At 36.2% G+C, this 62,890-nt stretch overlaps 5 protein-coding genes, 1 non-coding gene and 1 pseudogene across 12 annotated transcripts; 4 read left to right on the top strand and 3 right to left on the bottom strand.

Moving 5' to 3' along the window:
- Positions 1-2,215: 2,215 nt before the first annotated feature.
- Positions 2,216-3,713, bottom strand: LOC103953405 (annotated as a pseudogene).
- Positions 3,714-8,275: 4,562 nt separating this feature from the next.
- Positions 8,276-11,092, top strand: LOC125479759 (BTB/POZ domain-containing protein At1g63850-like). Its single transcript, XM_048589596.1, has 2 exons — positions 8,276-9,593; positions 9,871-11,092. Exons 1-2 carry the CDS (start codon positions 8,583-8,585, stop codon positions 10,810-10,812), a joined length of 1,953 nt encoding a protein of 650 aa, XP_048445553.1. The 5' UTR covers positions 8,276-8,582; the 3' UTR covers positions 10,813-11,092.
- A 1,507-nt stretch (positions 11,093-12,599) lies between these two features.
- TRNAA-AGC lies at positions 12,600-12,672 on the top strand. Its single transcript has one exon. It is a non-coding gene; the product is annotated as a tRNA-Ala (tRNA).
- A 67-nt stretch (positions 12,673-12,739) lies between these two features.
- Positions 12,740-14,814, bottom strand: LOC103953403 (phosphoglycerate mutase-like protein AT74H). 5 transcript variants are annotated; one of them, XM_048589139.1, is made up of 6 exons: positions 14,143-14,813; positions 13,939-14,058; positions 13,636-13,849; positions 13,328-13,408; positions 13,076-13,206; positions 12,740-12,937 (listed from the first exon to the last, which is right to left on the bottom strand). In XM_048589139.1, exons 1-5 carry the CDS (start codon positions 14,702-14,704, stop codon positions 13,080-13,082), a joined length of 1,104 nt encoding a protein of 367 aa, XP_048445096.1. In that variant the 5' UTR covers positions 14,705-14,813; the 3' UTR covers positions 12,740-12,937; positions 13,076-13,079. The 5 variants fall into 5 exon arrangements, 4 of the variants coding, with proteins under 4 accessions (XP_048445096.1, XP_048445097.1, XP_009363412.2 ...); XM_048589140.1 differs by lacking the exon at positions 12,740-12,937 and having other exon boundaries at positions 12,987-13,237; positions 13,348-13,408; positions 14,143-14,814; XM_009365137.3 differs by lacking the exon at positions 12,740-12,937 and having other exon boundaries at positions 12,987-13,206; positions 14,143-14,812.
- An 18,640-nt stretch (positions 14,815-33,454) lies between these two features.
- LOC103953399 (homeobox protein BEL1 homolog) lies at positions 33,455-37,717 on the top strand. 3 transcript variants are annotated; one of them, XM_009365135.3, is made up of 6 exons: positions 33,455-33,626; positions 33,696-33,822; positions 34,024-35,095; positions 35,341-35,723; positions 36,418-36,478; positions 36,724-37,717. In XM_009365135.3, exons 3-6 carry the CDS (start codon positions 34,142-34,144, stop codon positions 37,366-37,368), a joined length of 2,043 nt encoding a protein of 680 aa, XP_009363410.2. In that variant the 5' UTR covers positions 33,455-33,626; positions 33,696-33,822; positions 34,024-34,141; the 3' UTR covers positions 37,369-37,717. The 3 variants fall into 3 exon arrangements, with proteins under 3 accessions (XP_009363410.2, XP_048445415.1, XP_009363411.2); XM_048589458.1 differs by having other exon boundaries at positions 33,718-33,822; XM_009365136.3 differs by lacking the exon at positions 33,696-33,822.
- Positions 37,718-52,840: 15,123 nt separating this feature from the next.
- Positions 52,841-53,617, top strand: LOC125479647 (uncharacterized mitochondrial protein AtMg00810-like). Its single transcript, XM_048589271.1, has 2 exons — positions 52,841-53,216; positions 53,511-53,617. Exons 1-2 carry the CDS (start codon positions 52,841-52,843, stop codon positions 53,615-53,617), a joined length of 483 nt encoding a protein of 160 aa, XP_048445228.1.
- Positions 53,618-56,469: 2,852 nt separating this feature from the next.
- Positions 56,470-60,581, bottom strand: LOC103953398. Its single transcript, XM_009365133.3, has 3 exons — positions 59,300-60,581; positions 56,936-57,478; positions 56,470-56,833 (listed from the first exon to the last, which is right to left on the bottom strand). The coding sequence occupies exons 1-3, from the start codon at positions 60,224-60,226 to the stop codon at positions 56,732-56,734; spliced, it is 1,572 nt and encodes a 523-aa protein (XP_009363408.2). The 5' UTR covers positions 60,227-60,581; the 3' UTR covers positions 56,470-56,731.
- Positions 60,582-62,890: the final 2,309 nt, after the last annotated feature.

Raw genomic sequence — 62,890 nt, forward strand, 5'->3', positions numbered from 1 at the left:
AAACCAAACAAAACTTGTTCGGTAGTGAAGCGAAGAATAAGTGGTCATCTGCCTTTTTATTCCATCGCCATTAGGTTCTTTAACTTGGTCCTTATTTTTATGTAGTCTTAGTATCTATGTTACTACGTAATTCATTTGGATGAAGAAAACAAATCTCTTAAGCCAACCGGTACGAGCTTTACTGCAGATGAGTTATGCAAAAAAACATGCAATTGATTTTTTTCGTTCCTATCTGATGCTTGTATTTTCATGATCAAGTTGTTTTGATTCTGATTCGTTAGATTTTGTAAACAATAATGATAAGAATTCACTTCGTTCTTATTTTTGTTGTAGATGGTTTTTTTTTTTTTTAAAATGATCAACTAGTGGTTTCTACACGGCAGTCCACTTTTCAAAGAGCCAGGAAGGCTCACAGAGGCATTTTAGTCTCTCTCTGGCCACCATCGTGTAATTCACCAATGTCAGAAATCGAACCCAAAATGTTCCGTATGGATGGTTAGTAAACATAACATAGTTTAATCTGAATGACTTCTTCCCGTACCAATTCCTTCATTTTGTTCATTCTCAAGTTAGCCCATACTTTACTTCATCATTTTCATTTCTTAGTAAGTAAACTGTACAAGTTTTGCCAACCCAAAACAATGAGGTCCAAAATAGGGGGTGCTTCTCTAGTGCACATGCGTAAATGCACGCACATTTTTTGTTAGCCGTTAGATCAACCTCAACAGTTGATGTTAACGAGCCCAATGAAAGAGTTTTAATGGGTCTCAATGATTCTTGTCCAAAAAACTTGTCCTTCAGTCTCATTTCTTCCCTTTGCTAGGCTTCTGGGCCTTGCTCATTCTTGGGTTAGAAGACTAATGAGCCCAACCTGGATGTGCGGCCCAATTCATTGACCGTCCCCGATATCCACGGTGTGCGGAGAAATTCTTTGGTTTTCTGAATGTTAGTTGAAACATTAGTTTCTGCATGCAGGAAATGTAACTGCTTATTAGAGCCCATGCGGTTTGGAATTGTCTGTCAGTTTTGAGTTTCAGAGTCCTACCTGCGTAGTTCTAAAGCATGCAAATCCTTGTTGACATATTAACTTTATTAAAGGTTTTTTATCACAAATGATCCATAAAACTGACACAACTCGTCAAAATAATTCTTTATATTGAAAATAAATGTAACCCTTGAATTTAGATGCTGCAAATCAATATGATATTTCATCACAATTCTGTCAAAAATTCTGTTATGTACTAATACGTCATATATTTAAGTCCCACAAGTCTATTTAAATATCGCCACATGAATTAATCATAAAAAACTTTTAAGAAAAAAATAATCAGTTTGTCATTCACCTCCCACTCAAATGCGAAATGAAAAGAACAAGTTTGTTTATAATTTTATCTCCATTGAGTTAGCTTCCCGCAGCTTCTCTTTTTCCTAGCTTGCTTATTGTTATTTTCCTTCCTATTACGTGAACTGCATAAGGGAAGATTTTTATTTCATGATTCTATTTACCCTTGAATTAATCTAACTTTCTTCATTAAAATGTTCCTCACCGGACCCCATTTTTAGGTCCTTAAGAGCGCATTGCTGCTTTTATCATATCTAGATCAGAAATTTATACGATAGTATAAATGTGCGAAGATAAGTGTCTTACCAATAAAGCTATAACCTTCAGCTCAAATGTCGCATAGACTCACACTTCATAAACAGTACAAGTATACAAATAATGATGGATAAATCTCTATTTACTACCCTCATGTTTCGTGGTTTTCAATATTTAGTACATCAAGTTTTTTTTCGTCCCAGAGTCATACTTAAAAGTGTAAATTTTGGGACAATCTCATACATCCGTTAGTTAAACTGTTAACTTTGTCGTTAACTGATAACATGGTGACTATGTGGACAATAACTAGATACCACGTATCATTAAGGAGTCCACGTGGAAATTAAAAATTAAAAAAAAAAATATTTAAAGAAAAGTTTAAAAAATTAAAAAAAAATAAACAAAGCAAAACCCAGATCGTCTCCCCCAAATCCACCCGGAACCACTTCCCTCCCCATTGCGCCTCCATCCCCTCCACCCCTCACCCACCGACGCCCTTCCCTGATACCCACACAGCATAACCCATTTCATCCTCCAATTTTATCAAGACACCCACCACCCCAGCCACACCCACCACAGTTTCCAACCATGGCAGCTCAAATTCGACAGAACCCAATATACAAAACAATCAAAAACAAAATTTGGTTTTAAGTTTTAGAGTTCACATTCCAAAATTCACAGATTACACTAACAATATTTCAACAAGAACAAGAAAAAGATTCAATTCTACACAACTCAAGAGAAATTACAAAATACAAATAAAAAAATTAAATCTTGGGTTTTAGATTATAAGCTCAAAAAAAACTCAAAAGTGATAAACCATACCGTTTCCTGCTCTCAATGATCTTTTGGCGTCCAGGAAACTTGAACTTGGCACGGCGGAGGGCCTCGGCAGCATGGCTCTTTTTGCTTTCCTTGCAGTGAACAGAGAGCAGCATCTGCCCAATAGCAACCCTAGCGCAAGTCCCGAGCGGCTTCCCGAAAGCTCCGCACATACCAGTCTGAAATCTATCGGCTCCGGCGCACGAAAAACATCTTGTTGATTCGGAGGACGTGGAGGGGGTGAACCCTAACCATCAGGTGGAACGTATCCTTTCCGGCGAACTTGGTCATGTACTTGTTGCAGGGATTCGCGCCGCCTTGAGAGCCTCGCTGGAAAATTTTCCTTCTCCCAGGAGACGAGCTAGAGTCAGATCGAGCGAGAAATCACAAAGAGAGAGGGGCAAAGCAATGGAGAAGAAGCAGAGCAAACCAATAGAGCTGTTAAACACGATGGTATCTGGAGATTAATGGACCACAGGTGGTGGTGGAGTTGGAGGAGGAGGGCGACGGCGACGGCGGGATTTTTGGGAGGGATGATATGGGGGATGAGAGAAGGTGGGATGGAGGCGCAATGGGGAGGGAAGTGGTTGCGGGTGATGGGGGTGGGAGGCTGGGCACGGGGGGATTTGGGGAAGACGATATGGGATTTGCCTTTGTTTTCTTTTTTTTTTTTTTCTTTTTTAACTTTTCTTTTAATTTTTTTTTTTAATTTTTAATTTTCACGTGCACCCTTAATGACACGTAGCGTCTAGTCATTATCCACATAGGTGTTACGTCATCAGTTAATGGCAGAGTTAATAGTTTGACTAACGGATGTATAAGACTGTTCCAAAATTTACACTTTAGGTATGACTCTAAGATGAAAAAAAACTTGATGTACTAAATATTGAATACCACGAAACATGAGGGTTGTAAATAAAAATTTACCCAATAATGATTACAAACAAAAGCATATAAATAATTAGAAAAATGGAAACATAAAACAAGAGAGACTATTGTTATTTATAGTTAGAAACATAAATCTAATTACGCTATTAACATTTCAAAAAAAGTGAGTCTCCTATATAACGATAGAGTTTGCCACTATGAATCTATGAGATATGTGGTAAGTAATGTACGTAGTTGAGTCTTTGCGTTTAATTAGCATTATCTTGACAAATAAAACACAGCATTATTGAGAAGAAAAATCACATAATTTAGTTAATATCTACATGCGATGAAGGAGAACGAAAATTCGTTGTTAACCATGTGTTCAATGTTTGAACAAAATTACATGCAAGATAGCCCAATCCATTATTCCCATTCCATGCATCCACAATTAACCAACTATAGTATAGTGTCACATAGGGCAACTCTTTATGCGAATGTTCAAATTTATTAAAATTTAACTCACTATAAATTGTTGAATCTAGATTCTCCTCATGCTCACTCTTCTCAACTTATAATCATGCATAGATCATTAGAAATTCGAAGATTGTAATGAGTTACATATATAGAAACAAAAATTAGATTTACAAAATGAATAGAGGCCAGAGTTTGTGACACCGGCAGCATAGTGTGAGTCAAAGGAAAAAAAATGGATTCATGGTGAAAAAAAAAATGCATCTTCAACACAGAATTGTGCAAATAAAAGCTTAGGAAGACGATCTAGACAAAATGGATGTGGGAGCTTAGGTTCAGTTTCATGTACCGTGGATTGTGAATGTGTAGCTAGTATACTGTTTCTAGTTGTTCCTGTGAGAAATGGAAGCAAATTTACCGTTGAGTACACGTGGCACCTTGCTAATGGTACGCCACAATCGGTCTTTCATCAATTATATGCGTCCAATGGCTTCATGTGCGCCAGTTAGGCGCATGGGAATAAATCATTTATGCATAAATAGATTACTCACATTCATTGATGAAGCTACAGAGGAGCGAGAAGAAGCGACCGCCTCTTCCCTCGTTGGAAATGTCCATTGAAAGTGAGAATTTTGCCCTTCTGATTGGATTGTAGCCTTTTAAGGACCACCTGATGAAATTCCACGCGGAAAACCTATATTGATTGTAATGTGCATGATATAATCAATTTTTTCTTCTAGTCTCATCTAAAAAGAAAACTATAAGAAAATAAATATAAAAAAATTATTGTAAAGTTAAATGGAATTTTATAAGATATTTTTATTTAAACTAGGTAAAGGTTTTCAATGAATATAAGCCTTTGGAATATATTTTTTGTGCTAAGTGGTAAAATCATTTTTTATTTTTCTGTGCTAAGTGGTAAAATTTTATAAATATAAGTCTTTGTGCTAGTAATAAAATCTTTCAGAATATATTTTCTACATTAGGTTAGAGTGTCAAGTTAAAGAGAAATTCTAAGTGGAATTGTTTTGTTGAAGAAATTCAGTAGAAGTCAACAATGCATTACAAGATGGTTGCGGTGTCATGCCTTAAAATATATTATCAAGGACTAATCATTGTGATTGTTTACATGGGTACTATACCATGTTTTCAGGACGTGAAACCACGTTGGTAACAATTGTAACTTATTTATATTGATAAATTATGAACGACATTAATATTGTTTACTATCTAAAAAGATTTCATTGCCTACAATTTTTTTCTAACCTTTTACACTTTTTTTCTCCCTCCCCCTGAAAATTCTTGGCTTCGCCACTGCCCACATTTATTGGTTTATTTGATAGTGAGTTTGAAGAATGCTAGCATAAATTTAGAATCGAATCCTCCCAACCCTAGATTGGGCGAAACATGAAAGCACACTTTTGGCTATCAGATGATGCTTCTCCGAAAGATTTCTTGAGTAACAATGCATGCTTATAGTTGATGCTTATTCAGAAGCGTGTAGTGTTTCCTAAGCATTTGGGGGATATTTGTATCCTTCAAGAGTCTTTGTCGTATATGTTTCATTACATAATTCGCCGTAAAAATTGTGTTCCTACACTATACGTTACAATCAAAGTCGAGTAAAAGATTTGTATTGGTTACGCTAGAATATGCAAACGACAATATATCGATGCTCTCCAAGTCTCAATAGGTTCACCATACTTGCATAAAAAAAAAAAAAAAAAACAGCCGAAAGCGAAATCTCCTCTCTTGTATGGGGCCTTTGGGCCCCAACCAAAATCCAACATATCCAACAACCAAATGTTCAAAGGTTTCATAGTTGCCGTCCTTATTTCTCAATGTTTTTCTCTCTCTTGCAATTTACTCTTTTTTTTTTTTATATCTTAAACAAACGATATTATTTACATTAAAGGAAGATGATGGATTTAGCCTCACAATAGGCTAACAATAATGTGGTTCAAATTCATCTTTGACGAGAATCGAATCTAAGACATCTCGCATACAAGTGAAGAGGAATACTACTAAAATGTAGTACTAAGTAGGTGCAATTTACTTTATTTAAACACACAAGTTTACCCAAACAATTCTCACCATAATTTTTTTTTAAATGTTTATGTAATTGACCAAAATGAAGGGCACCATGTTTTCTATCAAGTTAACTTTCTTTTCCTTTGTAGTCAAACTTGAGGACGGTTAGATCAATGGGTAACCAAAATTATTAGCTGTGGACCAATATTTGTCTCCGTGTGGACAATATTGGTTCCCCCAATGCCATAAAGTGGGAAGAGTTTTCTATCCTCTTGCTTTCTTTCTTTCCTACTTGCTTGCCTGTGTTTTTGGTGTGAAAAGTATAGGGAAGATATGTAGAATGGTGATTCTATACAGCTAGCAATGAGCATGACATAGCATTTCATTGTGGCACCCATGAGATAAGATCTTAGGAAGGAACTTTTGCGGAAATTCAATTCTACGATGCTTTAAAGTATCTTATAGTTTGAAATTTTAACTGTTAGATCTTGATTATTATATTTTTTACTAAAGATTTAACGATTAAAAATTTCATAATACAAACCTACGGTGCGTCAGAACGCTATAGAAAATTCGAAAATTTTGTGTGCATTTTAAGAGAGAGAGAGAGAGGAACATCACATGAAACCCAAAATGACAAGGTATCAAGCAAAGTGAAAGGAGAGAAAGAACAAAATAAGTTGGGATGATATAAAGTATGGTATATATCTGTTATAGTAATCGAATCACCTTTTTGTCTTCCATTACTGTAAAACTTTGAAGACAAATCAAAATGTACAGCAAAAGTTTCATGTCACGTAGCTTGGAAACAGATCACAGGCATCTTCATCCCCTGCTAATGGATATATACTTTACTTTCTTCTACACTAATTATCTTTATCGTCTTACAAAATTGTAGGTTCTTTTAACACAATACAGTAATGGCATATGTGTTTTCTTGTTCTTTTGTTTTCAAATGAGAAATGATCTCCGTATTCTCCTTTTTTTTTTTTTTCTTTTGTACTCATTTCTTTATATTATTTAATTTATTCAATCTAACAACTTTAAAAAAGAAAAATAGGGAATTGCGGCAGAAAAAGAAAAAAAATGGAAGAAATAAGAGATAATACTTATGATATAGACTCCTTTTGCATTTTTAGTGCGAATTTTAGATGCCTGCTTGGTCTTTCTCAATCATTTTCGGTTCCAAGTGTAGCATGCATTTTGTGGAAAGAGACATAATTTATCCTACCAATAAAAAAATCTAAACAATAAGTGGTTGAATAATGCAATCTAAAACATGACTTCTACATAATTCAGTTTTTCTTTCTGCATTTTCATGTTTATTTTTGTCTTTAGGCTCGATTTGTTTAATTTACAAATAAAAACTAAATGGGATTGTGCAAGAAGATAAAATTGGTATAGAAATGACTTCTCATCAATTTAAGAAGAATATTCACATAGAATGGGGTTCATCGTCACTATGTTTTCCCAATTCGATAATACAATACTACGTGTAAGTTTTCTTCCACACGACATTGTCTTATTAAACTAGAACGTCACATAATGGTAAACTGGTATCATACAAATTGTTCTCCATATATGAGACTCATGTTTGAATATGTAATTTTTCTTCAACAGTATGATATTACTTAGTAGTATAAAAAATAAACAGTAAAGATTGACTGTAGCATTTTTTATGGTAAAAAGATTGTCTGTAACATTTCTTTTCGTAAAAAGATTGACTGTAACATTGATTTTAAGAAACCCAACGGTAAAAATTGTCTAAAAAGCGGAGGTAGTTAGTTAGCTAAACTACCGAACAAAAATTCTATGACATGGTGAACCCATTGCTAATCATCACAAATCTATCCCCTTTTACAAATGGAAGCACCCAATTTGACCTAAAAAACTGAGGGCAGTCAAGCAGATGCCAAAACCAAGCAAATAAGAAATAAACAGTGACTAAAACACACACAACTGCCACACCAATTCAAGCAACGAATCACATGATTCACAAGATTTCTGATAAATTCTGCATCCCAATTAGGCCTGGCAAAAAGAATCATATTTGTCGTGTTCATGTTATTTTCGTGTAAGATCTATTATTTTAATTTTTCGTGTCACGTCATATCTATTATCTTAACGAATTCTTAGAAAGTCTGGTTATTTTTACCCAATATTTTCGTGTCACACCATCTCTCTCCCCCCTTTTTTTATTCTGACAATTCCAAAGCTTCCTCAGCGGAGTCATCAACAAAAGGATGAATTTTTTATTATGACGCGAACACGGATGATACATTATATGTTTTTATATAACTATGAGAAATTTTATTTTTTAAGTTATTAACATTTTAACACACAAATCTCATCATTGTATAATAACAAATGTTGTAATATTTCGTGTGCCGATCACATTAAAAAATCTCTCGAAGAGAGGGAGAGTCTGAAAAACCCAAAAACCCCATCCATCTCAAAAACCTCATAAACCCCCAGCGTTTGGTTTCATCACCCCAAAAAAAGCCAAGATCTTTAGGTCTCTCTCTCATGTCTCATCTGCTGTTGAACGATCTTTTTCTCAGTCTCCTCTAATTGCTCCTCTTTTTTCCATCTTTTTTTAACTTCTGATGCATTTCGTTTACACCGCCATTTTTAACTTTCTCTGTCATTACCCAAAAGAAAAATGAAAAACCCAAAAACTTCCATAATTTTGATTAATTTTCGTACCAATCTCTGAAACAAAAGGACAACAATGCAAACATAAGCCTTGACAATTTATATATTTTATTTCTTTCCAATTTTTCAATATTTGATGGCAGCTGCGGCAACCCCAACAACAACTACTAGTAGCGCTAACATTACTGACCTCCATTCCCACACGAACCCAAGCAAAACCAGAGCTAAACACCGCAGGTGCCGCGACTCCACCACCCTATCTTCCCCACCTGCCTCCGCCGCCGCCGCACCACCCAACCCTGCTCGAAAGCTCGGCCCGCCCACCATTGTCTCATCCGAGAACACCTGGTGCTGTTTCGCCTCAAAAGACTCGACACCCATCTCCGCCAAGCCACGCCTGGCGCAACCCATTAACCCTGATCATATACCCGACCCGGTTCAGACATACCCATCTGGGAAATCGCCTTCTTCTTCGCCGTCCTCGTTCCGGATCCGATTCGCGCCGGGTAGTCGCTCTCCGGTCATGGATTTTACTCCGGCGTTGACAAATGGCCATTCTGGTCAAAGAGATTCGTTTAATTCCAGCTTCAGCAGGTTCAATTCAATGCTCACGGCCGGGTTATTGAACCCCATGTCGCCGCCGCCGCAATCCGAAAAGACGACCCTGTCCGACATAATGGCTAACGAGCCGGAAATGGCCCAACCGAGATTCCCGATCCACCAGAACGGCGTCGGTTCGTCAAGCGGACGCAAAACCCATGTGGGTTTGGTTCAGGACAAGCAGGCGTTGATGATGCAGCGGGTTTCCGATCTGCTGACGGAGAATCGGAGCCCCGGGAACCAGTTCAACGACCCGTCGAGCAGTGACATTAAGCTCACTCTTAGCTCCAAAGATGGGTTCAGCGTGTCGATGAATGTGCACCGGCAGATACTGGTCGCGCACAGTCGATTCTTCGCGGTGAAGCTCTCGGAGAGGTGGGTCAAGCAACAGAGGATGACGCTGTCGTCGTCGCCGCCGTACAATGTGGAGATTGCAGACTGTGATGACGTGGAGGTTTATATCGAGGCCTTGAGGTTGATGTACTGTAAGGATCTGAGGAGGTGGCTGATGAAGGAGGATGTTCCTAAAGTGCTTGGAATTTTGAAGGTAAAGTTTGAATTTTTATGGTTTTTGTTTTTGAAGTTTCTATTTTTCTGTGGTGTAATTACAGCTAACGATTGATTGCTTCAAAAGTGTAGCTAGGTAGATAATTAGAATGGAAATAGATTAAAATCCATTTTTTCGATTCGAAAAAAAACCCAGTTGTTCGAATTCAATGTTTGTTCGTTCTTTCTTAATTTTGACTTTGGATTAGTTATAGCAAGCAAAAAAGGAAATGCAGGTTATGGGAATGATGGCATTGTGGGTGTTCTGTGTGCTTTAGGTTTCGGCAGCAATTGGATTCGATGCCGGTGTTTTATCTTGTTTAGAATACTTAGAAGCTGCCCCATGGGCTGAGGATGAAGAGGAGAAGGTGGCATCACTCATGTTTGAGCTCCGCCTCGAAGGCACTGGAGCAGGGGAAGTACTCAAGAGGATCTCTGTCGAAGTTGCCAATGGGGCTGAAGAGGGTAACAACAATGAAGAAGTTCTTGTAAAGCTTCTGCATGTGGTTCTTGAAGGCAAAGATGAGAAGGCCAGACGTGAGATGAAAGGATTGGTGTCAAAGATGCTTCTTGAGAATTCATCTCATAATGATCTCCGGAAAGAGTCCTTGTACTTGGCTTGTGACGGGTGTTTGCAATTGCTTCGCCACCATTTTTCTCGGGCAGCAGAGTCAGACTTGCAAGACGTGGGTCAGATTGCAAGGCAAGCGGATAATTTGCATTGGATTTTGGATATTTTGATTGACAGACAAATGGCTGAAGAGTTCTTGGCAACATGGGCATCGCAAACTGAATTGTCTGAGGCGCATTCTAAAGTGGCTGCAGTTCATAGATACGAGATTAGCAGGGTTACTGCTCGTCTCTTTGTCGGGCTGGGAAAGGGGCAGCTATTGGTTTCCAAGGATGTGAGGTTCTTGCTTTTACGTACGTGGTTGGTCCCTTTTTACGATGATTTTGCTTGGATGAGGAGGGCGTCGAAGGGCCTGGACAGGCACTCAATTGAGGATGGTCTAAGTAACACAATCCTCACCCTGCCTTTAGCATGGCAGAAGGAAATTTTGCTGGCTTGGTTTAATCGGTTCTTGAACTCCGGTGAAGATTGCCCTAATATACAAAGAGGATTTGAAGTTTGGTGGAGGAGGGCCTTTTGGAGGCGGAATGACGAGCAGGAAAGACCACGGCCATTACGGACTACAACTGCAACCATGGAAGACTCATAGAACTAAACAATTACACAATGCCGGAAAAATGGTGCTCTTACGTCTGTCTCGTGCTCTCCCTTTACCTTGTACCGATGGCTATACTCTCATTTGTTCTTAATTTTGGTTATCTTTTGATCTTCTTAATTTCGAAACCAAGGCGGGAAGCCCCTTATGGCGTATTTGGCTTTCAGGTTGGTGCATGATGTATTAGTTTGACTGGATGTGTACCTAAGGTTTAGTTTGGGAAGATGATCGTGTTCATATTTTTTGGGATAAAATTCGGAAATTGCTTTGTTTTGTTCGGTTTATTCATTGCTTATCTTCTTAGCTCAGCTACGTTGAGTATTTATAAAACTAAGAATACAAATTTGTCTTGGTATGAAATTTGAAGGTATTTTATTTTTTGTTTGATAAACTCGTCTTAGTAAGGTTCAGGTCTCGAGTTCGGGGCAAAAGTGTTAACGGGATACAAAATATAATCATATTAAAATTTGGATAGTGTTATTCACACATAAACCGCAGAGTCTGAAGTCTCGATAAAAGTTTGAGAAAAGGGCCGCCAGCTATGCATGTAAATTGTGGGGAAAGTTGATTGACCTCTTTTTAATTAAGCAAAGTTTGATTGACATAATCCTAGCATCATAAGATTATAAAATGAGCATGTAAAAGAGTCAATAGCCACACACGAGAACGTGTAACAATTCATGCATGCGGCAAGAAGCTAGTTATATATTGAAAGAGAAGATAAAAGGATGAAATTTTTGTAATTTCAGCAATGCCCGTCCCTTCGTCTAACTATTGAAGAAGATAATTAAGAAACATAATGGCTTATGCTATGTTAATTTTATTTTTATGTTTGGGTAAAAAATGTTAATTTTGTTTTCATTATCCGATGACATGCTCTTTTTCGACATTTCAAGTTTGCTACATGAAAACAGGGTACAGCTGCTTCCTGCTTCCATATGTGTGTGTTTGATGTAATTGCTAATAATTCACCACCCTATAAATTTTCTTAGGAGTGAAAAAAATGGTCTTAAGATAAGTGAGAGATCTTTAGATTCGATTCTCGCCATTTTGTACTACGGTCTAGTGGTATTTCTCTTCACTTGTAAGTGAGAGATCTTAGGTTCGATTATCGCTAAAAGTGAATTTGAACCATATTATTGCTAGCCCATTGTGAGGCTTAGCCAACTCCCCCACCCCTTATGCCATCTCCAAACCATGGGATAAAGCTTAAAGTATAAGCTTTAAACCCACCCCCGCCCCCCAAAATCATCTCCAACCATTGGGCTAAAATAAGCCCTAAGGACCCACCAAACTGTCATGTTTCAAACATTTTTTTATTTGTTACTTATAATCTAACGGTTATGATCAAATGAGATCAAATCTAATAGTAAAAAAAAGATTTGACGGTTCAAAATTAAATCTAATGTCTAAAATAATTTAAATCAAATTTAACTTAAAACTTCATAAATAACTATGTATTTGTATGATTTTTAATTACTTATCGGAATTTAAATAGTTTTAGATTAAAATGTTCATAAAAATAAATTAGGATAATCTACATACATTTTATTTTCAAAAAAGTTCCCGAAAAGAAAAAATTAGGTTAAAATCATTATTTTATAATTTTGGGTTAAAATTTTAAGCCTTAAAGGTTGGAATAAAAAAAACAGTTTATGGGTTATAACTTAAAATTTTAAACTTTATCTCCAAGAGTTGAAGATGGTCTTAGCGTAGATGGTAGGTATCTTTTGTTCAAAAGATAGTATGTAATATATAAGAATGATCATTATGCTTAACAAGGGGATGTAGCTCAGATGGTAGAGCGCTCGCTTAGCATGCGAGAGGTATGGGGATCGATACCCCACTTCTCCATTTTTTCCTATCATATTTTTTTCCATTTTTCCCAATCAAATCAGCAAAACTCCGGCCCACTGACAGATAATATTAAAAACAAATTCCATTCAACTCCACTTCTGTAACCGGTTTGCTTCCTTTGTCATGTTTGATTCCCACAATTCATAATATCAATGCTAATCGTGTTTCATATTTACAAATTTTTTACATTTCGGGTCACAATATTATACTTATTTGAGTGTCCTTGCTTGAACTTCTTTGTAAAGATTGAAGCTCTACAGAATTTGTTCTTTACTACCATGTCAAAGTGAAAGGAGAAAAAATAATGTTGGTACGGAAAAACAATGTGAAAGTTTACTTGCAATTCCATATACCAAAGAATATCTACAGCAGTTAGCATATCATCTAGGGTGTTGTTGATTTTTTCATGTATCAGCTCCAAGGCTAACGGCTGCGCGATTACCATCATCGTCACCATTAGCGAAGTGGGTGAAGAAGGAATTTAGCATCGGGCAATCGTAGTTCAGCTCCCCAGGTTTTGCATATTTTTGCCTTAAATCAGAAACCAACAAGGTAACCAGAATTCAGGGTTACAGTGCTAAATAGAAGTAATGAGAACTCACTGTAAAGAACTTCCGAAAAAAATGAAAAGATTTGGTTTTCTAGATTTTACCATTCTTGATCAACGAGCATTTCATCTGTCATTCCAAACTGTCTTAGCTCCTCTTCAGTGTGGTGCATTAACAAGCTGTACCTGCAGATATTAGAGAGTGCGAGATGGAAAATGCAACGGATTCAGTTTACTTTCCTCTGCCACGGAAAATAGATTTCTCCGTGTATGTTAGGATAGTTGGCCAGGGCAGTGTCCCCGCCTCGTTGCAGTTAATTTGAATTCGCCTCTTTGTAGGTAATATTGGTTAGAATGTCGTCTTGTCACAAACATAGATTTCTATTTTCTACAATGCAGTAGAGGAGTAATACCTTCCACCATAGCCTCTTTCCATGACAACCATGCCTCCATTACCAAAGTTATTCAGCCTCTCAAATTGCTCCACTGTCCATTTGTACCATCTCATGAGGAACACTCTAAGCGTTAGACCATGTGAAACTAGCACCAAGTTGATGTTTGGATTTCTCTCGCCCGGTGGCTGAAATCGTCCTATATCAATATCTGATCTTAGTGTTTCTCTAAATCCTGCTCAAGTCAAGTACACTTCATTGTCTCAAAACTTCTTGGTCGAATTCAAAGTGATCAGCAAGTGAAAAACTACATGGAAACTATACCTGTAATCCTATCATAAACATCAGCTGCAGATTCCCCATTAGGAAACCGATAAAAGAAACGCCCATAAAGCATGCGAATCGCTTTCTCTACTCTCATCTTCTCCCTATCCTGAAAATTCCCTTTTCATGGGAGAATGTCACAAAATCCAAATCACTTCAAATTTCATGGAAAAAGAGATAAACATAGATACTAGGGGCACATACCGAAATCCTGCTCTCTAAGCCGAGGCTCTACCCTCATGCCGGCGATTCTTGAGCGCTCAAATGCTCTACCCAAACCCTTCAATGTTTCGACTGTCCTTCTATAAGGAGATACATAAAAGTAGACCTTCCAATTATGCGCTTTGTCCCCCTCAATCATCTCCCTTATCCTCCTCCCACAATCCTCAGCATCAGCCAACCCTTTCTCTGTCAGTCCAATCTTTGGATCAGAAATTCTTGTATAAGCACTCTCATCTACATTTCCTTCACTCTGCCCATGTCGAACCAAGATTATCCGGCGAGGCCTAGGAGGTGGAGATTTCGAACCACTAGCTGACCTTCCATGCAAATGCTTTTCGGGAAAGCTAGACAACCCATTATCAGAATGCTCAACTGTCCCATTATGGTTCACACGGCATTGGATTGTGTTGAAACTAAGCACCCCATTTTCTAGTGGCTTACGTTTAGGTGAATCCGACAGAAGTGTGAGAGAAAGATTTGAATTTCTTGGAAAGCAAGAATTGTAACACAAGCAAGCAGAGAAGCAAAATTGAGCCATTGCCATGACAACTAATTTCTTGCTTGCAAATTCCAGGCAAGTAGACCTCTGAGCCTCAAAATGTCAAATAAAACAGTTTTAGATTTTTATTCTGAGAAATGACAACTGCACACCAATTTTTTATTATTTAAAAAAAAAAAAACCATCTGTTATCATTTTGTTTTTTTTTTTTTTTTACGGAGGAGGTTTCATGCTTTCCCATCTAGCAATGTCAATCAAATGCCAATTTTCAAAGTGCTTCATGTACTTGTGTTTTATGTGGTGCAGATGGGGAGGGGACCCTTTGCATGTTTTGTTATGTTGTGAGAGGTTGATTGGTAGACACAAAAGGGCATGATGAACCGACTAAATTCCGGAAATAATGTTAGGTGCTTCCTTCCTAGCAAGGATTTTTTGTCTTTGTACTGGAGGGGACCAATGTGCATGGTGCCTTTGGGTCCCAGTTTATATGTCTTCTGGGATGAGTTTTTGATGACTAGTGTTAGTCATGCTTAAGGTTACATCCAAAACAGTATATCCTTTTTTATTCTTGAAAATTTGGAGGTGAAGGAAAGATTTATTTATTTATTTATTTTTTATTTTTTTTGTGAAATGTCATATGAATTTTATGTATTTTTCAATTTAATATATGAATTAATATTTTAAGTGATTTATCATATTAATTTTTTGAAATCATTAATATATCATTTTACTCTAACTTCATTACTCATTCTATCCAAAATAAGTTTGTGCTCACCGTTATTTCGAACTTTTAGACCCTTTTCACATTTTTTTTTTATTTCTTTACTTTTATACAAAAATATATGTACATTAGGAGTTGGGAAATAAACTGGTTTGAACTTTTAATCTCCTTTTTACAAGTTATCTACTTCTCTTAGCACGAACCTAAAAAATTTAGCTAGTAAAAAAACATATCAAATTTGTTTCAAAAACTTTTGGTGAACTACTAAAAAAATACATTAGGCTCACTAACATGGAGTTTAACAAACTTTGAGAATTCAATGTGATCAATCGTGTCCATTTAAGAAAAGGGAATTGAAATGTTCAAAATACCCTTTGAAAATAAATGTGCCAGGTATGTGACATCCCACATCGTCAAGGGGAGTGATCCTTATATGTATATTCTCATCTCTACCTAGCACGAGGCCTTTTGGGAGCTCACTGGCTTCGGGTTCCATCGGAACTCCGAAGTTAAGCGAGTAGCGTGCGAGAGCACTCCCATGATGGGTGATCCACTAGGAAGTTCTCATGTGAGTTCCCAGAAACAAAACTGTGAGGGTGTGCTGGGGGCCCAAAGCGGACAATATCATGCTATGGTGAAATTGAGCCCGGGAAGTGGTCCCGCCCGGGTCGGGATGTGACAATTTGGTATCAGAGCCTAACCCTGATCGTAGTGTGCCGACGAGGACGTGGGGCCCCTAAAGGGGTGGATTGTGACATCCCACATCGCCCAGGGAAGTGATCCTTATATGTATATTCTCATCTCTACCTAGCACGAGGCTTTTTGGGAGCTCACTGGCTTCGGGTTCCATCAAAACTCCGAAGTTAAGCGAGTAGCGCGCGAGAGCACTCCCAAGATGGGTGACCCATTGGGAAGTTCTCGTGGGTGACCTATTGGGAAGTTCTCGTGGATGACCCACTGGGAAGTTCTCGTGTGAGTTCTTAGAAACAAAACTATGAGGGTATGCTAGGGGCCCAAAGCGGACAATATCGTGCTACGGTAGAGTCGAGCCCGGGAAGTGGTCCTGCTCGGGTCAGGATGTGACAATTTGGTATCAGAGCCTAACCCTGGTTGTAGTGTGCCGACGAGGACGTCTGGCCCCTAAGGGGGTGGATTGTGACATCCCACATCGCCTAGTGGAGTGATCCTTATATGTCTATTCTCATCTCTACCTAGCGCGAGGCTTTTTGGGAGCTCACTGGCTTCGGGTTCCATCGAAACTCCGAAGTTAAGCGAGTAGCGCGTGAGAGCACTCCCAGGATGGGTAACCCATTTGGAAATTCTCGTATGAGTTCCTAGAAACAAAACAGTGTGTGCGTGGTCGAGGCCCAAAGTGGACAATATTGTGCTATGGTGGAGTTGGACTTGAGAAGTGGTCTCGCCCGGGCCGGGATGTGACAAGGTATATGACTTATTTTGGATGAAAAATTTAACGAAATTAGAGTGATATGAAAAATTAATTATTTCATAAAATTGATATGACAATTGCTTAAATTTTGGTTTATTTAAAAAGAAAAGTGTATAAGATCATACAACATTTCCAAAATTTTACCATTATGAAAAAATGAAATCAGTGTAATGTACTCTTTTGCTAGTAAGAGGCGATTGGGCCGATGGCACGCAAGAACATTAGTCCAGCTTAGGAACAATTAAACGAGCCACAAACTGGCATGTCTATACAAGGTTTTGGACTCGAGTTTTGAGTACTTTTTTCATGTCAAGCCCATGCTCAATTAAAAAAAAAAAATGTAAACATGGTAGACTAGCCCAATTTTTAACTTATTTTTAGGCTGCATTATCATATCAATAACATTATGGTTTTGTTTGGTAGACTGGATAAGATAGGTTGTGATCAATTAAAATGAACTTGAGTCCAGTCCATTATTTGTGTATTAAAATGTGAGGTGGACAGCACCAAACATGATGGGTTTTAAATCCACAAAAGAGTGGATTATCTAACATATCCTTATATATGAGTTACATATCCTGTTTTACAAGTATCTTTCAATCCAATCAGCTCAATCTCATCTAACCCACGAAACGAGCCCTACATGTATCAAGGATAAATTTTAAGTTATGGATAGCAACTAAGTGGTAGATTCAATATCTTATTTGTTACAGTAAGATTCACAATGAAAATGAGACTCAACATGAATAATTAATCAAAAAATTTGTGACATAAATTAGTATGATCTCTTTCGATGCTCTTTGTGTTTCCTGACGTTAGAGATTTTGCAATGGAAAGGTCAACAGTAGTTAGAGAGATGCGGTGCACAGTTCTGTGTATGACAACAATTCCTAAGAGGTAATTAGTTTAAATTCATCTTGTCATAAGAGAAAGTTGGTGATGTTTAAGTCGGTGCTGCCTGTTGTGTGTGTGTAAGTATATTATATATTATTGCCAGTCAAATGTAGAAATTGTTGGGCAAGAAGTTTGATTAGCACCAACCATTTACACGCATGTTTCTAGTGATTCTGGAAACCTAAGTCGATGTTTGTTGGCGATTTTTAAAACCCTAAATCCAATTCTTTAGTCAACACAAAGACATATTATAACTTTATGAGATTAGGTAGGAGGTCCTAATCTATAGCTAGTTGTTAAGCAAGCATAATCTCCTATTAACCATATATTAATTACTATTTATTTATTTTTGTGTGGATATTGATCATTAATTCAATATATGGTAGACTACGAATTTCTTGTTATATATCACCAGCTGACAGGGACTATATATATAATTATAAACTATTCTAAACTTGGTCAGTCCATGGAAATAATTAAAGTATGAATCGACTACAATAATTCATCGACATTGGACATAATCCTATAAAACCCTTGAAAGTTTGGCCTAGGTTGTCCTCCACACTATATCCCTTGACCTTTTTCAGAGCTATGGGGATAACGTACTATTACAACTACGAGACTAATCCACAATTGGCTTCTTGTCCTTGCCAAGACAAAAAAATAGTTCCCTGTATATTTTTCTTGGTAATAAATATCAAAAGGTTGGGACTCGGGAGGTTAATTAGAAGAAACAACAACAGGAAAGTCTTATCCCATTAAGTAGGGTCGATTGCATGAATTTTAGAACGTTACCACGCTTGATTTTACGCTAAATCTTCTGTTAGCTCTATGTACTTCATGTTTTTTTTTTAAAGTCTTTTTCCAAGTCTTCCGAAGACTTCTTTTACCCTTTTTCCCCTGAGCATCTATCTCATAAGCGTATTTTCTAACCATAATATATGTAGATCTTCAATTCATATGTCCTAACCACCTTAGCCGATTTTTCTCTCATCTTATCTTCAATTGAGACCACTCCTACTTTCTCTACAATGACAAAAAAATAAAATAAACCACCTATCTTCTTATTGTTTTCTATACATTCTTGCACTTTATCAATTTTGATTTTTGGGTTAATTTTGTTTTCTAATACGCAAGCTGTGTTTTATAGGTCTTCCATGCGTAAAAGTTTGCATTGGAAACCTCTAATATATTATGGTAAAATACCAAAGCAATCAACCTTTCCAAATTTTAATAATCTCATAGGATCATTCATGACCGTGTACGTATATGATAAACCCCTTCTGGAAAAAGCTATGGCTTTTCTTATTTGCTAAGAGTCTAAGACCGATGCTCGTTGACAAAGATGTTTTCGATTATTTAGAGGAACTTAGCATGTACAAGTAGGAACAAACAAGAACTTTCCATTTGAATCCCATCTTAGTAAGCAATGAATAGATAATATATATATATATATATATATATATATATATATATAAGATCGACCCCTTGGGTAATGCATATTTTACATTTACGTACGAAAGAGGGTATATGAATCAACAGAACGGGAAAAAAGTCACTAGAACAAGAGGCAGCTAATTAGTAAACGTATAATATATATCAAATAGAAAGAAAAATACTTCAAAATGCTATAGCTGTTATTAAAAATGGGATGAATTAAAATTTTATTACCAAAATATAGTGATTAAGGGAATTGATAGACTTTATTTTTTTACTTAGTAACCAACAAGCATGAATGCCCGCGCTTTGCTGCGGGTTTTAAGAACACTGTTCAAGACAATACTATTAATATATAAATAAGTTTTATAAATCAATATTTACATGTCTGGTGTTTGAGAAGGTAAATGAGCAACACATTACAATGATCAAAAGATTAAATGCTTATTATTCAAAATATTTAAATAGACTATGAACATGTTACAGAATCTAGATTTTCCATCTTCATCTTCATTATGTTGAGGTTTACGGTTTCAGCTAGTTCCTACAAACTTTGAAAAAAAAGGAGTCGTTAGTGCGGACATATAAGAAAACAAAAAGGGAACATATAAGTAAAACTGAGATAGAGTTCATTTGTGATCCTGAAGGTGCAAATGAAATTTTTGTTTCTCTCTATTTTCATCTGTTCTATCAGATGCAATAAGACTAAAATGAGTGCATTCAAACCAACCCATTTTTCGAACTTCAATCATATATCAAATGTATCTCAACGATACTAATTAGACAGAGTCGAGAAGTTCAAATACATCACTTATAGCAACAAAGACAGTAAAAAGCAAAGGGTTGTTTTATTAACACCCCACATCTTTATGAATACACCACATCTATAATGTGCCTCTAAAATTCCAACTTTGTCCTCCATTTTTCTGAAGCCACCCCATCCCCATGTTTAGGCTTATTTTGCTAGCAAACAACCTAACTGTTGACTGACTGAATCCTAATTTCGAAAATATATGATGACCTCGAATCAAAATCTCGATATCGTCTTATTTAGCAGCCATAGCAGAAGCGCCATTTGGATTGCAAAAATGGACCGAAGCCACATTCAATCCCTTGTGAACTCGAAAACTGTCATCCCTTGCAAAGAAAGAGGAAGATAAGAAGAAACAAAGAAAAGGCCTGAAAAATTTGGCAAAGACATTTTTAGCAAGTGAAAGAAAAACATAGGCATTTCCAAACAGAAAGTTAATATCAATATGCAGGGAAAAGAAAATAATGCTTGAGCAAGGGGCAAAAAAATCATAGACCTGAGCAGCGATGTAGAATTCATATGAATGCAATATTTTCTATTCAAATGAAAACCTGTAAGAAAATAAAAAACCAAATGAAAGGGCATGGCAGAAAAATTGAGGGGGAAAATAGATTAAAAAAAAAAATAGGGCGAATGATGTTGTCCAATGTATTTAATTTCTCTTAAGTATAAAGATAGCTGTATATACTTCTTGACCAAACGAAAGAACATCAAATTCGAATAAACTAATAGAGGCATTAATCATAACTTGGGCATTCATAGTTATCATTCTAAACTTGATGACATACTGTAAAGTAACAGTTTATTTCCATTGGATAATTTGATTTCCCAAATTCAAAAAAAATTAAAGAATACTAAACATTATTACACATCGTCACAACATCCCGTTAGTCTAGAATCAAATCCAAAAGTAGAATTGCATAAACAAATGAGAGATTAGAAAAATACCTCAAAAATGGTGGCCTCAATAGCTGAAGCGGCGACAATATTCCACAAATAGAACCCAAAAGAAAATAGTCAGCCTAACTAAGAGGAAAATTATCGAACAAAACAAACAAAAAAAAAGAGAATCCAAAAGAAATTGCAGAAAAAAAAAATTCTTAGGATAAAGAAACCCACTCAACCATTCAGTAGAAAAATATGAAGTATTGATTCAAAGATGCATCCGTTAGGGTCATACGATGTCCTAGAAGATGGTGAACTGAAGAACCAAATTGTCTTACAACATGCTTCTCAATTGTTTTAAAAATGGATTGAATTCCTATATTTGAGCAATTGGCACTTTAAGATAAGACATTTGTATTTAAAAATAAATGATCAGATCCACACATTAATGTGTGAAGAGGGCTGGGACTTTTGCTAAACATGCATATTGGTAAAAAATAAAACAAAATACTTGTACATGTTATTTCTTCGTTGGTTCATTGTAGGTGAGAATATTATGAGATCAGTTGATGACATAATTAAAGGAACTCAATTCAACGCTATCTTGAATTACCGGAGTCGGAGAATCATACTCTACAACAAAAACAAATTAAAGAATCTGGAGATGGATGAAAAACCTCATACCTGACCCACTACCACTGCTTTTTCCATAAGAAAGATTTCGACCAAGGGAACAACCTAGAAAAGATTGCAGATTACCCAGGAAAAGAAAAACAGAAAGAAGCTCCAAACAGGCCGGAGAACTCACCAGGAAACCCAACCTTCTGGGTATAAATTTTTACTTGAATCAAGACCAAATTCATGTAATGGTTCATGGTTTTTGAGAAAGATCGTGTTGTGGTTCATGCATTTTGAAGGGGGATGTTCTAGTTCTAGGGTTGTGAGACAAAAAAAAATGAAGAGATTCTAGAAGCAAATGGAACACGCTCGTAAAAATTGCCATGATCATCTCTTATGACGTGGCAGCACCAAAACCCAACAGGCAGCTAAGGGCATATTTGTAAATTCGCCAATTCAATACCAAAGCAAGGTAGAAAAACGGAAGGGATATTTTGTCAATGGCAAAAACGAAATAAACAAAACCAAGAAGGGACAAAATTGGAAGAACACTGTAGAATGAACAGTGATCTCAAAGGACACGATGAGAATTCAATCAAATGTTACTCTTTTAGTATATGTATAATTTGTGATCGAACTCCAGCCAAAATAAAAAATGCCAAGACCTTAAGTCAAGCAGCCCACTTGCGTTAAATACCAACATATATTTGATTATGTTAATAAAAAATGGAATATTAAAGACCCATAAAAGAGTGCCTTTCACTATATTTGTACAAAAAAAAGCTAATTAATTAAGATTAATTTCAATATAATCATGCATCCAATGACAATGATACCTAGCATTGCAAGGTCTTTTAAGAAACTTCTTGTGATTGCCAACCTATTAATTAATGGATTTGAATATCCGAGATGCATACATGCATGCAAGCTAAATTAACTTATTAGTGAGATTCAGCTCGACGATCAACAAAATAAGGATGGAAAGATAAAACGAAACTAGTCTCTCTACACGTTCAGAGACAGATGCACAATAGACGACAAGCTAAATGCTATTTACTTCTTTAGGGTTTTGTCATTTATATTGACTTTAGTCTTGTTGCTGACTCATCTTTCTTTGCAATAATTAAAGGAATGTGATATCTACACACCCTATTTTACTTCTCACATATTTTTTTAATTTTCGACCGTCAGATCGGATGAATTGAAGAAGATCAACAGACATAAATTATCAAGGAGTGTGTGAGAAGTAAAATGGGGTGCATGGATAGCACATCCCTAATTAAATTAGAAAAGTATATATATAATGGGGTTAATTAATTAATATATCCTCTTCTTCCTCTTTAATTTTTGTAAAGGTTATGATATCTTAGAGGTGTGTGGATTTTACAGATAATTCTCCGTTTGTGTTGGCTTGTTAATGGCGTGTCTTGATGTGTACTTAAAATTGTTCATATGCTAAAGTTCATGTAACACTGTATTTGAAAGCAACTACATTTTTTTTAAAGAAGGCGTAGAGATTTTCATTGATCATAACAGATGCGGACATCAAATGGATATTTTCTCTATGATTATTTTTTTAGTCTTGAGATAACTTTGTAGTAATCTCTTACATAGCTACCACATGAGTAATCTGCTATATAGACGATAAATGCAACATACTTAGTATTAGTGAACACACATAAACCAATGCAAGAATAGTAGAGTGACAAACAAGTCGCCTAAGCGATACAACACCAACCCACTAAGCGGAACAACCCTAAGCAAATGAAAAATTGGATGACATAACATTGGGTAGATTTTTATCTGAGAGCAACTACAGTTCATATGACAGTAGTGTAGGACAAAAAAGTGATATAATTCAAGTTCAAATATGCCTTCTCACTGCAGGCTAGCAAGCATTTGAGGGCATGGTTGCTTATTCTTCCACAGATTTGAAAAAGTCAATGAAAACTTAGCAAGTTCACAGGGTTTGGTACCTTTCGTAAGACTTGTACTTGAAAATTTTCCTTTGATGTTCGATCTGCATGCAGTCAAACCTTGCAGATTGAAAAGCTGATTGATCATTAATTGCTCTTTGACGATTTTTTGTTGTTTTTCTACAGAAAAATGTTATAGAAATTATATTTTTAAATTGTATATAATAGATCATGTGATATAACAGTGAATGCTTGAATGATTTAAACAAAAAATTTAATAATCAACTATCACATTATATAGCCTGCAAAACATAACTCGAATAAATAATCTCCCTATCATCACTGTTTTTCTTGTGCAAGATTTAGGAATGTGAACAAATTCTAGCTTGGGAAAGCAAGAAGTTTTTTTGGCCTTGTACGGCTGGATGCTTAATGTTTTGTTCAAACCATATTTTCTTGGTGTCCGAAAGGTTTTAAAATACAGAAGAATATGTATGACGATTTTTTTACAACTGCAATACAACATGACATGCGGACGTGGCGTGATGAGCTCTATATTTACAGTGCCATATCGACATAATACCAAATGATGACATGCCAAGGTGTGCGTCGAGTTTATTGCAACACACGAATGATCTAATTTTTCTTTGGTGAACTGGAAATCACATTATTAGGACAAAGATGCCATAAACTTACAAATGAAGCCTACAAAGAGGCAAGCCAAATCTAGCTAAAATACTAAAGTCGGGCAGTTCAAGGGGCCGGGTACAATTTGAAAGAACGCTGCAACCAATGCAAAGCGTCACTCCTTATACTAACTTAACATGAATGATCTATTGGACTTGCCCTACAATGTAAAAAACACAACAATTTTGAAGCCAAAGAAAATAAAAATACAGAATAATTCATGATTATTAAGGTGGTGGTAGTACAAACTGTGCAATGTAAATTGGAGTCAGCAGCACATTGGAAAAGAAAATCGTTTCAGAAATATTTGGATGCCAACTGTACTACAAAATTAAGATGGACTACAGATCTCAATCCTTGAGAATTACAAGTGCCTTTCTCACTTGAAAGCTTGCAAAAATCATACCAGGTAGAGAGAGAGAGAGAGAGAGAGAGAGAGAGAGAGAGAGAGAGAGAAACCCTTGAAACTCTCTGTCAAGGAAAACAAAAATTAATGAAGAAAAACTTGGATTTGGGTTGACATTCCCAAGTTCTATTTGCAATGGAATGAATAATTCGATATTGTCATATATGTACATGTACTACTATATTATTGTTGTAAATGTCAAACATATTAATATTGTATATACAGAACAATTTTATTGTGTATTGATAATATTGTGTTTGTCTTGTTTATTATGTCACAGTTAAATAACTAAACAATTCTCTATTTCACTGAACTTTTGCGTGGTTGATCTTCCAATTGAAGGAAGGATAACTAAAAAACTATTGGTTTCTCTTATCAGACAGTCTATTAGGTTATGTTGAAAATTAAGATCATCAGTTATGTACGTGTATATCAATGTCTAAATATGCATGTTCTAATTTATAGTACGAGAACACGTTAGATATCATCATATCATGCAAAAGATCGATCTCCTCTACATATTTGATCTAATAGATGAGAAGAAATTCTAAAACTAAATCATCTGCTAGGGTTCTTATTAGAATTGCTATGTTGTGTACATACACACATTCACATATATATCCTTCATCTTCTTTGACCAATATTATTGCATAGCTGTCTAGATCAATCTGCCTTTGCCTTTATGTTACTCTTATTTGGCTGTCCTTGTCCTAATAGTTGTTGAATATTGGTCCTAGCTAGGTCCACCTTTCCCCCAATTCTTTTTTTTATCTACTTCATATTGTTCGATCTTAAAGCAAATTTATTTTAGGCAAATAAAACATATTAAATCATGGAAAAACACACTCGTTTTCTTTTTGGATCTTTTCGTTAGTTTAGAGATAATAACGCTTAATCACAAAAGTAGTACTGGCACTTAAATTTATTGAGGAGATAAAGAATTACAATCTTTTGACAAAGCATCACGAATTTAATCTGTAGGTTCCTCAAACTAAAAGAAATCAAAATGAAAGTCAATGCCCAATTTGGTTAATCTATGCAACACAACATTAGCATTTCGTCGAGCGTGAGTGATATGAGAATTAGAGATACTACTACACTAATGCAAAATTAAAAAATCATTAATGCACGAGACTACAAAAAATAACAATAAATTAATCAAAGATTTATATTTTTTATTTCAAACAATATTACTACACTAGATTACAAACTATTAGGAGGGAAGGGATTGAACCCGAGACTCAATTGGTTGAAAATAAAAGCTCTAATCATTAAATCAATTCACCACTTATAGATTAATAAGATATCTCAAGTCATATATCTTAGTGTTTGTTCATTACCGCAACATGCATATCATTAATATTAGGGACATGTTTACTAAATAGAAATGAGAGAATGAATGAAAAAAGCTAAAAATATGACAGTAAGGAGAGGGAATAATAAGATCAACTATCCCATAGTTGATCTGATTTCAATGAAAAATACTTTTTTTTTTTTTGTTTAATTTCATGTATGTAAGTAAACACAAGAGAAAATTAAAAGTGCAATTATTTACATACTTATACTTTTGTAAATGTAGAAACTCAAGAATGAAATTATTTTTACTTATATTCAATGTAAGTAAACATGTTCGTAGAATGCTGAAAAAGTAATATCATAGACCATTAGGTTATCAAACTCCCATTCTCTTACTTTCATTTATATGTTAGAAGAAGGGATTATAGAATTAGCTTCTTTCTGTCTGTAAACTACTACCTCTGATCAAGTTACGTGGACTTGACACACACTCAACAAAATTGATCGGTCCAGGACCCTTAACTGTTTGAATGGGCGACTTATCTGATTGGTTTTTCTGCCTATTTGCCCCAGAGATCATGCAACCAGAACATGACACTCCATTCAAGAACAAAAATGGGTGAAGATTTTGATGTCTAATTTTAACGGTTATGAAAACAAAAAGGGTCCTTTTTTAACTTATATTTCGGACTTTATAATCGATATTATGGCACCTTGTCCCACCCGAACAAAATTTTCCATGTGCGTCGACTTTAGGCACTACACACTAGTGCCAAATTTTTATTTTTTTCTCCCCCTTTCCACTAAAGTAGGAATAAGTGGAAAATTTGTGAGGAAATATGTGGTTACCAATAGAAGGATGGATACTATGTGTTTTCATCCAAGTGATTAAGTTCTAGTGTATAAGTGGGGATGGCTTGATTCAAATTGATTGACTTCTAATACGACTAATCGATCATCATGCATCTTCAGAATTTTTTATTTATTTTTATTTTTTATAATTATAATTGTCTTTTTTTGTTGATACATGCGACATCGAAATGCATGAGTGAATGCTTTTAACTACATGAACACAAACCTCTTACATTAGCTTTTATGCTTATAGTAACTAGCTATGTTTTTTTATTATATAAAAAGTGATATTTGTTAGATAAAATTTAACAGTATGTCAAAGATGTCTACAACCATCACGGGGTGGCTCAATGGTTGGGGACAAATTCTAGGCCCGCTTTCCACACGGCACTTCTTAATTTCGATTCTTTGTGTTGATGAATCACACGATAGTGGCTAGGGAGAGGCTAAAATGCCTCTATGAATCTTCCTGACCTCTGAAGGGTAGTCTACAAGATATCAAAAAAGGTACCAGCAGGTAAAGAATAATCCCAAAAGGGAAAGCATAATCAAAACCCTAAATTAACTCGTAAGTGTAAATATTGACATCCACAACGAATGGAGCTCCATATAACTCATTGCATCCAGCCATGAAGAACCTGCGGAATAATTGACATACCCGTGGACATGAACTAATTAGTATCCAGCGATGCAACTACACGCATATAAAAACTTAAAAGAATCCTGGATTTGATTTAGAAGACCAAAAGCATAGATTATCGCAGCGAATCCTTCAAATTAGTGATGGATCAAAGTTTAAAAAAAAAAAAAAAAAAAAAAAAAAAGAAAAAAAGGAAATCTTGGAAAAAAGATTGGGAGTGGAATTGACAAAGAGAGAAGCAAAAAAGTAGTAATGAGAAACTCAGGTATGAGCATGAGTGGATCAAATCACCACAAGGGAATACTATTCACCCCGAAGAAAGACACTCAACGAAAAGAAAGCATAAAAAGAAATGAAGAGAAGGGAAGGGGAGGAAATATAGGCACTTCATCTACCACAAACACCAGACTAAATAACGTCGATTGAAACAAAACCGTATCAAAATATAAAAAGAATTATTTTCCTATTGATTAGAATAATCTAGCCAATTTAGAGTATAATTATCCTTGTAATGATAGTTGTAATGATGATTGTGATCATTGGCGGCCTTCTCTATCACATTTTGGCTTTGCTAACGAAGGGGAAGGCATGCAACCGTCATTGTTTTGCAAAAGATGAATAGTTGATTAGGAAAATTAGTCATTACTATGAGATGACAGGGACAATGGGGAAAGGCAATAACCATGGTCATAATTCCAAGGTAATGACTAATGAAGGTCAAATAATCATGAACATCTTCACTATTATAATATTAATCGAACCTTTTTATTCCATGAAAATAACACATGATAATTTTATTTAGTTTCTTGCACAAGAAATCCTTTTCAAAAAAAAAAAAAAAAAAAGGTGAAAAAAAATCAACAATGACACAATCACATTGTTAATTCTGGTAACTGTAGCAGTTCTGAATAAAGTCTTCTGCTTTATAACGGCCTAGCTAGTCTGGCTATTATTTACTAATTTATTACTTTTAATTTTTAATGGTACTAAGGTCTAAAAGGCATTAGACTCGAGTCAAATGGTGAACAGAGACCTAGCATCTAGATAGATGCATAGACGGACACATAGGTGGGCTAAGCCTGTCTAGCCTCCTTTTTTAATTTTCAAACGATTAGGGTCTCCAGCAGCCTAACGTCTAAGCGGCTCTAGACAGAAATTTTTAGAACAGTGGTTTTTATATATAAATATGAATTTCTAGAATTTGGTGATATCAAATGGGAATCAATTTTTCTAAAACCCTAGTCAAAACCAATTTTTAACATTTTAATTATTGTGGAATTGTGGTACCTTGAACAATTAATTAACAATCATTAACCTAAGATTCATTCGGATTGTCGATAAAACTAAAAATTAAATTTGAGTTAACGTTGGTTGAGTCGAACTTGCTGCTTCGATCTCATTTTCCACCCTATTTTTCTTTAATTTGCAGGTAGCTGCAGTTTTGTAACGCACACACAATATTGTCCCTACAACAATAATTCCACGCACCACACTCACCAATCTATTGCCCCTTAAGGTCCCAAACAATAACTAAACGGTTCTTCTCTTTTTATATTTTATGAAAATTCTACTATGTTCGGTGTACATAATACAACAAAATTCTTAACCATTAAATCTTTATTATTAAATTTTTTACCAAAAATCGAACCATGAAAATTGTGAATATGTAAAATACTCCTTAACATAATAGAAAAACTCGTTATTTCAATTATTTTTGTTGAGTGCTTGGATCCCGCATGGTTTGATCACATCGCATCGCAAACTCTAAACTCTGTTTAAAAAGCTGCATAACAGTGGCATCTCGTATCCTTTAACTGTAGGGGAGCTAGGAGGGTTCATGGTAGAAAAACATTGTATTATATTTACCAAGTACCTTCCCTTGCAGTGCATTGCATTGCACGGACCACATTATGCCTAACTCACACCCCAGAACCCCATGTAGTCACAAGTTTCAAAAATCCAGCTCAAACAGACTGTTCACGAAAAACTTTGCATGTGTTTATTATAAGTAGTTGAGTTATTTTTTATGTAACTAATTAGTTTTAGAAAAATATTATTGACACTTTAAAATTTCATTCTACACTCCGCACAAGTGTATTTTTCTTTCTTAATATAGAAAATTTAGAGTGTAAAATGAGATTTTTGGAGTGTTAATAACAATTCCCTTAGTTTTATGGTGGAATTTTAATTTTTTTATGGTATCAGAGTAAGTTGTCTCATGTGTGAAGTCAAACAGTCACAAGTGCTTTACGTCATCACGTTGTATTGTCCATGTACTACGTTTAAAAATTTATTACACGTGAGAGCATGTTAAGAATCTATCCCATATTAATGAAAAAAAAAGATATTATATATGCTTATAAGTAATTAAATTATTTTCATTGTTATCAATTAATTTTATAATAAAACCCTAACTTTGTTCATAAAACTAGCCATCCCGACACCAGAGAGTTATTTACAAACAGCAGCAACCGTCTTTTGTAGGTGTCCACACCAAAAATAGGACATGAATTTTCTGACCTCCCAATTTCATACCCTTCCCATTCCTTTCTATTTTTGTGATCACGATTAAATTACGTCAATATTTTATATTTTCATTGCTTTTTGTATTATTATTTTTATAAAAAAATAAAATATTAACATGATATAATCGTAATCATAAAATATATCAAAGAAAGAAAAGAATATGGAATGGGGAGAGCTAAAAATAATTGACCCAGAAAAATAATTATACGACCCTCAAAAAGTAGGGCTTGTACACGTTGGTTTTTTGGGAAGGGAGACCAGGAGAGGAAGATTGACAAGATGTTATGCAAGCAGAACCTTTAGGATCCCATTTTTCAAAACGGAAAAGATCATTATAGATTAAGCTTCAAAAAATTTGAATTGTTTATTTTTCAAGTTTTCATAGATTATATTTGTATGTTTGTAAAAAAAAATATCAATGCAATTCAAAATTATTTACTTATTTGATTACTATGATAAAATTTTAAGTTTTTTTAAAATATATTGTTTGTTAAATTTTTTGAACTTAATTAGATGCTTTAAACGTTTTTTATTTGGTTAATATTTATAAAGATGATTTATAAAATGCAATTTAAAAAATAAACTATTCAAATTGTTTAAGTTCGATGTAAAACGATCCCACAACTAATCTCCGTTTTTACAAAAAAAAATTGGAACTTATTGAATAAATGGCCTGGGTAGGCAAGCATTTGAAACCATTAACATATAATATCTGGGTGAAAGTTACGTAAGCCTGACTGTTAAGCACTTAAAACTGACACTACTTCCAGTGTAGCAGAGGAGATACCAGAAAAGGCCAGAGACTAATCAGGGAAAGCTACAATTTTTTGGGGACCGCAGGTTGCTAGGGCCCGCTGGGTGCGCAATATGCACCTGTGGGGGAATGAATAAAAGCCGAGAAGACGGGTGAGGTCAGCGTGTTGTAGGCGGTGGCGTGAGTGTGGAAGGAGGAGGGAGAAGGAGGAGGAGAGAGATGGATAATATGGCGAGCGGCGGAGGCTCCCTTTAGAGGACCACCTGCTTTAAACAGACCACCCTACAAAAGTTGTTTCTCACTCTCATTTCTCTCTGCGTGTGCCTCACGTTATATGTAATACTAAATTGCATAACAAAACATATATAATCCAACCATTAATTAATTTTCTTTTCTAAACCTCAGTTGAAAGGAATTAAATGTGGTTTTGAATGACTAATTGGCAAGCTCGTTATTCTGTTCGATTTCATAATTTTGTTTATCAAGCTAGCTCTACAGGTGGAAAAGGTAATGCTAAGGAAATTAAATTTTTTGATAAAATTTACAAATTAAATGATATGTCACCAATAAGAATGAACATGTTTATCAACGTTTAAATAATAATCAAATCATGAATTTCCATGTCATTGAGTTTACAAAATTTAGTTTTGCTAGCATTATTCTTACTGGTGAATTGATTAAGTCTTATCTTTGTCAGCTTGATTCTTTTAAGTTGTGGCACTATGAAAAACTCGGCTGCAAATCTTTGTATCTTGCGTGCTATTGGTGTTCATGGGCGTCCTCCTCGAGCTCCTCACATTGCTGAGATTTTGTGGCATCATCCTCTAATCAGTTGGGTGAAAGTTAATATTGATGGTGCTGCTCGTGGTTGTCTTGGTTTAGCGATTTTTTGGGGTATTTTTTGAAAATGTGCTGGCTTTAATTACTTTGGGTTGTTTTGCTGGGTCTTTACATTAGCTTCTACTTTAGAAGCTGAACTCTCTAGTGTGGTTACAGCGGTAACTCATGCTTGGTCTTATTTATGGATTGAATGTGACTCGTCATTGGCTGTTCATTTCCTTTCTTCTTCAAGTTCTTTGGTGCCATGACGTCTTAGGGTTCATTAGTTAGATTGTTTAACTCTCTTAGCTAAAATGCATTCTCGTTTTTCTCTTATTTTTCGGGAGATCAATCAGGTTGTTGATTCCTTAGCTAATTATGGGGTTGATGATGTTGGCTCTCATTGGTGGGATCATGTCCATATTTTTGTGCCTGTAGCTTATTCTAGGGATTTTTTAGGATATCCTAGCTATCCTTTTTTATGACTTTGTTGGAATAGTTTCTCTTGCGGGATTGGTTTTTTGTCTGCCGTCTTTGTGCTACCTTTTTTTTTCTTTAATAGTTTAATAAACTTAGGGGGCTGATCCCCTTTTTATTAAAAAAAAAAAAAAAAGTTGGAAGTCTACTTCTCGTTCAAGAAACTTGATTTTCCTTTTTGTGGGATAGGTAGGGTTAAGGCTTAAGAAGCAAGGAATGACATATATAACATACTTTCATTTTTTGAGTTAAAAAAAAAAAAAATCATACAATGTTGAAGCCCACTTAAATTGTTCCCAAGGTTCACAAATACATATACAAATACATATAGAAATTCTCTTATCCGAACGTTTGTGTCCAGATTTAATTCAAATGTGCCTTCCGTCACCCAACTTTCTTTTGGCTGGTTGACAACCGATAAACATAAAATCTCCCTAATAAGGTTCCCCATGCACGATATAACCTTGCAATTGCAATTTCAAGTCATTAACTTGGTTGAAAACACTTGTGGCTGAGAAAATGGGGTGATAGGGTTGTGGAAGAGCAATGACATCCCATTGGTTGCGCGTGGAGAAAAAGAAAAGATGCACTGCGGTCCCATGCAATGTGTCATTTATATGCGTCTTTCCTTGTAGAAAAGATGGATGGGTGGACTTATTCAGAACACCCGTCAATGACAATTAGGAGAGATTTTTAGTATAATCGTTACACGTGGTGGTATATCACGTGTTATTACATAAATAGTGAGATAAGTATATCAAAAAGATAATAACTTTAAAAATATAATTTATCGTCACTTACATAAAAATACGGGATGTATCATTCGTGTTCTCATTACAATTAAAAATTTCTCGACAATTAGATGGTGAAAACATTGGGATTGGACCACCTCATCATCTCATCCCACGCAGTCCCTAATTTTGGGAACATTTTGCACAACTCTAGGCGCATCTATTCTTCCCCCTTCCCTCTCTCTCTCTCTCTCTCTCTCCAAACCGTGAAAAAAACTCCCCGAATTTTTAGGTTCATGGAAAGGCCAAAAAGGGGTCCCGCCATTTTCACCGTTGTCCAAATTACAATAGCTCTTTTTTTGGTCTTGTGAGTTTTGATGTAAAAGAAGATTATACTATGCATCGGTGTATAGTATATATTAAAATTTTTTGTCATTGAATTCTTGATTTTTTACCGTATATGTAACAAGTCAGACGTTTTGTTTTATATTATACAATGAACGGTGTGAAATTTTCGTATTATGATTATGTGGAAGGAAAGAAAGTTTGGTTTTGGAAAAGAAATATAATTAAAGAAGAAAAAGAACAGATCATCTGCGGCTTCTAGTTTGCGTAATCGTAGGCAAATTAAGGACGATCATTACCCTGTTGTTCTCGGGAGGAGTTGAGTAAATCCATAGAAACAGAAGAACTAGTACTTTGCAAGGTAGGTTTGTTTAATTTTAATTAATGTTTTGATTACTTTAATAGGCTTAACAATAATTTAATATTTGCTGGGTATGAAATAATTGAGAGGGAGAGAGAGAGAGAGAGAGGGAGGGGGGCGGGTAGGGTTATTAGATAATTCTCATTCTAGGAAGTCTATTTTGGAGGTACTTATATCATGCTGCATTGACCCCCACTTGATGAGAGAGAGAGAGAGAGAGAGAGAGAGAGAGAGAGATAAATGATGATGGAGATGAAATGAAATGGTGAACATGGTTAGGAGGTTATCATCAAGCCCTATGTGATCATATCATCTTCTTCTTCTGTTTCTGATCGATCGAGGAGGTATATATTTGATCTCTCTTTCTTTCTTCTTAGGTTGTTCTTTCATGGCTTACTTTGTTGGCTTATTAGGAGAAGTCTTCTCATAAAACAGCAAAAGGACCTCCACACTTCTCCCTCCCCCTCCTCCTCCCTCCTCCTCCCACCTCCTCCACCATCCACCAAAAACGTCCACTGCTTTTCTTCAACCACTTCACCTGTAAGCCCCTCTCTCTCTCTCACTATTCTCTCCAATGCTATAGCTTCCATATATTTCTTTTTTTCATCTGATCAAAATATTTTGGGTTGTTTTTTCTTCGATGAATTTGGATGATTGATCTTGAAAGGAGACTAATATTCTTCATCAGCTTCTGTTCTAATGGGAATCTAATATTAATTTTTTCTTTTCTTTTTGTGGCAGGGGATCTTGATGGAATAGTAGTTGCAGAAAAAAAGAGAGTATCTTTCAACAAACAAAAAAACAGTCTAAGGAGACAAAGAGCAAGAAAGAAGAAGAAAAGTTTGAAGCTTTTGTTTTCATGGCAGGAGAACTGCTGAGTAGTGAAGCTAACAAGTCAAGGAACAGCATGGCTTCTTCCTCAGTTGGTGGGTTCTGCTACTCTGATGATGTCTCATCCAGCAATCCTACAACCACCCACTTCACCACCAATCGGATCCAAGACTTCGGGTCAAACCCTGCTGAGATCTTCAACCTCACCACTGGCATGGAGATGATAGGTTTTCCCAAGCAGCAAAGTGACACTTCTAGCCCTGCAGCTTCATCCATCTGGAATAAAGCTGGCTTCTTTGGCAAACAACAACAGCAACCTGATTTCACAACTGGGATTTCAGAAACCAGCACTGGTCATCATCATCAGAACAATCTAATGGTTGGAGGATCTCCACATCATCATCACCACCATCAACAATCCAATGGTTGGCCAGAGAATAATAATAATAACAGGTTTATGGTGGATGATTCTTCTCTGAGGTGTGTGTTTCCATGCGAAGGAAATGAGAGGCCAAGTCAAGGCCTTTCACTCTCTCTCAGCTCAAACAATCCTTCCTCTATTGGGTTGCAGTCCTTTGAGCTCAGACAGACCAACCATCATCAGCCACATCAGCAAAACCATCAGGATGATGGTGAGGATGATCACATGAGGTTTATGCAAGATGGGTTCTTGGGAAAAGCTGCTTCTCATGCTTCTGCTTCTGGGGCAAGCAGTCTTCATCATGAAGGGCTTTTCCAGCTGAGGAACTCGAAGTACCTGGGCCCTGCCCAGCAGCTACTCAATGAGTTCTGCAGCCTTGGAACAAAGCTAACAACTGCTGATACAGAAAAGCAAAAGCCCCACAAAAACAAACAGTGGGGAGAACAAGAGGACAATGGCAGTACTAGCTCTTCAAGAAACAAACAACAATCCAACATCTACTCCCTTGAATTTGTGGAGTTGCAGAAGCGAAAAAACAGACTGCTATCAATGCTTGAAGAAGTAAACAAAAAACCCATCTTTTCTTTTTCTTTTTTTCTTTTTTTTCTTTTATAATTCCTTGATAGTAGTAGAATGCAAAGTTAAAAACTTTTTTCTTGGGTGGTGCTCGATTAATCCTTTAATATCCACAATTCAAAATTTTACTTTTTTATTGTTTGTCACGATTAAAACTTTGAGGTTTGAAAATTCTCTATCAAACCCCCTTCTGATGTTTTGTTGTCGTGATCATATGTGTGTTTGTTTAGGTGGAAAGGAGGTATACGAACTACTGCGATCAAATGAAGGCGGTGGTGTCATCGTTCGAAGCCGTCGCCGGAGCCGGGGCTGCCACTGTGTACTCCGCCTTGGCGGCAAAGGCCATGTCAAGACATTTCAGGAGCTTGAAAGATGGGATTGTGAGTCAGATTCAGGTCACAAGGAAGGCCATGGGAGAGAAGGACCCCGTGGCTCCCGGAGCAACGAGAGGGGAGACTCCGGGGCTTCGGATTCTCGATCAAACACTTCGACAGCAGAGAGCGTTTCAGCAAATGAACATGATGGAAAGCCATCCCTGGAGACCCCAACGTGGCCTCCCTGAGAGATCAGTATCCGTTCTCCGAGCTTGGCTCTTTGAACACTTTCTTCATCCGTACGTCTCTCTCTCTCTCTCTCTCTCTCTCTCCCCCTCTCTCTTCGAAGTAAACAACAAATTAGATTTTTGGGGAGAATCAATGTAATAATAGAAGAAAGGAAAAGAGGGAAAAAACAAACAGTTTGCTGACGTTGTTACTGATGATTTTCTAGTAGCTAACTAATCATAAAAAAGGGAAGAGTTTTACGATCATCGAAGGATATCCTGTGTGGCCTCAATCATTTTTGCTAGACATTGCAAATACAATACAAACTCCTTGGTTGTTTCTATCCACCTCCATTCAGATTCCAAAACAAAAAATGAATGTTTTTTTTTTTTTCTCAGTCATTTAATCAGTTTTCTTTTGCTAGCTTGATATTTTTCCTTTTCCCACGGCCCCAAGCTCTGTATGTTATATATTTCTCTGTGGGTCACTTGGTCTCTCATTCGGAATTTTCTAATATGCTCCAAAGTATCTTATACTTCAAGGTTTTTTACCATTCGATCTTTAGTCAAAGAAACATTGACGAAAATTTAACGGCCAATAACTCGGAGCATCCACGATAGAATTTTCACTCCTAATTTGTAGGGAAAAAAAAAAAAAACCATCTCTCTCTGAAGAAATAACAGTAACAAATTTATTTGTTTATTTAATTAGGAAACACTGGAAATAAAGAAAGTAACAGAAAGTTTGTGTGAAACTTGTTTGCAGGTACCCGAGCGATGTCGATAAGCATATCTTAGCCCGCCAAACGGGTCTCTCAAGAAGCCAGGCACGTCCACATCCTTCTCTTTCTCTATCCCTTCCATAATATCAATCAAATTTTCCCACCCATTAATTAATATTATTATTGGTCATATCTTCTTTGGATTCATAGTTTAGTTGGATAATATATTTGTACATAATAATATATCACATATTCTAATGTAATAATGTAGATTGTAATCCAAAATATGTGTCACCATTAATCATATTATATATGTGACGCCTTTTGTTGCTACATGGACTTTTCAACAGGTCTCCAATTGGTTCATTAACGCTAGAGTTAGGCTTTGGAAGCCAATGGTTGAAGAAATGTACATGGAAGAAACAAAGGAGCGTGAAAACAACAACAGCATTACCTCCTCAGATGGTATCGCGACCGACCCCAGCCAGCATCAGTCCCGGCCCGAAGATGAAAAACCGACACAACTTGTTCGAATAGATTCCGAGTGCCTCTCCTCCATCATCACCAACCCGGAGAAGAATCATTACTCTAGAAGCAGCAAAAGTACCATCTTAAGTCAACACATGCACCCGCAACAAAGTTTTGGGAGGGTAAATGAGTCATTCGGGACCATGGAGCTGGACTTTTCGTCGTATAATCATCACCAGCAACACTCTGGAGGGACGGTTTCTTATGGTAATGATCAGCATCACAACCCAAATCAGGGTTTCAATGGTGGTGGCGGTGTGTCGTTGACATTAGGGTTACAGCAGCACGATGGAAATGGGGTGAGCTTAGCATTCTCTCCTGCCTCACAGAGCTCTCTATTTTACCCTAGAGATAATGCTGAAGAATGTCAACCGGTTCAGTACTCGCTATTAGATGGGGAAGGTCAGAATAATTTGCCTTACAGAAATTTGATGGGGGCACAGTTGCTACATGACTTGGCAGGGTAGAAGACAACAACAACATTTACCAATCAGGCAATGCAAAAGTGAGGTTACCTAGTGGGGTTTTAATTTGATTTTGTGCAACGAGATGGTGATGACTTGGTGATTATTGGTAATAGATGATTAAGTAGTTTAATTAGGTGATAATAGATGAATATATATAATAGCTAAATACTTCATACATACATAAAAGGCTATACTGGGTTAGACAACAATAATATGATGATCATCGTTTTCATGGCTGGTATAGTTTTACTAGGTTCTCTTTTTTTTTCAAGAAAAATTGTAAGGACATGTTTATTGTCGGTAGGCAAATTTGGAATCGCCAGTGATTTGGCCCAAAGGTTATACGATATTTTCTTCTTGTTGTTCTTTTTGTTTTGTTTATATTGCAAGTGATACTACAATTTTAAGTTAAAATAAAAAGAAAGGTTTAGATCCGAAATACAACAGGACAAAGAGAAAGACTATATTCATTTGGACAATTCATCACTTGCAAAATCATACGACATTTGTTTCATCTTATTGGTGGAACATGCTTTTCCAAAGATTTTACCCCAAGTAGTTAGAAATCTCTCTTTAATTGCATTTTTCCATTTGCGGTTGGGCTAATTAAGCTAGGTGATGATTGAACCATCTGTGGCTCTTGTTTAAGTGAATATTTTTGCTTTTATCAGTTTATGTGGTTCTCTATGGAGGCAATTAAGTTTCGCATGCGCAGCACAATTTGGTGTTGGGTCCTTGCATAGCCTTTCTGCGGGAGATTAAGACAATTCCCCAAGGAAATTACAAAGAATATCGTGATCGTTTTTTTGTGTGTGAAGTTGTGGTCCCTAATCCATGAGGCTCGTGAAAAGACGATTTTTATTTCATGCCAATAAGAATTGGTCACCTTTTTTTATTTGCCAACTTGAATTGGGGACTGGTTTATATATATGCTTCTGCTTTTGTAAATGAAAAAGGTGCTTTTATTAGCTGCCTTTTTAGATAGTGTGAAGGGCATTAGGGTTTTGGGATGCACCTACCCATTGCCATTGGTTGAGGACCTACGTACACACCATAGAAATTCATTAGTTATGAATTAAACCACTCTTCTCTGTATTGCATGCGCACCCAATGGCTGATTCAGTTTATGTAAAAATGGATGCTCATGTGCATAAAATATTAAAGATTTCTCACCCAGTCATTAAGCTGTAACAAATAAGATATTTCAAAAAGATGTAACTAATAAGATCATATGCATCAATTAATGTTGGGATTTCGGAGAGATAGGTGATCAATGCGTCAACTAACTATACAATGATATTGTTCTTCAACTTGCATCTTGTCACCTGCAGAACACGTACGATAAGTGTGAGAGTTTTTATTAAAAAGATATCGGTGTAATTAAAAATGAAACCACACAATTTATATTATACACATTTGACAATTTTTCCATGTAAAACTCTTATATTCTTCAACAATTAAATCATACAAAACAAAACATTTGGAGGAAAAAGGCTAATCATACAAAACAAAGCTTGTGAAGTTCCCTGGCTATTCGTTTGAGGCGATGGTCCCAAATAGAGCAGAAAGATCATCGTATTTTATATGTAGTGCTGTCAAAGGATGCATATAAATGCATGCATGATACGTACGTTCATGGGGTTTACGATGCTTACTTTACCCAGAAAATATATAAAATTACTTTGAACGTACGTCAACAAAGTAGAGATTGGATACCTAATAATTAAGAAATTAAGTAGTTTTCGTTTTGAGAACTTAACATGCTACAAAACTAGGTCACATATGAGCTTGCACCTTGAGCTGTGAGATCTAGATGCCTTTTACCTCCGACGGTTGCAAGGTTGATAAAATATTGGTTTTCTCTGTTCTAATTGCAAGATATGGCTGCAAATTGAATAAACATTGAAGACAGTATATATCTTTTTGTTTTTTCTTTCAAAATATATATGTCGATTGATTGGCGACTAAATTGTTCACGAGGGCTTGTTTGTATATCTTTTGATTTTCCAAACACCTGTGTATATTTAATTGTAACAAGTGATTCAAATTGGTTATGACCTGGGAGAACATATCTCAAGGACAGAGATATCAATTATAATTAAGAGAAAGTAGAATGACATTTACGTATGTTGAAGAATGTTCAGAGTCTCATGTACGAAATTTGATGAATTAACATATAGCTTATATTGAATGATTTCACGATCAAATATATTGGGTTATTTTGTAATAAAACCGCACCTGCTGAACTAACAGTTGTTAACTTGAGAACAATACCAGTGCATGCTTGTCTCCATTAGACGTGGCCAGCTGAAAACAAACTTGGCCATGCATAGCTTGTTCTAAAGGTTCCACTTCGCTTTATTGGATAGGGGGGAGAGAAGCATACTAGAAAGCCCCTACTCCTATAACAAGTTGTGGAGTTCCGCAACGGCTTGAACGTATTCGACGAAGAATCCCTTGCTTGATAGGGCTTGAGTTTAGAAATTTCAGACCAAATCGGAGCTCTTTAATTTGGAGTGAAAAGAACGACTCTTTATCTGAAAAAAAAAAAAAAAAAAATTCAAAGCCGTTTTAGAGTGCAAGAAAGCTTAGGGCCAGTCATGTGCAAGCCCATACAATTTCATGCCGAACTTTGAATTCAAGACAGCCCAATCATCTGATATATGAAAGGACATGATATAGGTTAGGATTCACACAAATTCAAATCTCTTCTGCTCGAAATAGAACAAATTACATCAATTCCTTTGCAACTTGGTACATAAATTAACATGTTTTTTGTTCTGTTTACGATAGATTTATTTTGTTTTGTTTTGTTTATGATAGATGAGTGTATCTGACTTGAACAACCTCCTCACTTTATTTAAGGGACAAGGATGTGTCTGCTCTCCCACTTCCGATGTCCTCCTGTGCCCTTCTGTTTGTGTGGCTACGGTTAAGCCACGTCTACATTTTATATTACTATTTATTTTTGTCTTATTATCTCTATAAAAAAACAATATAAAATATTGACGTGGTTTAACCGTGACTACACAAAACAGAAGGGCACAGGAGGGCATCGAAAGTGGAAAGACAAACAATTCTTATTTTTATTTTAGACCCAATATTTAAAGGCTCGCAGAAATTAGCTTTTTTTAATTATTCTTAGCAGAAAAAAAATAGCCTACTTAATAGTTCTTTCTAAATTATTAACGGGTTAGTTGTGGAGTCGGAATCAGTTAGTACAAAAAGGGGCCATAGGGCCTAAAAAGCTAGCTAGCATTCGAAATTGATAGATAGGTGAAGAATGATTACAAGTAAAGTCTGGTAATTTTTACCAAGTAAAAGTAAAACTCAGCTGCAAAGAATTGTCCAGAGCTTTCAACCAAAAACATAACCAAAGTCGGGATAGAGTGATAATTGATGCGTGTGGACTGTGGAGCCATATGGGCCATGGATCTGGCCACCAACCGGGGACCCCACCTCATTGCACCTCATGAAACCCTAAAAACCTTCTCCGACACCGACACCGACACCAGCTGCTGAGCGCTGCGACAATTAGGCGGTGGATTTGCCTCCATGAACGGGTGGGGCCACTTAGGTGTCAAGTCTAATTCTCACACCCATAAGAATTTTTCCTTTTTTTTTAAGTCTCCAATATTCAAGAAAGTACTTATACGTCATAATATAATAAAATGAAGTGATATATTTTTTGCATTCCTTCACAGTGAACTATCCGTTTGAATTCCTAACAGTTTGAAAATTTTTATCGCGTTCAACCACTTTCACACTGGTGTGACTCAAAAACACATTTTGTCTTACAAAATAGTCAATTTTATATTGATAAATCATATGATGGTGATTAAAAAAAATGCTATCGTGACGAAGTTAACAACTTATCATTTTTTACTTAAATATGTACATATATATAATAATAATAATATTTTCTGAATAATTAGGGTTTAATGATGTGAGATGCCATGATAAGAATGTACGGATTCAGTAAGCTACAAAACCAAATGAAAATTTCTGCGATTTATAAAAGCTTTATACAAAAACTCAGAGTACTATTTTACTGGCGTTACTGCAATGGATTGTTTATACCCAGTACATTCATGCACTAAGACAATAATTAACTTTCATGCTTTTCAAGAACCGACACTTTGGTACACCATTATCCTGACAATACATTTTTGTACGCTCATGTTTTTCTTTTGAACATTAGAGCAAGTCCACCATTTAAAAAAATATACTAGTATCCAGTCCATTTAATTCATTTAATGAATAATGATAGAACTCAATAAATAGTAATAGATTAAATGCATTTTCACTCCTAAAAAAACATAGCTTAATCAATTTTATTAAATTTTTTTATTATAAAATAATATTTTTATTTTTATTTTCTAACTTTATAAAAAAGATATTACTAATTTCTGACATTTTATTTATTTTTTTAAAAGTTTTTTTTGGCAAAAAAATCTGGACCATTGATATGAAAATCTAACGATCCTCATTGTGCCACGTTAGTAGCCATTAATTTTAAATTTCAATTTTTTTACCGTTGGAAATCCAACGACCCATAAAACTAGCCATTGGAAATCCAATGGATAGAGAAGAGCCATGTGTCCCCACGCTGGAACCCCATATTGCACCTGCATAGTGGGCCCCGCCTCTGTGAGTTTGTCGGCCATTTGCAACCACAAGCACGTGTTTCCCACGTGCCTGGCGCAAAAAAGAAATTTAAAACGACCTGTGATGTCATACTACCGTCAGCATGACATCAAATAGGCCGAGTCTTGGCTCATCACATTCTGGGCCGAAATATAGGACGGCTTGGGCTGGGTGCCAGCCTATTAGGCTGGGTGCCAGCCTATTAGGCTGGGTTGGAGCAAATTGGCTAGGTGCCAGGCCATTTTGGTTGCTGTGAGCCAGCCTATGTGGTCCCCGTGGACTTGCTCTTACTACACTCTCTTACTTTTATGATCGTTGCGTTATACGTTTGAATTTTGAAATTCTCTCATAATTAAATTATTGTAATAATTTTGAATAATTTAACTTCTAGCTTAGTAAAAAAAAATAAAGAAAATTTCTATGATTATCGCGAACAAACATTTACGTTTAGGTTTTATTGTCAAATGACATTAATGAAAATCATGATACAAAAGTAAAGAGAAATGAAATTGCATGAGGAAATTCGTACTCTTATGAATTATGATATCTCAAGCCACACCTAATTTCCAGGGGAAAAAAAAAAAAACTTTATGTATGTATGTGTTTGTGTAACAACCCGTCCCAAAAAATTATAGTTTTTATAGTTTTAAAATATGAATTTACGAAAATGCCCTTCGAGGTAAAGATGTTGACTTTTGTTTACCGCCTTGTCATGTCATGTAAGATCCATTTTCTTGGCGTATTCTTGTAGTAATCATCTCTACGCACGCGTGGGCGCAAACATAATGCAATTTGGAGTTATAACGAAGGGGATATTACGTTTAAAGTCGGGAATATTTTAGTAAATTGATTAATTTCAAGAAAGCTCCAGATTTTTTGGAGAAAAATCTGGAAAGCCACGTGTGTGGCCCAGATTAAAAGGAAGAAAAGATGGGCAGTGGAGATGATAGATAAAGGAGAGAAATGAAGGGCATGACACCCAATCAGAAAGAAGAGAAAGAGGGAGTGACCAATAAGGAAGAAAGGAATTGAGGGAAAGGAGGGAAGGGAGAAGGGGAGAACGGGCCAAACCCCGCTTCTCCACGCGACCTACAACTTGACCCGTTCATATCTCGTTCATACGAACTCCGTTTTAGGTGATCTTGGTGTCCATGGAAAGCCCTTGACAAGCCCTACATCTATGTAGTGTTATATTTCCGAATTTCTTTCCCCTTTTTCCAGTTCGAAGCCACAAAGTCCACAACCTTTCCGGCGTCTTTAATCTTTTTATGATGTCTTCGGCGAGCTTCACCGTCGATGACCACCACCAAAAGACTCCTATCAACCCCAGGAGCAAGGTTGGATGAGGCATCGGAGTTCGTTTTGGTGACAAATTGACAACTACCCAAATCAAGGGTTTCCAGCCGGTTCAAGGCAATTTCTGTAAAATTTGAGAATTTTTGGAAATAGTTGAAATTTTCCGGCGAGTCTGGGCAGCCGACCGCCACCCACGGCGGCGCGTCGCCAAAGGGCCGTCAATGCTATTTTTAGGCTAAAATAGATGCCTTGATTTCAATTTTAATATTCATATGACATAGGTTAATCGTTTGAACCTAAATTCACTACGATACGCCACTTGGTCAATATAAGAATTGATGATTTGACCGTTGGATCGTCACCAAAATTTAATACGTTATAGTACGTAATATTTGAGGACAATAGGAACTTACGGATTGGGAGTCCGACGAACGGATCTTACCAAATTGGATTTGTAAGCTTGTAAAATAAATAGTGGACCCCCACTTGAATTGTGTTTGATGGAGATCTGACAGTTGGAACGTAATGAAACTTATGATGTTTAGAAGCATAATGTGGATCTTTGGAGGTTACAAATCGGAAATCTATGTTGCGGATCTTCCGAATCGAGTTATGTAGTGTTGTGGACCCTACATCTTTGACTGACGGTTGACTTTTCAATGGGTCTCAAATCATTCTAGAACGTCCTTGGGGATGTGTTTTACGTAAGTTACATGATCTGTTGATAAGAATTCTAAGTTGTGATTTGATAATTGTTCTAGACGCCGGTCGTTCGAGACACCTCAATATTGGTGCTAAGGAGTTATAGTGTGGACTTCAGGTGAGTGGGCATTTGTTTTCTATATATATTACAGTTTCCAGAATGTTTTTCTTAAAATGATTTATACTTTAAACGCCATGTCGTGATAAGTTACATTTTAAATATTGCATTGTTATATTTGTGAATTGTATCATGTGATGTTGCGAAGACTCGGGTAAGCTTCAGGTGAGTATTATGTGATTGAATGAGTTGTATTGCATTGGTATACATACATTTGTTGAGAGCTCGTCATGGCTGCACCTCGATATTAATGTTCCTGCCCAGGGCCAGCCTTTATGTGATTGTTCACCTCTCGTACTGCACACTCACCTTGGATCCAAGTCTGGTGCTAAACTGTCGTATAGACCACAATAGATGGTTTTAACTCGTAGGTGACCCGCGATTTATCGCACAGCTTTCACGTGATTATAGCACTTGAGCGTACTTATTTATACCCAGCCGTACAGGTCACATTAGGTGACTTTGACTCGTGTGCTAGCCTAGATTGATGAGCTACAGGTCCAATTGTACAGGTCACGTTAGGTGACTCCGACTGGCATACTATTTTATGTTCGAATCATACATGGCTTACACTTATTATTGTTGAGATATTATGACATGGCATACTTTAGTTTTCATTGCTCTTGTGCATTGGTTTTCATACCTACATAGTAGTATTTTCTGGAAACTATACGGGTTTTACAGAGAAGGGTTAGTATTTTCAGAAAAGGTAAATGTGTTTTTCTAAAGCTTTGTTTCTACCCATTCACCCTTTTGTTTTTTGCCCCTCCAGGTTTTAGCCGCTAAACTTTTGTATCGACGAGGATTCTTGGCATACCCCAGTATAAGTGGCTACTTATGATGGTATAATCATTATCTTACATTACTATGCTTTACTTATGCTCTGTAATCACGTGTGAAATGAGTTCATTCCCGCTTACAGCGTACTCTTACATTTAGGCACTTTTAGGTTTAAATTTATTCACATTTTTCATATCACTATACTTTATGGCTTCATCACCTTCCACGTGTCGGCCATCACGGCTCGATTCGGAAGCCTAGTGTACATTCCGGGTCAAGGTGTGTCAGTGTGTGTATATTTTTTTTTAACAAACGATATTATTTATATTAAAAGTGAGGGGTGAGGCTTAGCCTCACAATAAGATAGTAAAAATGTGATTCAAATTCGTTTTTTGACGAGAATCAAACATAAGACCTGTCATTTTCAAGTGAAGAGAATTAAAGAAATTTGACATCTAAATAGTTAAAAGCCTTTGTCTATTGTATTTTATGTCCTACAATCAATTTTCCTTATGTCCTACGATCAATTTACCTTTCTCCAAATGTTTTTGGTAATAAGAATGCTTCTTTTTAGTTACGCCACATAAAATTCTATTTTGATTTTACTTTGCTTCCTATAATTTAAAAGTCATAACTTTATTATCTGAAACTCTAATTTAACTTGTAGACTCATTCTTCTCTCTGAAACTTATAAGTCGTCTCCTAAAACATATGTGGGACCCAATACACAATAAGACTATGTCACATGTGCAATAAATTTGACTATAAATCTCCAATATGCGTTAACATTCAATAAACATATAGTATTAAGTTTAAAATAAATCTAACAGATGAAGTAAAAAATAAGAAATAAGAAATTGATTAGCATAGCGCACCCAAATCAAACCCACGTAAGAAAATAATAGATTTAAGGCAATGTGGAATGAATTTTGAATTTTATAGAGACAACTATCAAGTTTTTTTGTTTTTTTTTTGTTGGGGGGGGAGGGGGGGAGATATGATCAAAATTAAGTTCCAAGGGGCAAAGTGAAGCGAATTTTGAGTTTCAGGAAGTAAAATGACGACTTTGTAGTTAACATGAGTAAAGTGAGATTAAAATTGAGTTCCAGCTAAAAATAAGCCCAATTAAAAACTCATTCTAAATGGGTGTGATGGGCTTCCACACAAAGAAAGGTTATTTTTCTAATGGGAAGTGTTACTGGCACTCCAAAAATCTCATTCTGCACTCCAAAAATCTCATTCTACACTCCTCACAAGTGTATTTTTCTTTTCAAATATAGAAAGTTTGGAGTGTAGAATGAGATTTTTGAAGTGCCAATAACAATTCCCTTTCTAAAATTTAAATAGTACTATTTACTGTTAGATCATTTAATTAGGCAATGTCATACCCCTTCCTTAAAGAGGATTAGGATGCTCGGGATCAACTAATCCTGAACATTCAACACAAAATGAACGGCCAAGAATGAAGTTTCAGAAAATGGGCGAAGGTTTGAGAAGCTACACCGGATTGCCGATCGGAGAAGATTTGGTGTTCCGGCTGGGGCAACAAGCCTAGTCGGGTTAGATTGCGGCCGGTGGATACAGTGGGTCAGATCAGCAAGTTATGATGGCGAAGTCAAGGTTCCATGATGGCGGTCCAGGGATTTCACGGACTGTGCACGGCGTAGTTCAGATGCACATGGAAGAAAGGGGAGCAGGTCGCGTTGATTGCAGCAAGTTAGGATTGAGACGGACCGCGAAGTCGAGGTTCAAGCGTAATGGTGATCGTGGGATTTGACGGGCTGCGCACGCCGTGGTTGATAGATACAGATCTTGAATCTTGACGGTTCATTTTGTGTTAAACACTGAGGCTTAGTTCATCTCTAGGATCCCAAGAGTGGATCTAGAGAGAATCCTAATCCCCTTAAAGAGGATGTAGAGTGAATTGTTAAGGTTTGGTTGCCTCTTAGAGAGAGAGAGAGAGACAAAATTGATGTGATATCCTCCAAAGAGAGAGAGATAGAATTGGGAGAGACAGAATTGATGTGATATCCTCCAAAGAAAGACAGAATTGATGTGATATCCTCCAAAGAAAGAGAGAGAGAATTGATGTGATATCCTCCAATGATTCTTCCAAGACGGTTTCTATTCATGGTCAAATATGAGAGACGTTCATCGCAGGATCTTCTTTGTGAGGTTCCTGGGATTTTCTAATCATATCCGTTTATTGTATATCGTATAGTCAATTTTCGTCAGGTACGGTTTATATTCAATTTTAAATAAAAAAATTTACAATGATTTCTAACTGCATAATGTACGATGAACGAATGTGATTTGAGGATCTCCGAAATACTCACAAAGAGGATCCGATAAGGATTCTCACTCGTTAAATATAGCCTTTAACTATGTTTTTGTCTCTAAAAATTAATATTTTAAAGCTATTATTAGGGTTGAGTTTTTTTTATTCCTCTTCCTATTCTATTAATTTTGTATGCCCAAACTTCGCCGGTCATGGGATTGTATGTTGCTTGCACTGGAGTTAAATTTACTTAATTCTTTTTAGCTCAATTTCTTTTAGCTCTTTGTTTGGAGACTAATTTTGTCAATTTTAAAACTAAATGTGGTCTACAGCCCTTGACTACAAATGGCCTAAGATCGATGGAAAGATGCTAAAATCAATCGTGCGCGTGTATATATGTATCTATATATAGGATGCCTTCAAATCAAGATTCTAAAAGACATTAAGCGCTAGTCGGGCGACGGGCTGGGGCCTAACGTCTAAGCGGACTAGGCAGATTTAATTGAATTTAGTATATAACATATAAATAAGTGGGTACTTACACTCTAAAAAATAAAAACTGTACTTGTATCGAGAATTTAGGAAACTTAAAACTTAAGTCATATTTCCATCATTATAGACAAATGCAACAAAAATAAGAAAAACCAAAAACCAAAAATTGAAAATTCACCAATTCAGTAGGTTATTCAGAAAAACCTTGTAATTTAATTAAAAAATAAAAATAAAAACAATGGAACCGCCTAGCCTCCACCTAGACCCCTAGCTCGCCTAGTAACTACCCGATTTTTCTCCGCGTTTTAGTCTAAATTGCATCGGTCCTCCACCGCCTAGCGCCTAGATGGTTGCTTAGGTCAATTTTTAAAACACTAGTCCAAATATGCACATAAAAGGCAAATTTAAAGTTAGAAATTGTCCGATCTGATAAGTGATGAAGTGTAACTTGATAGTACCATATCAAAAATTCCATAAGTTTTCTTTTCCTTTGAATTTTGAAAGGTTTTTTTAAGTCAAAATGGTCTCTAAGATTTCCATAACTCCTCACTTTGGTCCATAAGATTTGAAATCAATAGAATTGGTCCCTGAGTTTGTCCACCATCAATCATTTTGGTCATTTCATGAAAAATCTCCACTAAATAAGAATAGAATGACCCAAATATCCTTAATTTTTACCAAATCATTTGGCCTATTGTTTATTAAATTGAAGGCATATGTCATTTTGATCCTTATTTAACATAATTTTGCACAGAATAACCAAAATGATTGATAGTAGACAATCTCAGAAATCACTTCTATTGATCTCAAATTTCAAAAACCAAAATGATGTGTTATATAAATTTCAAGAACTATTTTGGCTAATAAGCCATTTTGAAATACCTAATGGAGGTCTTACCTCCAGAGTCCACTAAACAGTCCAATAATAATAATTTATTAATTAAGTATAATTAAATATGATTTGAACCTAATAAAATATTTCTGAAACTTTGGTGGCCTCTCTGCAAAGGACACGAACAAGGTTTAATATGTAATTAAATAATAAAGAGACAATGAAGCACTGCTTTCTCTGTTTCGTATTCTGAAATGCTAGAAATCTCTAATACTATGTTTAGTAATTAATTAATTTAAGCATCGATCCCAGTACCATTTGAAAGTTTCCTTTTGGCACTTAAAAAAAGCATTATTAAATATTAATTCGTTAAAACAAATGAGCTAAGAGGTATGATTTAATTGTTAGGATATATTAGTGTTATGTGATCATGACACTTGTCAACAAATTGTGCATTTATTTAGTTAGTTAGTTACATGTGTTTGGCTCCTATATAAGTCTAACTGTATTGATTTCCTGTGTAAGAAATTAATACAAACAATACATTCATCTCACTTTCTATCTTCTTACTTTCTCTCTGCTATATCTGTATACATATTAGCATGGTATCAATTGACGGATATGCTCACGCTAATCTGTTCAATCCTTCTATTGCTTCCACTTCTCCAATCTGATATAGCCTCTACAGTTTTAGCTCGCGATCATGTTCTCTCTCTATGCGATAGACGATCTTCTTCTCTTACTTTCTAGGGTTTATTGCAAATTGGGATCTTTGACGCTGTGTTGAAGGTTTACTGCACACCAAGTGTTTGTTATGTTGTCTAAGTGACAATTTCCTTTGAAGTTTGCAAATATGGTAATTGCATCACAACTTCAGATTGAAGCAATTACTGCTCTCATTTCCATAATTTCTACTTCTGTGAATATTAAGCTTAATGATATGAATTATTTGAATTGGCAATTTCAAATGCAATTATTGTTAGAAGGTCATGGAATTATGCAGTTTGTTGATGGCTCCAATCTCTGTCCTTCTCAATTTATTGTTAATTTGAGTGAATCTGGTATAGTCTCTGGTGATTCTTCTTCTCAAATCGAGGATGATGCCTATATTGTTTGGAAAATGCATGATCGAGCATTGATGCAACTGATTACTGCGACTTTATCACTTGCTGCCATTTCTTGTGCTATTGGTAGTTTTAGTGCCTATGATCTTTGGAATAGATTGAAAGAACAGTTCTCTACTATTCCAAGAACAACATATTTCAGATGAAATCTAATCTGCAAACTATTAAGAAGGGGTCAGATTCTGTGTCTAAGAATTTGCAACGAATTAAGGAAGCTCGAGATTACTTGTCTGCTATTGGGGTTTACTTTGCTAATGAGGACATTGTCATATTGGCACTTAATGGTTTGCCTCTTGAGTACAATACTTTCCGATGTGTTATTCAAGGCAGAGAAAGTGTAATTTCTCTTAAAGATTTTAGGTCTCAGTTACTAGCAGAAGAACTAATTGTGGAGAGCAATGTATCATCTCAGTTTTTGTCTGCCATGGTTGCTAATACCAATACCGTTTCTGAACCTAAGTCTTCCATTTATTCTACTCAATCTAATCCTGGTCATGTGACATATAGTTCATCTGCTGGAGCATCTCATGGTCACACTAGTGGTTTTAAGTAGTTCAACAATAATAAGTAGAAGGGTAAAGGAAAGTTCAATCAAGGGTATAGGTATTATGCACCAAGACAACAGTTCTTTAATCAGACTCATGTCCCTACCTCAGGTGTCATTGGTCCATCTCCAACTGTGTCTTTTGCTCAATCTGTTTTTTGTCAGTTGTGTAATGCTTATGGTTATCCTACACAACATTTTGCCATTCCAAAACAGTGGATAAATCTAGTTGCCAGATTTGTGGGAAGACTAACCGCACTACTTGGTTTTGCTTTTACAATGATAAGGCTCATTCATATATTGTCCACAACAACCATCCATGGTTCAGTATTCCTATGCTCCTTCAGCACCTCAGTTTCCTTCTCAGCCTGCAATGCAAGCTATGCATACTATGATTCCATCTTACTCTTCAACCTCTATACAAGGAATGCAGAATATGGTTCTATCCTCTTCTCAGGCATCTTCATCACAGACTTTTCCACAACTTTGGCTTGCTGATTCTGGGCCACCAATCACATGACCACTGATCTTAGTAACTTGTCTTTAGCCTCTCCATATGTAATAAATGAGACAGTTCAAATTGCTAATAGAGAAGATTTGAAAGTATCTCATGTTGGCAGCACTGATATTTATACACCAGTACATCATATCAAATTAAATTATGTTTTATATGTGCCCAAGTTATCTCAGAACCTATTATCAGTACATAGAATTTGTCTTGATAACAATTGTTGGTTGATTTTTTATGCATTCTGTTTTTGGATTCAGGACAAAGCCACATGGAGGATCATCTATAAAGGGCTATGCAGTAATGGACTTTACCTCATCCCATCCCTTGCCAAACATCATTTTTCTTATTCACCAAGTAATATCAAGGTTTTTGCATATCTGGGACAACTTATTAGTTCATCTCTTTGGCATTGTAGGTTAGGTCACCCTACCAATACTATTGTTTCTACTATGCTAAGTAAAGCTAATATTAGGTGTTCCAAAGATGATGTACCAATAGTTTGTCATAGTTGCCTAAAAGGGAAATTTTCTAAACTGCTTTTTCAATCTAGTACTCATCAATCTCAAATACCTTTTGAATTTGTACACAGTGACCTTTGGGGTCCTGCACCATGTAATTCAATTGATGGTTTCAAATTCTATGTAACTATCATTGATGAGTGTACTCGATTCTGTTGGGTGTTCCCACTTATAAATAAATCAGACTTTGTTGATACATTTGTCTCTTTTTATGCATTTGTTCAAGCTCATTTTTCTGCAACTATTAAGACTTTACAAACATATGGATGGGGAAAGTACATAAATCATAAACTACAAGCTTTTCTTAAGGTTAAAGGGGTGTTACATCAAATCTCTTGTCCATATACTCCTGAGCAAAATGGCCTGACCGAAAGAAAACATAGGCATCTTATAGAAACCACTGTTACCTTTCTGCAATATGCTAAGCTTCCCTCCCATTTCTGGTCCTTTGCTTGTCAGGCTGCTGCCTATTTAATCAATAGGATGCCTACACTAGTTTTAAAACATAAGTCTCCATTTGAGTTACTATTTGGTACATTTCCTGTCATTACTCATCTTAGAGTTTTTGGGTGTTCATGTTTTCCTTTACTAAAGCCCTGTAACAATTCCAAATTACAACCTAAAACTACTGAGTGTGTTTTTCTGGGGTATGCCTCTAAATATAAAGGCTTCATTTGTTATGATGTTTTGAAAGGTAGGATATATATATATATATATCTTGGCATGTTGTGTTTGATGAATCCACATTTCCTTACCAACATTTGCTAGCTCAATCTAACAAATTTTTCATATCATGTGAATCATCACTTGCATCTTCAGCTCCACCACTACCTAATCTTACCAATACTATTGTTCATCCTACAATACCCTTAGCAGTGGAACAAACATCATCTTCCATACCTCAACAACTAATTTCCACCCCTATAACCCTAGATTATTCTACTTTGAATTCCACAAATGCATCATCTCCTCAGTCCATTATTGTTTTAGCAAGCTCTTCCTTCTTACTCCATGAGGATCCTGAGTTCAGTCCTACTCAACTGCAACCATTGTTGCCTATTACTCCTTTAAATATGCATCCTATGCAAACTCGGAATAAGAATGGTATTATTAAGAAGAAAGCATTCCTCAGGACTCTCAGTGATTCTAGTTCTGTTGATTTATCAATGTGTGAACTTGCAACCTATACTGCACTTAAGGTCCCTGTTTGGTATAAAGTCATGCAAGAAAAGATAGAAGCACTGCATACTCAGGGAACTTGGAGTTTGGTTGCATTACCATTTCAGAAAAACTTAGTAGGCTACAAATGGATTTTCAAGCTTAAGAAGTCTTTATGGTTTTATTTCCAAGCATAAAGCTAGGTTAGTAGCTAAGGGGTTTAGTTAGGAACTTGGTCTAGATTATAGGGCAACTTTTAGCCCTGCCATCAAACCTACTACTATCAGGTTAATTCTAGCTTTGGCTTCACATTTTAAATGGCTGTTGAGGCAGCTCGATTAAAAATGCGTTCCTACATGGCTTGTTGCAAGAAGAGGTATATATGGTTCAGCCTCCAGGGTTTGAAGACCCAAACCATCCTGAGTTAGTATGTAAATTGTACAAATCTTTATATGGGTTAAAATAAGCCCCAATGGCATGGAATGAGAGGTTCACCACTTTTCTTCCTTCTCTTGGTTTTGCATCCACTTATGCTGATTCTTCTCTGTTTGTTAAGCATATTGGTACTGAGATTGTGATTTTATTACTCTATGTTGATGACATAATTGTCACTAGTAGTGCTTCTTCTATCATTCAACAAGTAATTGACTCTCTTACAGTTGAATTTGATATTAAAGATCTGGGAAATATGCATTACTTCCTTGGCATCCAAATTGATCGAACTGGTACAGGTTTTTTCTTGTCTCAGACCAAGTATATACAAGAGTTATTACAGAAAGCAGAAATGGTTGATTGCAAGCCTTGTGATACACCGTGCTTGCCTTACAATCGATTACTCAAGGATGATGGTTCTCCTTTTAACAATCTTGCAACCTATTGAAGTATAGTTGGTGCATTGCAGTATCTCACCTTCACTAGGCCGTACATTACATTTTTTGTTCATCAAGTGTGTTAGTTTATGCAGGCCCCTATGGTTTCTCATTACACTACAGTCAAGATAATATTGCAATATTTAAAGGGTACTATGACCTCTGGTATATCCTATTCTGGTCGTGATTTACAGTTAAAAGCCTTTAGTGATGCAGATTGGGCTGGAAACCTTAATGATTGAAGGTCTACAACATGCTTAATTGTGTTTTTAGGTGGCAATCCCATTTCGTGGTCTTCCAAGAAGCAGAATACGGTGTCACGATCTTCTACAGAAGCTGAATATTGGGATATGTCTTTGACTTCAGCTCAACTTGATTAGATGCAACAACTTCTTGAGTTTCTGCACATCAAACTTCCAGCAACTCCAGTTCTATTTTGTGACAATTTTTCCGCAATAACTCTGTCTTTTAATCCTGTTCAACATCAACGTACGAAACACATTGAGATATATGTTCATTTTGTGCGTGAACAGGTTGCCAAACAGCGTCTCATGGTTCAGTTTGTATTCCAGGGAGCAGTTTGCGAATCTTTTAACAAAAGGACTTAGTTCTCCTTTGTTTAGGTCTCATTGTAACAATCTCATGCTTAGTTCATCCAAACATGAGATTGAGGGGGGATGTTAGGATATATTAGTGTTATGTGATTGTGACACTGTCAACAGATTGTGCATTTAGTTAGTTACATGTATTTGGCTCCTATATAAGTCTAAGTGTAATGACTTCTTGTGTAAGAAATTAATACAAACAATAAATTCATTTATCTCTCTCTCTCTCTCTATCTTCTTACTTTCTCTCTCTAGTTCTTGATAATTCTCTCTGATATATCTGTATACATATTAACATTAATCATGTTGGAGACTTATTTTTAGTTATGCCCTCATGAACTCAATTTTAATTTAACTTTGTTCTTTGTAATTCAATAATCGTTAGTTTATTCTCAGAAACTCAGAGTTAACTTCATTTTACCCCTTATAACTCGATTTTGATCCCATTTTATCTCAAAAACTTGAAAGTTGTCTCTATGAAACTCTAAATTCATTTCACGTTGCCTTAGATCTGTTAATTTCTTATGTGGGTTTGATTTAGATGCGATAGGCTAATCAATTTCTTTTTTTTAACTTAATATTCTCTTATTGTTTGATGTTCATGCATAATGAAGATTTATAATCAAAATTATTGCACATGTGGCATAATCTTATTAGGTATTAGGCCACACATATGTTTCAGGAGGTGACCTATAAGTTTAAGAGAGAAGAGAAAGTTCACAAGTCAAAGTGAAATAAATTTTTGGGTTTCAAAGAGTAAAGTAGTAATTTTTGAGTCAGAGTGAGTAAAATAAGATTAAAATAAAATTTCAAAGGACGCAACTAAAAATAAGCTTATTTTTAAGGAAACTTTAACAAAAAGCTTCTGATACTGTTCACTTTAACGAACAACCACAATTTTACACTAAAAAGTCAATCCTAGTACTATTCACTTTACCCTTTATTTTGTCATTTTCGTTAAAACCCAAAGTTTTTAAGCCATTTTCATTAGTTTTCTTTATTTTTAAAGCATGAGACGACATTTTACGTGTGTTTATATTAATGAAGGAATACTAAAAATTATATTCGTTCTCCAATTATATTAAGATACATAATGTATTGATTTGTATTTCGAATCCATGAATACATCTCCCATCACGGTCGGTCTTATTTTGTAGTTGGCAACATGACCGACTTTATATTGATGCTTAGACCAACTCCAATGGTGGGCTAAAAGCCAAATTACCACCCAAAATTTCCCTCCAAACTCACTCCAACCCAAGGGGAAAATTTGGGCTAAATGCTAAATGCTAAACTAAGGCCAAATTCCCCCCAAAATTTAGCCCAGAAATCGGAGTAGACTCCACCCAATATTTATCGGAATTTAAATTTTTTTTTAGATTAAAATGTTCACAAAATTAATTTACGATAGTCTACATTTAAAAATAATAATAATAATAATAATTTAACAAAAAAAAAAAAGCCTAAGTTCATTCTTTAATAATCCCGGGCTAAAATTTTAGGCTAGAATGATTGGAGCAGAAAAGCTATTTCTGGGCTAAAAACTAAATTTTTTGGGCTAAAATATTTGACTTTTAACCTAACCATTGGAGATGATCTTAGAGTGACACGAGACACCAGGGTCATGTTTCAAAATGTCAATCTCACCTAGAAGGCTAGAACAAGAACATGCACGATACAACAGAATAAAGCAAAGAATAAAGATTGTGAAAAACCAAAATGAAATTTATGTGGTGGAGGGACCACTCAATTTCTCTTAACTAAATTGTCACAAAATCAAGCTACAAGCATGTAGGAATCCAATACGTATAAGATTGAGGAGAAGTTGCTCTCAAGATAACATTAATACCGATTTACGAATTTTGTGTTTACGATCACAACTGTTTATATTATAGATAACTTTGTACAGATTATGTCTGCCAAAAATCAATTTAAAATTAGGTTATTTAACAAATTAATTTTAGCAAATAGACAGACGGTTGTAATATTTTTACCCTATCCGACAATTTTTTTTTTATCCAATTCAATTACTAAACGATCTCATATTTCATTGATTTTTTGCATTGATGATCTTTACAAAGTAAATTATGATATGAACGGTTATAAGCACAAACTTCCGTGATTCGATAACTTTGGTAAAATTTTGGTGAAGAAACCTTAGATCCAAATTGCACCCAAAATTACTAAAGTTTGCACTGAAATATCTATAAAATCTCCTAATTTTGTCAATTATTGAACCAGAATACTAAAGTTCTACCAAAATTATTAATATTGCCAAATTTTCAAAAACGTACGGGAAATTTAAAAAGCGTACAAAAAATACATAATTGATACTTTTTGCAAGAAGCCTTTTAAATTCTTTTGAAACTCAAATACATTTTAGCTAAAAGAATTTCAATCATTTTAAAAACATTTCCAAATGAATCCTACATCCCTAGAATGTGTCACCCATGGAAATCTAGTTCCTCCCAAATTGGTCACAACACTCATCACCTCGTCTAAACGAGCAAGTTCCACAAATGGTAAACGGAAGCAAACATAACAAGCACATGGATCCAATCCAAAGATCTACCATCTTCGGGGGAAAAATAAAAAAAGAGAAAATCCAAAGATCTACCATCATAAAATTCACTCCAAAATCCAAATAAATTGAATAACAATTTAACTGCTCAGAGACAAGTGTGGAATGTTGTAGCCTACAACTTTTGTACATGAAATATTCTTTTTCTGTCTTTGTAAAGCTTGTTTTGGCAATGGACACCCCCAAAAGACACAAAATTTGGAACTTAAAACATAACAAATTAAGAAACAATGAACCCTAAATAATCAATTGGAGAAAAGGGAAAAGAAGCTGCTTCAAATTCCTAACTTTGATCAAATGGTGGGTGCTTATATTTCACTGATCTCACCCTCTTTACATAAACCAACATCTATCACCATGGTCCCCTTCCTCTTCGACTCCATGATCCTGCAACAATTTCGCCTCGGAGACTGCCCAAAAACAAAGCAATTGAAAACGCGTTAGTGAGAGTTTTTGTTTTGGTCGTATCACGAGACAACAGAGGAAGAGTACAAGGTCTTGAAAATACTTACTCTATCCCATAGGTGCGGGTCAGGCTTCTTATGAACCTCGACTTTGTAGAGATTGGAAGGATTAGCCATCTTCCACTTGCAGTGGGGATGAGGGGTACGATGCTGGACATACTCGCTGACTGTTGAATTCGTTGTCGCATTAAACCTTACCTTTGACAAGTAATAGATAAAAGGTTTCTGGCATGGGTTTCGGCTGACTGGACGAGTGTTGAATGCATATGCTGTGTAATCTGCCCTTCTGTACCAATTCAAAAACGTCCGGGAAGGCATTTCCATCTCGCGGGGTGAAAAGACTCCCCGAAAAATTTGAACAGCAAAGCCCCATGAAACTGAAATGGTCCAGCTCTTTGATTTGTCGTAGCAGATGGATTGTTGTATGATTCCCGCCGAGTCCAGCTTCACTGGTATAAAAAGCCGCTGAAGGGCTTGAATACGGGTCACATTGGGGAAGATGGGCTCAACCACATCCAGGTGATGCATTGTCACTAAGGGTGCCACTGGGTGTGCTGCAAGGAGCCCGAACAGGTTTCCGTACACATCATACTGAGAGCCATCAATATGAAAGAAACGTACAGTAAGTTCACACCAAATCTATCCAAAAAAATCTACAATTTAACCATAAAGGTAAAAAAAACAGAAGAATGTTACAAATAATCTAATATAGAAGTGAGACTGCTAATTATTCACAATCAACCCCTCAAACGAGAACAACATTGGAAGCAGTGGAGGATCTTGCTCTATTTAGTACACATAATGGAAGAACCCTTAGCGAAAATTGGAAAATTATACTTGATTTCTTTTTAACCAAAGGCATACCCAACTAGCGGTCTACCTAACTAAATGCCAATGAGACTAAATGTTTCACAATTTGTGCTGTGCGGGCAACAGAAGTAGGACGGCTTGAGAAACTAACTCATGGGGAAGAAGAGATCGGTGGCTTGAAAATGAGGGGTCCCAATTTACCATTTTAGAACAAGGTGTTCAACCTAAACCTAGATTCTCCTTAAAAATTAAGGAAACAAATTAAGAAATACAATCCCACGTTAAATAATGAACTGCATTACAACAACAACAACAAAGCCACTCCGTATAAATCTTAGAACGCCACTGCGCTTCGTATTATGCCAAGTCTTCTATTAGAACCAAGTACTCCAAGTCTTTTCTTAAAGTCTCTTTCCAAGTTTTCCTATACCCCTTTGGTCCTCAGCCTCTATCTTGTAATCACATTTTTAACCGGAACATTTGTAGTCCTCATTTCACATGTGCAAACCACCTAAACCGATTTTCTCGATGCAAAACTAAATCTACATTATTTCGATGCAAAACATATATCGGTTTAACCTAAAGCTCCCAACAAATCCACCATTGTCTACTATAATTCAATGTACTATAGGAGAAATTTATAAAAAAAAGACCACAAAGTTTGAACCCTTTCCACCTCAACAGACCGCCCACATAAATGGGGTTGGGTAAAACTTATGTTTTACTCATTCAATTGTCTAGTCGGGACACTGCTCACTCGCTGAAGGAGCGTGGCGTGCACGGACAGCTACTGTGTAGTTGCGTAGTGAGCTGCGAGACAAAAACCCGGTCTAACCTCTTATTTCAAGTGGGGCCCACCGCGTCGTCTTCGTAACCGAGCATTAACAGCATTGAGCAAATCACCCGCCTAGTAAACCGACAGAACGAACCGGCCCGACAAACTCAATTACCCTCGGCCTTAGATTTCCCGAAACCGGAAAGTATCGTAATCGGGAATTATCCAACTAAGAAGATGATTAAACATTAATTAACTCGACAATACTTATCGAACTAAGAAGATTATTAAACATTAATTAACTCAATAATACTTAATTAATCAAGGAACGCTAATTAATTGTAGTTCCAGAACTCAATGCAAACACTAAGAGCCAAACCGACACTGACCCAAGTCGTGTTTCGGTCAATATCTCGGCCGAAACTCTTTAGTTTCGGGAGTTGCTGGGCGTAATTGGAAGAGAACCGTTACTAACATTTCAAAAATCTCATTCTCTCCTCCTCATAAATATATTTTTCTTTTCTAATAGGAATGTAATATCCACACAACTCTTTTTACTTTTCACCCATTTTCGGCCATTAGATCGGATAAAGTGAAGAAGATTAATGAATATAAATTAAAAAAAGATATGTGAAAAGTAAAAAAAAAGATGTATGCCCCTTCCAATAAAGAAAGTTTGAAGGAAATTTTGAAAGGTAGAATGACACTTTTCGAGTACTAATAATAATTTTCATTTGAAAAAAAACAGATAAATTGAAGCCAAATTACGACTAATTAAGGCAAAAACAAATCAAATTAAGCACCCACCGACAGATTAGAGTACGGACCTGGTGAAATCCGAGTTCTTTAGTGAGTGGGACGCCGAGTTCCGCCATGCACGCCTGCATTCGGTCGTCGGAGCCGTAGAGTCCGGGGTACCTCTGAATGCACCGGTCCTGCATTTTGCTCAGCGCCAGCGCCAGCGGGTAGCTGATGGCGAAGCCGCCGCCGCCGTACGCCATGCCATACGAGAAGAAAATGTTCTGCAGGTGGCTCTCTGATAAGCTCCCGATATAATAGTACTGCGTGTGGTCGTACTTCCTCAGGACCCGGACGAGGTTGTCGGTGATGAAAACGGTGTCGTCGTCGCCCATCACGAACCACCGCACGTCCTTGAGGCCAAGACGCAGCGTTTCGCTCACGATCCGGGATATCCGAATCGCGGACCGGTGGCCCTGTTTGTTGGTGTAGGTGAACCCGGAGGTGTCACCGGAGATTTTAATCGGCGGGAGGCCGGCGCCTTCCGGGTTTTTATCCTCAACTTCGCGGTCCAGCCAGACTATCCCGCGCATCGACTTGGGCTTGTACCAGAGCTTGATGTAGTTCTTCCTCTGTTCCCAGAGCTTGGCGGAGGCGGCAATGCCGAAAATGATGTCGTTTATCTCCGTCGGCTGGTTTGCTTTATCGGGTTTTTGGGTTTTGAGCTGGAGAATCTGGGAAGTCCGATCTTGGGCGGTGGTGGTGTTGGCGGAGGAGGAGGAGAAGGAGATGCGGAGAGGGTTGAAGGGGTCGCTGTCGTCTGAGCAGGCGGCGCGTGAGGTGGAGACGAGCTTGAGAGTGTAGACGACGTAAGTGAGAGAGACGAAGAGGATGAGCCAGACGAGGAGTTTAGGGGTAGCTCTAGATTGGGAGCCGGGTCCAGGAATCGGGGTCCCTGTGGAGCTCCGCATCTGATCCCAAATCACTTTCTCTTGATCTTTCTGGCTCGCTTTCATTTTTCTCAAGTCCCTCTCTCCCTCAGAGCTCAACCCTTTTCACTGCACTCTCTGTTGATTCAAAAAAAATCACAGGTTTTGCAGCATTGGGTTTCCAAAAGGGTGTTCGATTTGGGGAATTATTTGGGTCCTTTGGAAACCCAAATGGGTGGTTGAGATCTCTCTGGAATTTTCAATCTGCGGCGGTGAAAGATTGGGGATTCAATGGGAGGGAAGAGGCAGAAGAAGATGACGATGGCGATGGTGGTGGTGTTGGGGTTGCAGAAGAGAGGTGAAGGTGAGAGCTTGCATTGCTTTGCTGCCAGGTTGCACAGGACTCCATGTCCCCGAGTAGAGCCGCATCCCCAAATATTAATCTTTTTTATTTTCTATTTTTTATTTTACTTTCATTTTTCGTTCTTGGTTTTTTGTGTTAATATCAGAATTTGCCCCCCAAAGTTTTAAGGTTTTTTCACTTTGGTCTTTCCCTCTTTTTTGGTAAAAAATTAACCGTCTTTTAATATATGCTTATAATGATCAAAAGTGATTTTTTTTACAAAAGCTGACTAAATAACATGTGATTATTGCTGCTTTTAGGGTTCTTGGGTAACCCATATACTTTGACAAGTCTTTTACTATTGGCATGTGACCTCTCTAAAAGTGAGTATGATTTAAAGATAAAATCAACAACGCAAAATCAACTGATGTGATTAAGCTCACTTTTAATAGTAGCACAACTTGGTTAATCTAACTACTCATTTTGTTAATACATTGATTTCGAGTCGTTCCAAACAATTTTCTTGTTTACATAATTGCCACAACAATCAACTCCAACCAAGGAATTAGCTGAACTGAGTTATACTAGCCATTTACATCTTGTCGAATTTTGTAATTTGACTTGTCACAATGTCATCATTTAACGTACCTTCAAATTTTCAGTGATCAACTTGGGACGACAAAATTGAGGATCAAAGTGAAACCACCACTAAACTTCAGGGGCCAAACTTTAATTACATCTTCTTATTTTTATTTCTCATTTGGGTCCCAAACATGGTGGTTCGGTCTTGGGTTGGGTTGGGTTAGGTAACTTGCTTTCTGGCTTGGATCATAGAGATCAGAAACTATTCCAATTATTTAAGATTACACGTATCCAATGGCCTGAAATTTGTTTTATTTTTTTATTTTGCCTAAAATTTGTTTTGTACACTAATCTAATTATTTATTTATTTTTTTTTCCTGCCAACCACTAATCTAATTAATTAAGTACGCTAATCATGTAGCTTGTCCTGGCCCTAATGGCTTGATCGCAATTACTAATGATAAGTGGCACTAGGCTTTAAAAGTTTACTATTTTATTATTATCTTTGATTTTTCAGGGAGAGGTTGCTACTCTACTCGTGTAGTAATTGCTCGCAAGTCTTAAACTTCTGTATTGTATATGATTTTGTACCTATGAAAATTTGGATACAAAAAGACTCAGGTTACAATTGACCCATTCCTTATGCACATACATTGTTACGAATGGATAGTGTTATTAACACACTTACTTTTGTCTTCCACATATTTTTGTTAATTTTTAATTCTTGATCTTCTTCAATTTATTCGACTTGAAGATTAGAAATTGAAAAAAATGTGTGGATAGCATTACCTATTACAAATTTACAAATTAACTCATCAAAAGTACAAAAAGGAGATAAAATATGTATATAAAAAAAACTCAAAATTCAAGTTGAATTGAGAAATGACTTATAGAAACAAGTGGTTTGTAACTCAATTGGTTAATAGCATTTATTCTTACACCTGAGACCTCATGTTCAAATCTCCCTCTTTGTAGTTTAATATAGATATTGTATCGTTTGTTAAAAATAAAAGACTTATACATAGAAAGAAGCCAAGTATTTTTTTCTTCTGAAAATAAGTAAAAAGTGGGATGCATAGAATTCAATAATTAATCGTACAAAGTTTAATTAATTTGAGTCCATAATTGTATCTAATCAAATACATTGCAATTAATACCTTTACCCTGTAAAAAAAAAAAAAACTAATACTTTTATGATTTATGCTATAACACTATATTTGACCATTTTCTTAAATTCATCAATACAAATGAAAATTTACAATTTTTTTAACTAAATGAAAACTTATAGTTTATTGCATCTCTATAATTTAGTGACATCTTTTTATGTGGTTTAAATTTATATCATAATTTCATGTACAACAACAACGATCAAGCTTTATTTCGCTAAATGGGATTAGCTGTATGAATCATAAAACGCCATTGCGTTAGGTTTTGTTCCAAGTCTTGGTTAGCTCCCAATACTCCATATATTTTCTTATAGTCTCTTTCAAAGTCTTTTTCTAGGTCTTCCTTTACCTCTTTTGCTTGGAACATATGTATCATAGTTGCATCTTATAACTAGAGCGTTGCTAGGTCTTCAGCTCATGTTTCAAAATCTCTTAACTGATTTTCCTCATCTTATCTTCAATTACGGTCACTCTAACTTTACCTTGGATATCCTTGTCTTAATCCCATCATTTTTCGTGTGCCGACGCATCCATGAAAGCATTCTCATCTCTACTACACTCATTTTTGGTACGTGTTGCTTTTTGATCGCCCAATATTCTATGTCATAAAGCATCGCTGGCCTTATTGTTGTCCTATAAAATTTTTCCTTTAACTTTAAT

Source organism: the organism of the source record quoted next, unplaced genomic scaffold (genome assembly GCF_019419815.1).
Source record: "Pyrus x bretschneideri cultivar Hongxiangsu unplaced genomic scaffold, Pyrus_bretschneideri_v1 Contig3, whole genome shotgun sequence".
NCBI lineage: Eukaryota > Viridiplantae > Streptophyta > Magnoliopsida > Rosales > Rosaceae > Pyrus > Pyrus x bretschneideri.

What these genes read in the sequence shown, in the direction of transcription:
- LOC125479759 (XM_048589596.1), top strand. Translation starts at nt 8,583, where the DNA reads ATGGCAGCTGCGGCAACCCCAACAACAACTACTAGTAGCGCTAACATT. An exon ending in AAGTGCTTGGAATTTTGAAG is followed by an intron (nt 9,594 to 9,870) that starts GTAAAGTTTGAA and finishes TGTGTGCTTTAG; the next exon opens with GTTTCGGCAGCAATTGGATT.
- LOC103953403 (XM_048589139.1), bottom strand. Translation starts at nt 14,704, where the DNA reads ATGGCAATGGCTCAATTTTGCTTCTCTGCTTGCTTGTGTTACAATTCT. An exon ending in GCTTAGAGAGCAGGATTTCG is followed by an intron (nt 14,059 to 14,142) that starts GTATGTGCCCCT and finishes TCCCATGAAAAG; the next exon opens with GGAATTTTCAGGATAGGGAG. An exon ending in TGTTTATGATAGGATTACAG is followed by an intron (nt 13,850 to 13,938) that starts GTATAGTTTCCA and finishes TGACTTGAGCAG; the next exon opens with GATTTAGAGAAACACTAAGA.
- LOC103953399 (XM_009365135.3), top strand. Translation starts at nt 34,142, where the DNA reads ATGGCAGGAGAACTGCTGAGTAGTGAAGCTAACAAGTCAAGGAACAGC. An exon ending in TGCTATCAATGCTTGAAGAA is followed by an intron (nt 35,096 to 35,340) that starts GTAAACAAAAAA and finishes GTGTTTGTTTAG; the next exon opens with GTGGAAAGGAGGTATACGAA. An exon ending in TTTGAACACTTTCTTCATCC is followed by an intron (nt 35,724 to 36,417) that starts GTACGTCTCTCT and finishes ACTTGTTTGCAG; the next exon opens with GTACCCGAGCGATGTCGATA.
- LOC125479647 (XM_048589271.1), top strand. Translation starts at nt 52,841, where the DNA reads ATGGCATGGAATGAGAGGTTCACCACTTTTCTTCCTTCTCTTGGTTTT. An exon ending in TCGATTACTCAAGGATGATG is followed by an intron (nt 53,217 to 53,510) that starts GTTCTCCTTTTA and finishes TTGTGTTTTTAG; the next exon opens with GTGGCAATCCCATTTCGTGG.
- LOC103953398 (XM_009365133.3), bottom strand. Translation starts at nt 60,226, where the DNA reads ATGAAAGCGAGCCAGAAAGATCAAGAGAAAGTGATTTGGGATCAGATG. An exon ending in AAGAACTCGGATTTCACCAG is followed by an intron (nt 57,479 to 59,299) that starts GTCCGTACTCTA and finishes GATGGCTCTCAG; the next exon opens with TATGATGTGTACGGAAACCT. An exon ending in ACCCGCACCTATGGGATAGA is followed by an intron (nt 56,834 to 56,935) that starts GTAAGTATTTTC and finishes GTTTTTGGGCAG; the next exon opens with TCTCCGAGGCGAAATTGTTG.